At 45.7% G+C, this 72089-nt stretch overlaps 3 protein-coding genes across 3 annotated transcripts in view; 1 reads left to right on the top strand and 2 right to left on the bottom strand.

The window, feature by feature from the left end:
- LOC123760200 (swi5-dependent recombination DNA repair protein 1 homolog) overlaps positions 1–10697 on the bottom strand; it is a 17683-nt gene extending 6986 nt beyond the window's left edge. The window contains exon 1 of the mRNA XM_069325678.1: positions 10660–10697. Within this exon, the coding sequence (XP_069181779.1) occupies positions 10660–10697 (38 nt within the window). The remainder of the gene's footprint in view (positions 1–10659) is intronic.
- Positions 10698–15814: 5117 nt separating this feature from the next.
- On the bottom strand, positions 15815–28066 carry LOC123760198 (involucrin-like). The gene is made up of 2 exons (XM_069325677.1): positions 27930–28066; positions 15815–17402 (listed from the first exon to the last, which is right to left on the bottom strand). The coding sequence occupies exons 1-2, from the start codon at positions 28064–28066 to the stop codon at positions 15815–15817; spliced, it is 1725 nt and encodes a 574-aa protein (XP_069181778.1).
- A 2773-nt stretch (positions 28067–30839) lies between these two features.
- LOC123760123 (FMRFamide peptide receptor frpr-18) lies at positions 30840–38910 on the top strand. The gene is made up of 2 exons (XM_069325743.1): positions 30840–31049; positions 35557–38910. Exons 1-2 carry the CDS (start codon positions 30859–30861, stop codon positions 36503–36505), a joined length of 1140 nt encoding a protein of 379 aa, XP_069181844.1. The 5' UTR covers positions 30840–30858; the 3' UTR covers positions 36506–38910.
- The last annotated feature ends 33179 nt before the right edge of the window (positions 38911–72089 follow it).

Genomic DNA, 72089 nt, shown 5'->3' with positions numbered 1-72089 from the left:
CTAGTAGGCTAGTAGGCTCGTAGGTTGGTAGGCTAGTAGGCTCGTAGGCTAGTAGGCTCGTAGGCTAGTAGGCTCGTAGGCTAGTAGGCTCGTAGGCTAGTAGGCTCGTAGGCTCGTAGGCTAGTAGGCTCGTAGGCTAGTAGGCTCGTAGGCTCGTAGGCTAGTAGGCTCGTAGGCTAGTAGGCTCGTAGGCTAGTAGGCTAGTAGGGTAGTAGGCTAGTAGGCTCGTAGGCTAGTAGGCTAGTAGGCTCGTAGGCTAGTAGGCTCGGAGGATAGTAGGCTAGTAGGCTAGTAGGCTCGTAGGCTAGTAGGCTAGTAGGGTAGTAGGCTAGTAGGCTCGTAGGTTCGTAGGCTAGTAGGCTCGTAGGCTAGTAGGTTCGTAGGCTCGTAGGCTCGTAGGCTAGTAGGCTCGTAGGCTAGTAGGCTCGTAGGCTAGTAGGCTCGTAGGCTCGTAGGCTCGTAGGCTCGTAGGCTCGTAGGCTAGTATGCTCGTAGGCTAGTAGGCTCGTAGGCTAGTAGGCTAGTAGGCTAGTATTCTCGTAGGCTAGTAGGCTCGTAGGCTAGTAGGCTAGTAGGCTAGTAGGCTCGTAGGCTAGTAGGCTAGTAGGCTTTAGTGGCTCCTGACAGCTGGGTGGACAGCGCTTCGGATTCGTAGTCCTGAGGTTCCGGGTTCGATCCCCGGTGGAGGCGGAGACAAATGGGCTAAATGTTTCATTCACCCTGATGCGACCTGCTACCTAGCAGTAAATAGGTACCTGGGAGTTAGACAGCTGCTACGCGCTGCTTCCTGGAAGTGGAGGCCTGGCCGAGGACCGGGCCGCGGGGACACTAAGCCCGGAAATCATCTCAAAATCATCTCAAGATCATCTCTAAACTGATCTAGGTGGCTAGTTGGTCTCTAGCTGACCTAGGTGACACTACAGCTACAAACTAGCTTAGGTAGCTAGCAGACAGCAAGCTCAGGAGAGATCAAGCTAGTACTCACCTAGTTGTGCTTGCAGGGGTTGAGCTCTGGCTCTTTGGTCCCGCCTCTCAAGTGTCAATCAACTAATGTACAGGTTCCTGAGAGAAGGCTTCAGTACAATACAATGTTACGTCGCTTGACTTCAAACACGAGACTGTGTTAGGTTTATGTCTGAACTTGAGGAGCTTGGGAAGTGAGAGAATACTCAGAGAGGAGGGAAGGTGAGAGACAGGGAGGAAGAGACACGTAGAGAGAGATGGGCGGTTATAAACAGAGACGCAGAAAATAGGTGAGAGAAAGAAATAGAGAATATGAAAAGAATGTCGCGAGAGAGAGAGAGAGAGAGAGAGAGAGAGAGAGAGAGAGAGAGAGAGAGAGAGAGAGAGAGAGAGAGAGAGAGAGAGAGAGAGAGAGAGAGAGAGAGCAGACAGACACGTGACCAGAAAGGCAACACCGCATAGCTTAAATATAATGTCAGAATGAGTGATAGTATCCAGGTACGAGCACAACCAGCTGATCCCTTGTAGTAAACAAACGCACGTGGCGGGAGTGTTCATTCACCTCCAGCACAGCTGACGGCCGGCCCATTGTCAACAAGGTATCAATGACTACTGGGATGGAGGGGAAGGGGGGGGGGAGTGGAAGGGAAATAAATAGAGGGAGGGAATTATCAGGGGAAAGCGCTAAATCAATACGACTATATAGCACTGGGAAGGGGTCAGGATAAGGATTTGAGATGGGACGGTGGGAAGGGAATGGTGCCCAACCACTAGGACGGTCGGGGATTGAACGTCGACCTGAGTGAAGTGAGACCGTCCCTCTACCGTCCACACCAAGTGGTTGGACTGGAAAAATAGAATAGTGCCAAAACTGAATGGTTAAGAAACACGTGTTTTCATATGATCTCTAGAGATCTCAAGCGTGAATGGGTTGATGAATAAGTACAGTGAGTGACAGAGGAGTGAATAGTGACAGGAGCATGAATAATGAATAGAAGTTCAAAAATGACTTAAGCATTAATAATAAAAGGACCTTGAACCTTCCCTACCCTTCACCACCTTCCCTACCCTTCACCACCTTCCCTACCCTTCACCACCTCCCCTACCCTTCACCACCTACCCTACCCTTCACCACCTTCCCTACCCTTCACCACCTTCCCTACCCTTCACCACCTCCCCTACCCTTCACCACCTACCCTACCCTTCACCACCTTCCCTACCCTTCACCACCTTCCCTACCCTTCACCACCTTCCCTACCCTTCACCACCTTCCCTACCCTTCACCACCTTCCCTACCCTTCACCACCTACCCTACCCTTCACCACCTACCCTACCCTTCACCACCTACCCTACCCTTCACCACCTTCCCTACCCTTCACCACCTACCCTACCCTTCACCACCTTCCGTACCCTTCACCACCTTCCCTACCCTTCACCACCTACCCTACTCTTCACCACCTACCCTACCCTTCACCACCTACCCTACCCTTCACCACCTTCCCTACCCTTCACCACCTTCCCTACCCTTCACCACCTTCCCTACCCTTCACCACCTACCCTACCCTTCACCACCTTCCGTACCCTTCACCACCTTCCCTACCCTTCACCACCTTCCCTACCCTTCACCACCTACCCTACCCTTCACCACCTTCCGTACCCTTCACCACCTTCCCTACCCTTCACCACCTTCCCTACCCTTCACCACCTTCCCTACCCTTCACCACCTACCCTACCCTTCACCACCTTCCCTACCCTTCACCACCTTCCCTACCCTTCACCACCTTCCCTACCCTTCACCACCTCCCCTACCCTTCACCACCTTCCGTACCCTTCACCACCTTCCCTACCCTTCACCACCTTCCCTACCCTTCACCACCTACCCTACCCTTCACCACCTTCCCTACCCTTCACCACCTTCCCTTCCCTTCACCACCTTCCCTACCCTTCACCACCTTCCCTACCCTTCACCACCTCCCCTACCCTTCACCACCTACCCTACCCTTCACCACCTTCCCTACCCTTCACCACCTTCCCTACCCTTCACCACCTACCCTACCCTTCACCACCTTCCCTACCCTTCACCACCTTCCCTACCCTTCACCACCTTCCCTACCCTTCACCACCTTCCCTACCCTTCACCACCTTCCCTACCCTTCACCACCTTCCCTACCCTTCACCACCTTCCCTACCCTTCACCACCTACCCTACCCTTCACCACCTTCCCTTTACTCATAAAACCATTTTCATTAAAGTGTTTTCATTCATAGATAAAATAATACTCTAGAATCTACATTATTATTTTCTCTAAGAATATTCTATGAATATCCTTTATGTATAATCTAGAGTCTAGAGTATTCTTAATGAAAATAAAAATCTGTTATTTAGCGTGAAGAGAAATTTGAATCATTTGCTATTGCATTCAAAGAGGAGGAGGAGAGGCGGACAATGACTGACCCAGACCCACTATGACCAGCCCAGGAGCAAGACCAGTCATTTTGAAAAGTTTGTTGGGGCTATCCCCAAGCCTCTGGGCCCACAACCTCAACAAAACAGACATAAAGACCTCCCAACTTTCCTGCCCTTCTCCTCTTTCATCTTCCCTACTCCTTCATCCTTTCCTCCACCTAGTCCCATATCCCTCTGTCCCTCTTCATTTTCCATCCCCCTCTTCTATTCCGTCTCATTTTGTACCTGTTTGCCCACTCTGCCCTCTCCCCTAACCCCTATCTCTCTACCCTCCCTGCATCTCCCTTCTTTTCCTCTCTTCCTTCTCTCTCTTCCCTTTTCTAATCTTAAACAATAAACATTTCCATTTATATTCCAATAAATCTAGAGACTCTGCTACTTTTCACAGGTTTCATGCGGGTGTTCACTATACTGGCCGACCTTCTCTTAACAGGAGCAACAGAACCTGTTGGTCCCGTTAAGGTCATACCAAAACATGAACGGTCAATAGTTAAACCATGTCTTGAATTATTTATTAATTTATGCTTTTGAAGATGAAGACAAATGGTATTTGCAATTATCGATTCAAGTAACTTTCCCCACAAAGACGTTAAGCTAATTGGCCGATAGTTTGATAAAAGTGATTTATCTCCTTTCTTGAAAACTGGTACCACATTAGCAACCTTCCACGACTCTGGCACTCTGCCCGACTCTAATTATTTATTAAATATGGTAGACAGTGGGTAGCAAAGCTCCTCGTTGCATTCTTTAAGCACCCTGGCAAACACTTCGTCCTGCCCTGGGGATTTGTTTGGCTTGAGTTTCACTATTTGTTTAATAACATCCTCCCTGGTAACTGTTAGACTAGTCAACCTGTCCTCGTCCCCACCCACATAGACTTGTTCGGCTGAAGGCATAGAGTTAAGTTCTTTAGTAAATACAGAGATAAAATATTTATTAAAAATACTACTCATCTCTTCGTCATTATCAGTTATCTGACCTGTCTCAGACTTTAATGGACCTATCCTTTCTCTAATTAGTTTAGATTTAGGATGAGTTTGGATTTGGGAGGGACCTGGGTAAATACTGGATCGGTAACAGGGTTGTTGAATTGTAGAACCAATTACCGCGTAACTTGGTGTAGGTGGGGTCCCTTGATTGTTTCAAGCGAGGGTTGGACATGTATATGAGTGGGATTGGGTGGTTATAAATAGGAGCTGCCTCGTATCGGCCAATAGGCATTCTGCAGTTACCTTTGTTCTTATGTAACCGACCCCGACTAGCCTACGTCCATGAGATGAGAGATCGTGGCGCCATCTAGTTGTTGAGGATAAATTAAAACTTTACAAGAAATTAATTTAAATAAAGTAACGCAATATATCTCTCATTGTGTTACTGGACGGTAGAGAGACGGCCTCGCTTCATGCAGGTCGGCGTTCAATCCCCGACGGTCCAAGTGGTTGGGCACCATTCCTTCCCACCGTCCCATTCCAAATCCTTATCCTGACCCCTTCCCAATGCTATATGACTTGGCGCTTTCTCCTGATAATTCCCTTCCCGTCAAGGAATAAGTCAAAACATGTTGTTCCACAACCTTAGAAACAATTCTTTTCACCAAAAACGCGTTAAATTTGATACAACCCACGGCTCATTTTAAACGTATTATCACTACATCTAATTAGGCAATATTCCATTATATCTCAATAATTAAACCTGTTCTACAAGCTGAAGTTGTCATTACTACAGTCTACAGGGTGGTCAATATCACGTAGGTGACCCCAACAATGCATTCAATACAATCCCTGACTCATCACTATACTGATCTTGACCAACACATTTAGGCAAGGATTTTCCAGATTGACAGATGTCAACCTTCCCTAAATCTTACAGTGTATCTGACTGACACATCTACCAAGAAACATAAAGGGAATATTTTATAAACATATTGTTTACTGTGGTTAGGTAGGTGTAAAACACTACCACCCATCATAATGACACAGACATTGCAGCCAATTTAGCGTGTAACAAAGATGAAGTTGAATTAGATCTAGGTATCCCCATCTCTGCTAATAAAATTATATTGTTCCAAACACTCAGGTCTGATAGGAGAGAAATTTCTGACTCCCAACGACCTGAAAGTACTAGTATAAAAATCTATGATTTGTTCAGATCTGAAACCTATGTTTATGGGCAGCACAGAACGTGGACTAGACTGTGCGACACAGTGGTTGTCAGGATCAGGTTGGGTTACCGTTACCTGTGGCAGGTGGCTACAGGTGACGGGTCTCCCAATCCTGAGCACTCCAGGAGTAAACTCTGTGAGCAGGAACTGCGGCATGATCTCCCACACTACATCACTGAATGCCCAGTTATTAGACCTTTCAGACCAGTTGGCATGAGGTACCTGGAGCTTTGCAATTACTTTATTAACTCGCGTGTTCTTGAAGATATCCTCATAATGCACCCAGAATTTGCCATTGCAGACTATTGTCACATGCCTCTGTATGACTAACCATCCTGTGTCATAGGGATTTTAGCATCACGTAGCTAGCTTTTTGAGACACTGTACTCCCCTTCATATAGTCTAGGGCAGCTGCACAAATGCAGATGTACCTAAATGTGTTAATAATAATAATATTACAAAAATCTGCCATCTCGAGTTTCCACAACGTCATAAAAATATTAACAAAATTGCCCGAACCTAACCTAACCTAACCTAATTTAACCTAACCTAACCTAACCTAACCTAACCTAACCTAACCTAACCTAATTTAACCTAACCTAACCTAACCTAACCTAACCTAACCTAAGCGATGGACCAACACTTGGAACAAGTAGCAACCCGTCTATTTAGCGAGCCGCTAAGATTCACAGTGCATGATATTATAACGATGAAGATTTTTCCGTCAAAATAGCATGAATTATTTAAGAGGACAGTTTAGGTTATCGGAATAGGAGCAAATCCTATTTAAAGACGGACATACAGATCTAGCCCAACCACCTAATCACAATTCGCCCTGGAAAGTTGAGTTAGGCCTAGCCGTAACTAGTCTAGCCTCCATTTCTAGTCTATTTCTATACATGTTACTAGAAACGTCAGTAGTTAGGGTAGTAATGTTTTAGAGTGGGATGAACAACATCATATGAATCCTAGTCAGTTTTGACTTCAAGAAGAGAGAATCAAACTGACACATTCAAACTGGAAAGTGGATTGAATTCTTGTCAATGTAATGATATTTAGACGAAGGAAGGAATTGAATCAGCCCGAGTCTAAGTTTATCAATTCGTATCTAAAGGGATTATCCTATATAATCCTGTTCTTTATCTCTAGTGATTCTTCTTTATCTCTATTAATCCTTCGCTTTCTTCCTAAAGCAATGCTCTTCATTCTTTTTAATGTTGTTTTTAATTCGAATGTTTTTTGTTTTTCATTTAAGACCTTAATTCCGGCTTATTGCTCGTTCTTACTGATTAATTCCCTAGTTTGTGCTTGGTGACTGTCACGGTACTGTTCAGTCCTGGTGACTGTCATGGTATTGTTCCGTCCTGGTGACTGTCACGGTACTGTTCAGTCCTGGTGACTGTCATGGTATTGTTCAGTCCTGGTGACTGTCACGGTACTGTTCAGTCCTGGTGACTGTCATGGTATTGTTCAGTCCTGGTGACTGTCACGGTACTGTTCAGTCCTGGTGACTGTCACGGTACTGTTCAGTCCTGGTGACTGTCACGGTATTGTTCAGTCTTGGTGACTGTCACGGTACTGTTCAGTCCTGGTGACTGTCATGGTATTGTTCAGTCCTGGTGACTGTCACGGTACTGTTCAGTCCTGGTGACTGTCACGGTACTGTTCAGTCCTGATGACTGTCACGGTATTGTTCAGTCTTGGTGACTGTCACGGTATTGTTCAGTCCTGGTGACTGTCACGGTACTGTTCAGTCCTGGTGACTGTCACGGTACTGTTCAGTCCTGATGACTGTCACGGTATTGTTCAGTCCTGGTGACTGTCACGGTACTGTTCAGTCCTGGTGACTGTCACGGAACTGTTCAGTCCTGATGACTGTCACGGTATTGTTCAGTCTTGGTGACTGTCACGGTATTGTTCAGTCCTGGTGACTGTCACGGTATTGTTCAGTCCTGGTGACTGTCACGGTATTGTTCAGTCCTGGTGACTGTCACGGTATTGTTCAGTCCTGGTGACTGTCACGGTATTGTTCAGTCCTGGTGACTGTCACGGTACTGTTCAGTCCTGATGACTGTCACGGTATTGTTCAGTCTTGGTGACTGTCACGGTATTGTTCAGTCCTGGTGACTGTCACGGTATTGTTCAGTCCTGGTGACTGTCACGGTATTGTTCAGTCCTGGTGACTGTCACGGTATTGTTCAGTCCTGGTGACTGTCACGGTATTGTTCAGTCCTGGTGACTGTCACGGTATTGTTCAGTCCTGGTGACTGTCACGGTATTGTTCAGTCCTGGTGACTGTCACGGTATTGTTCAGTCCTGGTGACTAACACGGGATTGTTCAGTCCTGGTGACTGTCACGGTATTGTTCAGTCCTGGTGACTGTCACGGTATTGTTCAGTCCTGGTGACTAACACGGGATTGTTCAGTCCTGGTGACTGTCACGGTATTGTTCAGTCCTGGTGACTGTCACGGTATTGTTCAGTCCTGGTGACTGTCACGGTATTGTTCAGTCCTGGTGACTGTCACGGTATTGTTCAGTCCTGGTGACTGTCACGGTATTGTTCAGTCCTGGTGACTGTCACGGGATTGTTCAGTCCTGGTGACTGTCACGGTACTGTTCAGTCCTGGTGACTGTCACGGTATTGTTCAGTCCTGGTGACTGTCACGGGATTGTTCAGTCCTGGTGACTGTCACGGTATTGTTCAGTCATGGTGACTGTCACGGTACTGTTCAGTCCTGGTGACTGTCACGGTATTGTTCAGTCATGGTGACTGTCACGGTACTGTTCAGTCCTGGTGACTGTCACGGTACTGTTCAGTCCTGGTGACTGTCATGGTATTGTTCAGTCTTGGTGACTGTCACGTTCTTCCTGTCATCCTGTGTTCTCTCCTCTATTCTCTGTGTTCTCCACATTTGTCATTTTCTCTTCATCTTCCTACAATCTTAACATTTTCTTCAAAATCGCCTTATGGTTAAAAAGTCTCATTCCTCTTCATTTCTCGTCGCACATGAACGGGGACAGGCTGCCTGCTGGTCATCTCCCGTCCACCTGTGTGGTACTGAGAGAGTAGAGGTTGGGCGGAGAGCCTTGACCTGCTCTGATAGTTTATATCTAAGATATATAAAGATACTCTACTTGCTATGTAGAGACGCCGCTGGTTACGACATTTTCAGACAGAAACGAGGTCAAGGATCAGTATGCGGTCTATTAATGACCAAAGCATAACTCAGATGATGGAAAAGCGACGACGTTTCGGTCCGTTTTGGACCGTTATCACACGACATGATAAATGGTCCACAATGGACCGAAACGTTGGGGTTTCTCGGTCTTCTGAGGTGCTGTTTGGTTATCGTGTCTTCAGTCATGTTATTGTGACTCTTCGTCTGTTGTCTGTTATATCTTTTCAATGTGTTCTGCCTCTTTCTCCTAATTGTGTTATCTTTTTCGTTATTGATTGTTATGTATCTTCATTCTTTCATTAACTTACTCATCTATCTACTCGTCAACTCACCATCAACTCGTCAACTCACCCATCTGCTCGTCAACTCACACATCTACTTGTCAACTCACCATCTTCTTGTCAACTCACCATCAACTCGTCAACTCACCCATCAACTCGTCAACTCACCATCAACTCGTCAACTCACCATCAACTCGTCAACTCACCCATCAACTCGTCAACTCACCCATTAACTCGCCTACTCACCATCAACTCGTCAACTCACCATCAACTCGTCAACTCACCATCTTCTTGTCAACTCACCATCAACTCGTCAACTCACCCATCTACTTGTCAACTCACCCATCAACTCGTCAACTCACCCATCTACTTGTCAACTCACCATCAACTCGTCAACTCACCCATCTGCTCGTCAACTCACCCATCTGCTCGTCAACTCACCCATCTACTTGTCAACTCACTATCAACTCGTCAACTCACCCATCTACTTGTCAACTCACCATCAACTCGTCAACCACTCACCCATCTACTTGTCAACTCACCCATCTGCTCGTCAACTCACCATCAACTCGTCAACTCACCCATCTACTTGTCAACTCACCATCAACTCGTCAACCACTCACCCATCTACTTGTCAACTGACCCATCTGCTCGTCAACTCACCATCAACTCGTCAACCACTCACCCATCAACTCGTCAACTCACCATCAACTCGTCAACTCATCCATCAACTCGTTAACTCATCCATCAACTCGTCAACTCACCATCAACTCGTCAACTCACCCATCAACTCGTCAACTCACCCATCAACTCGTCAACTCACCCGGGGCAACATGTTCTCACGCTCATGAGGTGTGAGTGTGAGGTGAGGTATTTTCTTCCAACATGAGGAGGTTCTCACTCATAGAAGGAGTAGTTCTCTAACATATATGAGAAGGTTTTCTGTCACGCATGATGCGTCTTCTCTCATGCAAGAGGTGGTCCTTCCTCCTACATGATGTGGTCCTTCCTCCTACATGATGTGGTCCTTCCTCCTACATGATGTGGTCCTTCCTCCTACATGATGTGGTCCTTCCTCCTACATGATGTGGTCCTTCCTCCTACATGATGTGGTCCTTCCTCCTACATGATGTGGTCCTTCCTCCTACATGATGTGGTCCTTCCTCCTACATGATGTGGTCCTTCCTCCTACATGATGTGGTCCTTCCTCCCACATGATGTGGTCCTTCCTCCTACATGATGTGGTCCTTCCTACTACATGATGTGGTCCTTCCTCCTACATGATGTGGTCCTTCCTTCTACATGATGTGGTCCTTCCTCCTACATGATGTGGTCCTTCCTCCTACATGATGTGGTCCTCTCATTCATGAGGAGGTTCTCTCTCGTGTATGGTGGAAGTCCCTCTCTCATACATGAGGGGATCATCCCTCATAAATAATGGAGTGCTCTGTCATGCCATTAACCATCCAACACTTCACTTTCCTCATTATCTTTCTAATTTTCTTTCTTCTTTGTGTTATTATTCATTTTTTTATATTTCCTTCTCTGTGTGTTTTCAAGTCTCCTCTTAATCCACCATTCCATCATTCTACTTCCTCCACTTCGTACTTTATATTTTCCATATCTGTCATCTCTTTATCTTCCATCGCCTCATTTTCATGTTCATTCCTCGCTTTTAAGTTTACTCATTCTCCTCCTTTCCACCCATTCCCTCTTCCCCTTCATTCCCTCCACAGCCTTGAGCACAGTAGGCTGGATAACTGGGACAACCTGAACTAGGGAGTACCCGAAGGACAGACAGACAACAGTCACAGAACTGAGGTTACAGACTGGAGGAACATAACAAGTGGTGTCCCACAAGGCTCGGTCCTGGGACCACTCCTCTTGTTTATTCTCGTGAACGACCTTCCCGAGGCAGTAAGCTCGGGCATGGCAATGTTTGCAGGTGACAAACAGCTGACGAGGAATGTAAAAACAGAAGAGGAATGTAGGAAGTTGAAGGAGGACCTGGACAAACTCTAAGTTCTCCTTGATAGTACATGCAGTTTGCATGATACAGTTCAACTCACACAACAGAGTACCAACGGCAGCATATGGGACGCTGACAAACTCTAGTTTGTCATTTTCAATCGACTTGAGAATGGTCCAGGACGGACCGAAACGTCGTCGTCCCTTCAACTTCTAGTGTGTGGTCTGGTCAACATACTTCAGCCACGTTATTGTGACTCATCGCCTGCACGCTGACAAATATAAGAGCATCGTTTAGAAGCAGGACTCCTTCAAGGCAATCTACTTAATATATGTGAGACCAACGCTGGAATATGCAGCACCGGCATGGACTCCGCATCTTGTGAAGCATAAAACCAAAATTGAAAAGCACAATGGTTAGGAAAACGATTGGTGCCAGAGCCAGGAGGGCTTAACTACGGGGTTTGGTTTATGGAACTAAATCTCACCACCCTAGAAGGTAGAGAGAACAAAGGGGATATATTCACAACATACAAGATACTAAGATGAATAAGTAAGGTGGACAAGCATAGCTTCATTAAACTGAGAGAAAATAGTACAAGAGGACACTGATGGAAGCCGGAAACACAAATTAGCTGAAGGACTGTTAACGAAATACTCGAACCCTGTACTGGTGGTCAACAAGTAGAAAGCACAGAAAGAACAAGTTCTAAAAGCCACCTCCGTCCACAACCAGAAGATCTTATTGGACAAAGAATTTCAGCGTCAGAATATTTTAACGCAACTGGTACAAGAAACTAGCAGGCGGGGGCATAAAGTGCTACACCTCACTCTCCGGTAGACACGTTTAGGTAAGCAGTGACAGGCAAGTACCTCCTCCTCCTCCTCCTCCTCACGTAGACATCGTTATAAGGCACAAAATGCGTAAGGCAGCCCCGACTGTGGTTCATCACTGTGATAATTGGCCCCCTTGTCCTCATCCTTCTTTGTGGAATCCTCGGGTGTGTGACAAGGCTGTTAGTTGTTACGGCTAGTGTGAACACCGGGGCGTGTTGGAGGGGTCACAGTCACCCTCCCACACCCGCCCCACCGCCTCTCACTCTCTCATGCTTCAACCTTCCTTCTGTCACGTTACTCGTTGTCTTCCGTTCGACTCCTGTGCACTGAGACTTGCGCCCTGTCTCCTAAGTCTTCTTCCTCACCCACTGCTCTTTTACTGTGGAAAATCATCTTAAAACCTGGCCGACGTGTCTCCAGGTCCCGGGCCTGTGCTCTAGCTCCCGGGCCTGTGCTCTAGCTCTCGGGCCTGTGCTCTAGCTCCCGGGCCTGTGCTCTAGCTCCCGGGCCTGTGCTCTCGGTCTCCTTGGTCCTATCCCGCCAAACACACACCGAAACTACGACGTTGGTACAACGTTCGAACAAGTTTTAACACCTCCTAACCAGTTAAAACAACCAATATAGCAAGTTGTAACAACGTTCTAATACGTCATAAACACGTTAAGCCAAGATGTAACAACTTTATTACAAGTTGTAACAAGCGGAAAATAGAGACAGTTACGGTTTGTGTTTCCAGGGTATGTTGCACGGTGAATATTTCATCAACCGTTCTTATTCTTGCACGTTGTCCCTGTTCCTTGTTTGCTGGAGTGTGACTTTGCCTGTTCCCTGCACCTCTTCACAGGTCAGTACCCTCGGCTCTGAACCCTTCCTTGTTACAGCTTTCTGGAGCTTTTCTCCTCGATTTCGTTCATTTTCTTCTTTGTGTTGTAAAGAACACAGATTTCTGGCAACCATTTGTTGGTGGCATCTTCCACTAATACAGATTAATTTCTCTGTGATAATTCTTGGACTTGATAATGGGACTCCATCCTGAGGCTTCACACTCGAGGATAGTCTCACGAACGGTCATTGCTATGAAAGAGTCTCTGTCACTGTCTTTCAAGACTATCGCGGCCTTAGATGTTTAGCATAAGATGCTAAATATACTCCGGCTAATATGTGGCTCTGGAGTCAGGTTTTGGGGTTATGACTACTGCCAGATCTCCCCACCAGGATTCCCACTCCTCTTTCAACTATCACGAGCTTGCATTTGTCAGAGTTAAACTTCAGAACTTCTTTTCTCGAATTGACTCTGCATCGTGTATTATATTGATAATCCAGCACATATTTTTTTTCACTAATTCTTGTCATTAACGTTACTAATATGAATGGAAATGACGTGAGGACTGAAACATGCGGGACTCAACCTCTCCATATAGACCGCTGGGATATTAAGACCAATATGGGCAGGAAAACTGGTCTTTGAAGAAGACCAATGGTCACCTCTCCTCCTCACTCTTAACGTCTCAATGTTATCTTCCCTACCAGGTGTAATTTTATGCAGCTGATTGATCTGTAGGATATACCAGCAAGCCTATACCCCGCTGAGTGCTCTCCAGGGTATAACAGTAAACATATATGCAACAGAGGGTCGCAAAATTAGGAGTTGCGACACAGAAGAAATTCACAAAAATAAGCAAGTGAGAACGACAATCTTATTCGCCTCATCACTTATTAGTGCAATTTATAGGCCCCTGCTGGTACGCTTGTTACCAGGTGATTAGCGCTGCCTGGTGACCAGTACGCGAACTACACATCGTAAACATCTGTGTTGATGTTCTGGACGTCAACACCTGTGGTGATGCTGCTCAAAAATCGTCACATGTTTTTCATGTATTTTTCCCTATAATTAGAGAGGTTTTAGCTATAATTATCCACCAATAGTATTGGGAACAATTTATACGGAAATTGTTAATAAAAAGAGCAAATATTTATAGATAATATAATTGACTTTGTTGTTGCTGTTTTGGAACATTTTGAAGGTCAGGCCATGTTTGTGTGGCCCCCATGGTGGCCACCAGGGCCATGTGTGGCCCCCATGGTGGCCACCAGGGCCATGTGTGGCCCCCATGGTGGCCACCAGGGCCATGTGTGGCCCCCATGGTGGCCACCAGGGCCATGTCTGGCCCCCATGGTGGCCACCAGGGCCATGTGTGGCCCCCATGGTGGCCACCAGGGCCATGTCTGGCCCCCATGGTGGCCACCGGGGCCATGTCTGGCCCCCATGGTGGCAACCGGGGCCATGTCTGGCCACCATGGTGGCCACCGGGGCCATGTCTGGCCACCATGATGGCCACCGGGGCCATGTCTGGCCCCCATGGTGGCCACCAGGGCCATGTCTGGCTACCATGGTGGCCACCGGGGCCATGTCTGGCCACCACGGTAGCCACCAGGGCCATGTCTGGCCCCCATGGTGGCCACCAGGGCCATGTCTGGCCCCCATGGTGGCCACCAGGGCCATGTCTGGCCACCATGGTGTACACCGGGGCCATGTATGGCCACCATGGTGTACACCGGGGCCATGTATGGCCACCATGGAGGCCACCGGGGCCATGTCTGGCCACCATGGAGGCCACCGGGGCCATGTCTGGCCACCATGGTGTACACCGGGGCCATGTCTGGCCACCATGGTGGCCACCAGGGCCATGTCTGGCCACCATGGTGTACACCGGGGCCATGTCTGGCCACCATGGTGGCCACCGGGGCCATGTCTGGCCACCAGGGCCATGTCTGGCCCCCATGGTGGCCACCAGGGGCCATGTCTGGCCACCAGGGCCATGTCTGGCCCCCATGGTGGCCACCAGGGGCCATGTCTGGCCACCTTCGTAAATCAGCAATAACATGATATTTTTTGCTTCAGCGTGTATAGAAAGACGGAGCCAGGGTTTTTACATTTGATCAAAGGCAGCTTGTTATGTGAGGCACTAGACATGTTCTCCCCAGAGATTGGAGCCCAATACGGCCACTTTCTGAACCACTGAGACAGTCGTTAGCGGGGTACTCACAGCAGGTCGTTAGCGGGGTACTCACAGCAGGTCGTTAGCGGGGTACTCACAGCAGGTCGTTAGCGAGGTACTCACAGCAGGTCGTTAGCGGGGTACTCACAGCAGGTCGTTAGCGGGGTACTCGCAGCAGGTCGTTAGCGGGGTACTCACAGCAGGTCGTTAGCGAGGTACTCACAGCAGGTCGTTAGCGGGGTACTCACAGCAGGTCGTTAGCGGGGTACTCACAGCAGGTCGTTAGCGGGGTACTCACAGCAGGTCGTTAGCGGGGTACTCACAGCAGGTCGTTAGCGAGGTACTCACAGCAGGTCGTTAGCGAGGTACTCACAGCAGGTCGTTAGCGAGGTACTCACAGCAGGTCGTTAGCGGGGTACTCACAGCAGGTCGTTAGTAACTCACAGCAGGTCGTTAGCGGGGTACTCACAGCAGGTCGTTAGCGGGGTACTCACAGCAGGTCGTTAACTACGTACTCTCAGCAGGTCGTTAACGAGGTACTCACCTACCTGAGTAACCTATCAACTGTCAGTCACATCTTTTTGGCTCCAAGAAACAATCTCTCGCTACAATTTTTTGACGATGACATTTGGGTTACCAAACTGGCTGACTTAACTGATATATTTAAACATTTTTAACTAGTTTACTCTTAATCCTTCAGGGTAAAATCTGTAATATATTTCAACATATTGAATATACTGAAGGGTTGCAGAGGAGACAATGACAAGTAAGTCTTAGAAGCTATCATGTCTCCTCTAATATTTGCAACATTGCTAAAACACGTTGCTGAAAACAGTGAATATTTTTTTTAATATTATCATTGATAAACTCGAGATATTATCACATCTCATTGCTCAATCCCGAACTTTTAATGACTATTTTCCAGTGCAAAGTTTTGAGACAGCAAAGAATTTGCTGCTTTAACGTGGCCTTTTATCCAGGTGGTCTTTATCCAGGTGGCCTTTATCCAGGTGGCCTTTATACAGGCGGCCTTTATCCAGGTGGTCTTTATCCAGGTGGCCTTCATCCAGGTGGCCTTTATCCAGGTGGCCTTTATCCAGGCGGCCTTTATCCAGGCGGCCTTTATCCAGGTGTTTTTTATCCAGGTGGCCTTTATCCAGGTGGTCTTTATCCAGGTGGCCTTTATCCAGGTGGTCTTTATCCAGGTGGCCTTTATCCAGGTGGCTTTTATCAGGGTGGCCTTTATCCAGGTGGTCTTTATCCAGGTGGCCTTTATCCAGGTGGTCTTTATCCAGGCGGCCTTTATCCAGGTGGTTTTTATCCAGGTGGTCTTTATCCAGGTGGCCTTTATCCAGGTGGCCTTTATACAGGCGGCCTTTATCCAGGTGTTTTTTATCCAGGTGGCCTTTATCCAGGTGGTCTTTATCCAGGTGGCCTTTATCCAGGTGGTCTTTATCCAGGTGGCCTTTATCCAGGTGGCTTTTATCAGGGTGGCCTTTATCCAGGTGGTCTTTATCCAGGTGGCCTTTATCCAGGTGGTCTTTATCCAGGCGGCCTTTATCCAGGTGGTTTTTATCCAGGTGGTCTTTATCCAGGTGGCCTTTATCCAGGTGGCCTTTATACAGGCGGCCTTTATCCAGGTGGTTTTTATCCAGGTGGTCTTTATCCAGGTGGTCTTTATCCAGGTGGCCTTTATCCAGGTGGTCTTTATCCAGGCGGCCTTTATCCAGGTGGTTTTTAACCAGGTGGCCTTTATCCAGGTGGCCTTTATCCAGGTGGCCTTTATCCAGTTGGTCTTTATCCAGGCGGCCTTTATCCAGGTGGTTTTTATCCAGGTGGCCTTTATCCTGGTGGTCTTTATCCAGGTGGCATTTATCCAGGTGGCCTTTATCCAGGTGGCCTTTATACAGGCGGCCTTTATCCAGGTGGCCTTCATCCAGGTGGTCTTTATCCAGGTGGCCTTTATCCAGGTGGCCTTTATACAGGCGGGCTTTATCCAGGTGGTCTTTATCCAGGTGGCCTTTATCCAGGTGGCTTTCATCAGGGTGGCCTTTATCCAGGTGGTCTTTATCCAGGTGGCCTTTATACAGGCGGCCTTTATCCAGGTGGTCTTTATCCAGGTGGCCTTTATCCAGGTGGTCTTTATCCAGGCGGCCTTTATCCAGGTGGTCTTTATCCAGGTGGCCTTTATCCAGGTGGCCTTTATCCAGGTGGCTTTTATCAGGGTGGCCTTTATCAAGGTGGTCTTTATCCAGGTGGCCTTTATCCAGGTGGCCATTATCCAGGTGGCCTTTATCCAGGTGGTCTTTCTCCAGGTGCCCATTATCCAGGTGGCCTTTATCCACATTGCCTATATCCACGTGGTCTTTATGCAGGTGGCCTGTATCCACGTGGCCTTTATCCACGTTGCCTTTATCCACGTGGCCATTATCCACGTGGCCATTATCCACGTGGCCTTTATCCACGTGGTCTTTATCCACGTGGCCATTATCCACGTGGCCTTTATCCACGTGGCCTTTATCCACGTGGCCTTTATCCAAAGGCCAACTGGATAAAATTCCCTTTGATTTTCAACGCCCTGAATAAAATAACTGACTTAAACATTCATCCAGAAGAGGCGGCTGAATTGGTCCATTCTGGCGGTTCATTTACACTGAAGGATGGTTGTTGAGTAGTTAAATGTGTCATTATTTTGGGTTAAGGTGACGGTAGAATTAACACTTAAGTAAAAAGGTCAAACTTGCTGCGCGTCGAACTTAAACCCCAAAAAGTTAGAAAAACGGTGATGTGGATGATAACTACGGCTTAATAGACCCGCTGACACCTCTCTTATACATTACGGCTGAATTGGCCGTTTCCCCGTATGGCCGAAACGGGACGTAATTTGAAAAGAAAAAAAAAGGAAAATAAATTTTGATTTTTTTTTTCCAAAACTGCAAGTTAAGGGTCGGGTGGTAAGTTAGGTGGGCAGGAAATTCTCCTAAAGTTTCAAAACGTGATGAAAAATGTTAATTGAGAGTTTCCTCTCCTAACCTTTCCGAGTAAGCCGGACGACTCAGACAGAAAACGAGACAATACATCACTTTTGTGAGCCCATTTCATTTAACATTACGGCCACTTTTGGTCATAGCGAGAAGCGAGGGTTTTTTTTTAAGAGGACGGGTTGTACCGTTAAGAGGACGGGTTGTACCGTTAAGAGGACGGGTTGTACCGTTAAGAGGACGGGTTGTACCGTTAAGAGGACGGGTTGTACCGTTAAGAGGACGGGTTGTACCGTTAAGAGGACGGGTTGTACCGTTAAGAGGACGGGTTGTACCGTTAAGAGGACGGGTTGTACCGTTAAGAGGACGGGTTGTACCGTTAAGAGGACGGGTTGTACCGTTAAGAGGACGGGTTGTACCGTTAAGAGGACGGGTTGTACCGTTAAGAGGACGGGTTGTACCGTTAAGAGGACGGGTTGTACCGTTAAGAGGACGGGTTGTACCGTTAAGAGGACGGGTTGTACCGTTAAGAGGACGGGTTGTACCGTTAAGAGGACGGGTTGTACCGTTAAGAGGACGGGTTGTACCGTTAAGAGGACGGGTTGTACCGTTAAGAGGACGGGTTGTACCGTTAAGAGGACGGGTTGTACCGTTAAGAGGACGGTTTGTACCGTTAAGAGGACGGGTTGTACCGTTAAGAGGACGGGTTGTACCGTTAAGAGGACGGGTTGTACCGTTAAGAGGACGGGTTGTACCGTTAAGAGGACGGGTTGTACCGTTAAGAGGACGGGTTGTACCGTTAAGAGGACGGGTTGTACCGTTAAGAGGACGGGTTGTACCGTTAAGAGGACGGGTTGTACCGTTAAGAGGACGGGTTGTACCGTTAAGAGGACGGGTTGTACCGTTAAGAGGACGGGTTGTACCGTTAAGAGGACGGGTTGTACCGTTAAGAGGACGGGTTGTACCGTTAAGAGGACGGGTTGTACCGTTAAGAGGACGGGTTGTACCGTTAAGAGGACGGGTTGTACCGTTAAGAGGACGGGTTGTACCGTTAAGAGGACGGGTTGTACCGTTAAGAGGACGGGTTGTACCGTTAAGAGGACGGGTTGTACCGTTAAGAGGACGGGTTGTACCGTTAAGAGGACGGGTTGTACCGTTAAGAGGACGGGTTGTACCGTTAAGAGGACGGGTTGTACCGTTAAGAGGACGGGTTGTACCGTTAAGAGGACGGGTTGTACCGTTAAGAGGACGGGTTGTACCGTTAAGAGGACGGGTTGTACCGTTAAGAGGACGGGTTGTACCGTTAAGAGGACGGGTTGTACCGTTAAGAGGACGGGTTGTACCGTTAAGAGGACGGGTTGTACCGTTAAGAGGACGGGTTGTACCGTTAAGAGGACGGGTTGTACCGTTAAGAGGACGGGTTGTACCGTTAAGAGGACGGGTTGTACCGTTAAGAGGACGGGTTGTACCGTTAAGAGGACGGGTTGTACCGTTAAGAGGACGGGTTGTACCGTTAAGAGGACGGGTTGTACCGTTAAGAGGACGGGTTGTACCGTTAAGAGGACGGGTTGTACCGTTAAGAGGACGGGTTGTACCGTTAAGAGGACGGGTTGTACCGTTAAGAGGACGGGTTGTACCGTTAAGAGGACGGGTTGTACCGTTAAGAGGACGGGTTGTACCGTTAAGAGGACGGGTTGTACCGTTAAGAGGACGGGTTGTACCGTTAAGAGGACGGGTTGTACCGTTAAGAGGACGGGTTGTACCGTTAAGAGGACGGGTTGTACCGTTAAGAGGACGGGTTGTACCGTTAAGAGGACGGGTTGTACCGTTAAGAGGACGGGTTGTACCGTTAAGAGGACGGGTTGTACCGTTAAGAGGACGGGTTGTACCGTTAAGAGGACGGGTTGTACCGTTAAGAGGACGGGTTGTACCGTTAAGAGGACGGGTTGTACCGTTAAGAGGACGGGTTGTACCGTTAAGAGGACGGGTTGTACCGTTAAGAGGACGGGTTGTACCGTTAAGAGGACGGGTTGTACCGTTAAGAGGACGGGTTGTACTGCTGCCTTGCACCGTAACGAATTTTATTCTGTTAAATTAAAGTACATTTCGCGACATCATGATTTGCATACGTCAAAAAATATACAAGATAAAAAATATTAGACAATTTGGTGCAATTTATTTGCTTCAAAATGCCGTTGTTAGACTTCACACACTCGTTACTAGGACTTGCTAACGCTATAAAATAAACAAATTACGACGACCTCCGTTAGTAACTACTTTCTTACTTAATTATAGAACTGTCATAGATTGTAATTAAGTCACCAAGCTGCAAAATATACAAGGACAAGAGAGGCTGCCTTACACGACAAACACCTCCGAAGAATATCTGATCAACCAGGCTGTGATTCACACGTCAGGCTGCGAGCAGCCGCCTCCAACAGCCTGGATGACCAGGGGCCAGATTCACGAAGCAGTTACGCAAGTACTTACGAACCTGTCCATCTTTTTTCAATCCTTGTCGGCTTTGTTTACAATTATTAAACAGTTAATGAGCTCCGAAGCACCAGGAGGCTGTTTATAACAATAACAACAGTTGATTGGCAAGTTTTCATGCTTGTAAACTGTTTAATAAATGTCACCAAAGCCGTCAAAGATTGAGGAAAGATGTACACGTTCGTAAGTACTTACGTAACTGCTTCGTGAATCTGACCGCAGCCGACCCAACTGGGAGGCCTAATCGGAGACCGGGCCGCGGAGCCATTGATCCCCGGAACCTAAACAAGGTAGACACAAGGTAGGCTGGGCCCACGTGACCAATGAAGACTTGGGATATTTTGTCCCAAAAATGGATTAATTTTTAACGTTGCTCTGTAATTGTCGAAAATTATCCCATGAAAACAGAAGGAAATAGGAACATCCCCTTAAGAGATAGATGTGTGAGCCACGACGAGCGATATGCTCTCTCACTGTAGTGAGAGGACAATATTGACGTGCATTAGTCCCATTCCTTCATACATACAATCACATATGTTACAATTCCCACATAATTTGTCAGATTTGAATTCATTTATTAAATTATGGATTACGTCTAAGTAATGCAGATTACGTCTAAGTAACGCAGATTATGTCTAAGTAACGCGGATTACGTCTAAGTAACGCGGATTACGTCTAAGTAAAGCAGATTACGTCTAAGTAAAGCAGATTACGTCTAAGTAAAGCAGATTACGTCTAAGTAATGCAGATTGTCTAAGTAATGCAGATTACGTCTAAGTAAAGCAGATTACGTCTAAGTAAAGCAGATTACGTCTAAGTAATGCAGATTACGTCTAAGTAACGCAGATTACAGTTACACGCGATGCTCAAGATGGGCTTACCTGTGGTGAGAGGTCGTGAGAGATGGTGAGAGATGGTGAGAGGTCGTGAGAGATGGTGAGAGATGGTGAGAAGTGGTGAGAGATGGTGAGAGATGGTGAGAGGTGAGGTCACTGTCGTCCTCCGACTTGCAAGGCGAGACTCAGGCATGTGAACGTACTCATGAACGTCGTCAACCCAACATCAACAGCGACTAGTTCAAACTCCCTGTGATCAGACACAAGTGTTTCTGGTCCTTATCCGGCACTAAATGAACACTTCACTCACACTGTAGACGCTCCGTCACAACACAACCACAGGTAACACCGTCACAACACAACCACAGGTAACACCGTCACAACACAACCACAGGTAACACCGTCACAACACAACCACAGGTAACACCGTCACAACACAACCACAGGTAACACCGTCACAACATAACCACAGGTAACACCGTCACAACACAACCACAGGTAACACCGTCACAACACAACCACAGGTAACACCGTCACAACACAACCACAGGTAACACCGTCACAACACAACCACAGGTAACACCGTCACAACACAACCACAGGTAACACCGTCACAACACAACCACAGGTAACACCGTCACAACACAACCACAGGTAACACCGTCACAACATAACCACAGGTAACACCGTCACAACACAACCACAGGTAACACCGTCACAACACAACCACAGGTAACACCGTCACAACACAACCACAGGTAACACCGTCACAACACAACCACAGGTAACACCGTCACAACACAACCACAGGTAACACCGTCACAACACAACCACAGGTAACACCTGAATGACCTCACCCACCGCGTAAAATGACTGAACAACCCGTCCTCAGGTCAGGCTCGTTACGGGACCAGCTAAAACCTAGCAAGATGCACTCATCATTGTTAACATACTGTGTATCAAAAACTAGTTTCGTCTTATATCTTAGTTAATATTATTATATATTAAATTTCTATGTGTAGTTAGGTGTTCAGGTGTTCAGATGTAACTCAGGTGTTTAGGTAACTTAGGTTAGGTGTTTAGGTTCTATTGGCGAGTATTTCAACTCGTCCTCAGACCAAGTCCATTCATTCAAAACAGGAATTGCCTCAAATATATATTGATATTATTTTATATTACCATAATGTACATATTTAGGCACTGTTTAAGTTCTGTTGGTGATTATTTGTATTTGAAGTACGTGGGTGAAGCATTTCAACCCGTCTTCGACTCAAGTCCATTACATCCAGCGGTCGACCCCACAGACTCATTCATAAATTTTAACATGCTGTTCATTTAAAACGGGAAGTTTCTCATATATAAATTAATATTATAATATATAAGAATATTGTGCATATATAGGTATAGCTTAGGTTAGGTGTTTAAGTTCTGTTGGCGATTGTTTACATTTGTAGTACGTGGGTGAAGCATTTACAGCGTTGTGGTTCGAACACAAGTCGTCAGTGAAGCACTTGTTCCGGACGTGTTCGGACGTCATCAGTAGTGAGTCCAGCCCGTCCTCCAAACAAGGACCCAAAAGTGATTCCATCCACTCGCCAACCCTCAGCTGTTTATGAATGAAAAACTGTTTCATTAACATTCATAAATAAACATTCATAAATAAACATTCATAAATAAACATTCATAGATAAACATTCATAGATAAACATTCATAGATAAACATTCATAGATAAACATTCATAGATAAACATTCATAGATAAACATTCATAAATTAACATTCATAAACCCTTCAAAATCTAGCTGGAAAAATTATCAGGAAACAAAGGGGGACCTTCGACAAGCTGCCGGCTTCTTGTCCCCGTGGAGGGGGCTAGAGCAGGGTTTTCAAGGTGAGGGTCAGGAACCATTACCGGGTCACAAGACGCTTATCACTGGGTCTTGAGGTCACTAAGGTCCCATTACCGGGTCACAAGACGCTTATCACTGGGTCTTGAGGTCACTAAGGTTCCATTACCGGGTCACAAGACGCTTATCACTGGGTCGTGAGGTCACTAAGGTCCCATTACCGGGTCACAAGACGCTTATCACTGGGTCGTGAGGTCACTAAGGTCCCATTACCGGGTCACAAGACGCTTATCACTGGGTCGTGAGGTCACTAAGGTCCCATTACCGGGTCACAAGACGCTTATCACTGGGTCGTGAGGTCACTAAGGTCCCATTACCGGGTCACAAGACGCTTATCACTGGGTCGTGAGGTCACTAAGGTCTCATTACCGGGTCACAAGACGCTTATCACTGGGTCGTGAGGTCACTAAGGTCCCATTACCGGGTCACAAGACGCTTATCACTGGGTCGTGAGGTCACTAAGGTCCCATTACCGGGTCACAAGACGCTTATCACTGGGTCGTGAGGTCACTAAGGTCCCATTACCGGGTCACAAGACGCTTATCACTGGGTCGTGAGGTCACTAAGGTCCCATTACCGGGTCACAAGACGCTTATCACTGGGTCGTGAGGTCACTAAGGTCCCATTACCGGGTCACAAGACGCTTATCACTGGGTCGTGAGGTCACTAAGGTCCCATTACCGGGTCACAAGACGCTTATCACTGGGTCGTGAGGTCACTAAGGTCCCATTACCGGGTCACAAGACGCTTATCACTGGGTCGTGAGGTCACTAAGGTCCCATTACCGGGTCACAAGACGCTTATCACTGGGTCGTGAGGTCACTAAGGTCCCATTACCGGGTCACAAGACGCTTATCACTGGGTCGTGAGGTCACTAAGGTCCCATTACCGGGTCACAAGACGCTTATCACTGGGTCGTGAGGTCACTAAGGTCCCATTACCGGGTCACAAGACGCTTATCACTGGGTCGTGAGGTCACTAAGGTCCCATTACCGGGTCACAAGACGCTTATCACTGGGTCGTGAGGTCACTAAGGTCCCATTACCGGGTCACAAGACGCTTATCACTGGGTCGTGAGGTCACTAAGGTCCCATTACCGGGTCACAAGACGCTTATCACTGGGTCGTGAGGTCACTAAGGTCCCATTACCGGGTCACAAGACGCTTATCACTGGGTCGTGAGGTCACTAAGGTCCCATTACCGGGTCACAAGACGCTTATCACTGGGTCGTGAGGTCACTAAGGTCACAAATATCGGTGACCTTTCTGGTGTGTTTTGTCACTATAACTTTGCCATCTATATAAATATCACTGCATTGATGTACTAATTGTCGAAAGGCGGGACTTAGGAGCAGATGCTCAACCCTACAACCTCAACTAGATGAGCACAACTGTAGGTGAGTACAACAGGGTGAATACAGCTATGAGAGTATACCTAGGTGAGTACAACTTGGTACTCACCTAGTTGTGCTTGCGGGGGTTGAACTCTGGCTCTTTAGTCCCGCCTCTCAACCGTCAATCAGCTGGTGTACAGGTTCCTGAGCCTATTGGGCTCTATCATATCTACATTTAAAACTGTGTATGGAGTCAGCCTCCACCACATCACTGCTTAATGCATTCCATCTGTTAACTACTCTGACACTGAAAAAGTTCCTTTTAACGTCTCTGTGGCTCATGTGGGTACTCAGTTTCCACCTGTATCCCCTTGTTCGTGTACCACCCGTGTAAGTGCATACAACTAGGTAAGTACAACTAGGTGAGTAAAACTAGGTGAGTACAGCTAGTTAACTACACTGGCGCTCCTTGTAGTCATTCATGTTCTAAGTTTTCGACCTCTTATTCATTTTGGATGAAGATCAGATGCAGTAGACTCGGTTAAGACGTTCATCTCCTGAACTTCCACTAACTTTGCTCACCATGTTTCTTCTCCGCCATGGGGGGGGGGGGAGGTTCTCTTTCTAATCTCTCTCTCACATTGATTTAGATCGACAATAATTAGTTTAGTTCTCCTTCCTTGTGCTGCTGTTGCTGCCTTTTGCTGCTTATCTTCGCATTCTTTGTGACCTCAAATTCCTGTCTGAGTCTTTTGATACTTGCTTCGCAGTTGAATAGGACCACGACCACTGTCTAATTTTTATTCGGTGTCACAGCAGTCTGTCCTCCTGCGCGTTCCCAACCTCACCAAACTCTTATAATAAAGTGCCCGAACCTAACCAACCCGAGGACCCATCAGCAGAAAACGGGACATCACATCAATTTCTCGAACTGCTATCATTGTTGAGTACATTTAGGGACAGGGGCGGCCTGTGGGGCTGTGATGACCAGGGGGAGGGGGGGCATGGGAGTCAGGAGGGACCAGTTGTGCAGGGGGATGATAACCACAGTGGGATGGTTATCATCCCACTGTGGTTATCATGTGAGGCTGGAGACAGAGGGAGGACAGCATGGCGGCTCACTGGTAGGTCCAGGTCAATACTTTCCTCTATATCTGTCCTGGAGTTTTATTTTATTTTCCTGTTGTTCACCTCGGCTGTTCCAGTGGTGGAGAACGGGACCAAAACAGGTTGGGGCCAGATTCACGAAGCAGTTACGCAAGCACGAACGAACGTGTACATCTTTCCTCAGTCTTTGACGGCTCTGGTTACATTTATTAAACAGTTTACAAGCATGAAAACTTGCCAATCAGCTGTTGTTATTGTTATAAACAGCCTCCTGGTGCTTCGGAGCTCATTAACTGTTTAATAATTGTAAACAAAGCCGCCAAAGATTGAGAAAAGATGTACAGGTTCGTAAGTGCTGGTGTAACTGCTTCGTGAATCTGGCTCCTGGGCTCTGTTTTTCCAGTTACACGGCCCAATTTCGTGTCTTGCCACGATATCAACTATTTGCCAATTAAACATCTAAGCATTCAAACTTTCTTCTGATTTCATCTTAAAAAAATCAAAAGAAAGTATTTTCTGCATCGATATCATTTCTACTTCAAATAATTATCGCAATATCACTCTTCTATGGTTATTTCGTTTGGCATCCTGATACCTGTCCTCCATCCTGATACCTGTCCCCCATCCTGATACCTCTCCCCCATCCTAATACCTCTCCCCCCATCCTAATACCTCTCCCCATCCTAATACCTCTCCCCCCATCCTAATACCTCTCCCCCCATCCTAATACCTCTCCCCCATCCTAATACCTCTCCTCCCATCCTAATACCTCTCCCCATCCTAATACCTCTCCCCCCATCCTAATACCTCTCCCCCCATCAAAATACCTCTCCCCATCCTAATACCTCTCCCCCCATCCTAATACCTCTCCCCCATCCTAATACCTCTCCTCCCATCCTAATACCTCTCCCCATCCTAATACCTCTCCCCCCATCCTAATACCTCTCCTCCATCCTAATACCTCTCCCCCCATCCTAATACCTCTCCCCATCCTAATACCTCTCCCCCCATCCTAATACCTCTCCCCCCATTCTAATACCTCTCCCCCCATCAAAATACCTCTCCCCCATCCTAATACCTCTCCCCCCATCCTAATACCTCTCCCCATCCTAATACCTCTCCCCCCATCCTAATACCTCTCCCCCCATTCTAATACCTCTCCCCCCATCAAAATACCTCTCCCCATCCTAATATCTCTCCTCCATCCTAATACCTCTCCCCCATCCTAATACCTCTCCCCATCCTAATACCTCTCCCCCCATCCTAATACCTCTCCCCCCATTCTAATACCTCTCCCCCCATCAAAATACCTCTCCCCCATCCTAATACCTCTCCTCCATCCTAATACCTCTCCCCCATCCTAATACCTCTCCCCCATCCTAATACCTCTCCCCCCATCCTAATACCTCTCCCCATCCTAATACCTCTCCCCCCATCCTAATACCTCTCCCCCCATTCTAATACCTCTCCCCCCATCAAAATACCTCTCCCCATCCTAATACCTCTCCTCCATCCTAATACCTCTCCCCCCATCCTAATACCTCTCCCCGTCCTAATACCTCTCCCCCCATCCTAATACCTCTCCCCCATCCTGATACCTCTCCCCCCATCCTAATTCCTCTCCCCATCCTAATACCTCTCCCCATCCTAATACCTCTCCCCCCATCCTAATAACTCTCCCCCCATCTTAATACCTCTCCCCCCATCCTAATACCTCTCCCCCCATCCTGATACCTCTCCCCCCATCCTAATACCTCTCCCCATCCTAATACCTCTCCCCATCCTAATACCTCTCCCTATCCTAATACCTCTCCCCCCATCCTAATACCTCTCCCCCCATCCTAATTCCTCTCCCCATCCTAATACCTCTCCCCCCATCCTAATACCTCTCCCCATCCTAATACCTCTCCCCCCATCCTAATACCTCTCCCCATCCTAATACCTCTCCCCCATCCTGATACCTCTCCCCCCATCCTAATACCTCTCCCCATCCTAATACCTCTCCCCCCATCCTAATACCTCTCCCCCCATCCTAATACCTCTCCCCATCCTAATACCTCCCCCCCATCCTAATACCTCTCCCCCCATCCTAATACCTCTCCCCCCATCCTAATACCTCTCCCCCCATCCTAATACCTCTCCCCCCATCCTAATACCTCTCCCCCCATCCTAATACCTCTCCCCATCCTTATACCATAACTCAAGATGTTACCTTCACTTTCCAATCTCTCAACTTCTATTTCCGGCTCTGTTTTCATCTCTCTCTTATTTCATCTCTTTAAAAGCCTCCAGAGAACTGTTTCTGTCTCCCATCTTGTCGTCCGGTTTCTTATGATTTCCTTTTGTTAAAGAAACATTTCTCCTTCCATTTATTCCTCATTTCCACACATTCCTTTGTTATCCTCTCTACCTTCTTACCCCTCTCGTTGTGTGGTCCAGGGCCATATGATCCGTGGTCCAGGGCCATATGATCCGTGGTCCAGGGCCATATGATCCGTGGTCCAGGGCCATATGATCCGTGGTTCAGGGCCATATGATCCGTGGTTCAGGGCCATATGATCCGTGGTTCAGGGCCATATGATCCGTGGTTCAGGGACATATGATCCGTGGTCCAGGGCCATATGATCCGTGGTTCAGGGACATATGATCCGTGGTTCAGGGCCATATGATCCGTGGTTCAGGGACATATGATCCGTGGTTCAGGGCCATATGATCCGTGGTTCAGGGCCATATGATCCGTGGTTCAGGGCCATATGATCCGTGGTTCAGGGCCATATGATCCGTGGTTCAGGGCCATATGATCCGTGGTCCAGGGACATATGATCCGTGGTCCAGGGCCATATGATCCGTGGTCCAGGGCCATATGATCCGTGGTCCAGGGCCATATGATCCGTGGTCCAGGGACATATGATCCGTGGTCCAGGGCCATATGATCCGTGGTTCAGGGCCATATGATCCGTGGTTCAGGGCCATATGATCCGTGGTTCAGGGCCATATGATCCGTGGTTCAGGGCCATATGATCCGTGGTTCAGGGCCATATGATCCGTGGTCCAGGGACATATGATCCGTGGTCCAGGGGCCATAAGATCCGTGGTTCAGGGCCATATGATCCGTGGTTCAGGGCCATATGATCCGTGGTCCAGGGGCCATAAGATCCGTGGTTCAGGGCCGTATGATCCGTGGTTCAGGGCCATATGATCCGTGGTTCAGGGCCATATGATCCGTGGTCCAGGGACATATGATCCGTGGTCCAGGGGCCATAAGATCCGTGGTTCAGGGCCATATGATCCGTGGTTCAGGGCCATATGATCCGTGGTTCAGGGCCATATGATCCGTGGTTCAGGGCTATATGATCCGTGGTCCAGGGCCATATGATCCGTGGTTCAGGGATATATGATCCGTGGTTCAGGGCCATATGATCCGTGGTTCAGGGCCATATGATCCGTGGTCCAGGGCCATATGATCCGTGGTCCAAGGCCATAAGATCCATGGTCCAAGGCCATAAGATCCATGGACCAAGGCCGTAAGATCCATGGACCAAGACCATAAGATCCATGGACCAAGACCATAAGATCCATGGACCAAGGCCATAAGATCCATGGACCAAGACCATAAGATCCATGGACCAAGACCATAAGATCCATGGACCAAGACCATAAGATCCATGGACCAAGGACATAAGATCCAAGGACCAAGACCATAAGATCCATGGACCAAGACCATAAGATCCATGGACCAAGGCCATAAGTTCCATGGACCAAGGCCATAAGATCCATGGACCAAGGCCATAAGATCCATGGACCAAGGCCATAAGATCCATGGACCAAGACCATAAGATCCATGGACCAAGACCATAAGATCCATGGACCAAGGCCATAAGATCCATGGACCAAGACCATATTGGTCTTTGACATTGTCACACTGCCAATGTTGTCATTGCAAAATGTACTCCTTAGGCCATTAGATGTTCCTAATTACCTTAACTCCTGCCGGAAACCTCATTAGTGGAGTGAATCTCGTGTCGCCATCCTCCGAATATGTTGTCCCTCATGGCCTCATGACCACATACAGGCTATCCTCATGAGCATGTGGTGTGTGGCACTGTTTACAGTTCTACTTGGCCTCATGTTGCACGATATTATCTTTCACTGACCTGTGATTCTTGGTTCTAATTTAATTATGGTTTCTTATTTACAGTTTAAAAACACAAGTACATAGGAACCAAGTAACTGACCAGGCGTTAGAAAGGCGGGGCTAGGGAGCTAATGCTCGACCTTACAGGCGCATGAGATTAAACACACAGACACACCCACACACAGAAGAGCATGTAGCTGAGTGGATAGCGCTTGGGACTCGTAATCCTAAGAACCGGGGATCGACCCCCGGTGGAGGCGGAAACAAATGGGCAGAGTTTCTTTCATCCTGATGCCCCTGTTACCTAGAGGTAAATAAGTACCTGGGACATAGACAGCTGTTACGGGCTGCTTTCTGTGTATGTGTGGGGGTGGGACATGATCACCACATTCAAGATTCTCAAGGGAATCGATAGGGTAGATAAAGACAGGCTATTTAACACAAGGGGCACACGCACTAGGGGACACAGGTGGAAACTGAGTGCCCAAATGAGCCACAGGAAGGTTAGGAAGATTTTTTAGTGTCAGAGTGGTTGACAAATGGAATGCATTAGGCAGTGATGTGGTGGAGGCTGACTCCATACACAGTTTCAAGTGTAGATATGATAGAGCCCAATAGGCTCAGGAATCTGTACACCAGTTGATTGACGGTTGAGAGGCGGGACCAAAGAGCCAAAGCTCAACCCCCGCAAACACAATTAGGTGAATACACACACACACACACACACACACACACACACACACACACACACACACACACACACACACACACACACACACACACACACACACACACACACACACACACACACACACACACACACACACACACACACACACACACATATTCATTAACGCACTCAAACGTAAAATTAAAACACAAAAATATTAATTACTGTAAGTTCTAAGTACCATAAATTTGACTCTTCGTTATCACCCAGGAGTAACAAGGTCCTAGCAAAGTACGGTCCGCGTTTCATTAGTTTCTAGTATCATAGGATTTATAACCAATATATATATAACAACAACAACATTGCAAGTCCCAGCATTTACAACGTTGAGTAAACTGTTTACATCCCGTCCTGTTTACACTAGAGCCCTGGATACACTCAACTTACAGAGCATATACTTTACATTTTATTTTACAACTTACTCCTACATTTACAGAGAGAGAACTAGGAGGACGAGGAAGAGGAGGACGAGGAAGACAAGAATGGCGAGGAATGTGAGCTACAATAACTGCAGCAGATGGCCAGGGGACGAGGAGGAAGCGAGAGGTCTTCACGAGGTGTACAAGGCAGTGTTCCATGTGGTGTTCCCGGTGCTCATCACCGTCGGCGTCATCACCAACGTCCTCAACCTTGTGGTCCTCACTCGTCCCATGATGAGGAACAGGGCCTACAGGTCTGTATATCTGCTTCGTGTCTCTGTCTGCCTGTCTGTGGCTGCCTGTCTATCTGTCTGTGGCTGCCTGTCTACCTGTCTGTGGCTGCCTGTATACCTGTCTGTGGCTGCCTGTATACCTGTCTGTGGCTGCCTGTCTACCTGTCTGTGGCTGCCTGTCTACCTGTCTGTGGCTGCCTGTCTACCTGTCTGTGGCTGCCTGTCTACCTGTCTGTGGCTGCCTGTCTACCTGTCTGTGGCTGCCTGTCTGTGGCTGCTTGTCTACCTGTCTGTGGCTGCCTGTCTACCTGTATGTGGCTGCCTGTCTATCTGTCTGTGGCTGCCTGTCTACCTGTCTGTGGCTGCCTGTCTACCTGTCTGTGGCTGCCTGTATACCTGTCTGTGGCTGCCTGTCTACCTGTCTGTGGCTGCCTGTATACCTGTCTGTGGCTGCCTGTCTACCTGGCTGTGGCTGCCTGTCTATCAACATGTCTATGGTTGTCTTCCTGTTTATGGCTGTGTACAAGCAGCCTTCTACACAGCCATGAAGAAGCAACTTTCTTCTGTGCCGTCGTCACGAGTCGCTCCACCTGTCGCCTAATAGAACGTCGCATTTTGACGTACAATCTACTTAAGGACAAATTTTGTCGTTCAAGAAAATGTTAGGAGCTCGCAAAATTGACATGCTGTCCCGTTTTCTGTTTTAGGTCCTCTGGTAGGTTGGGGTAAGGTGTTGTGAACCCCAGTATAGCCTCATGATTTAGGCTCTGTCCCAGTGTGAGAGTTATTCCTCACTTGGTCCTACAGAGGAACAGGAGAGGAGTTGAAATATGATTGTTATCGTTGGATGATACAGAAGCGGCATTGAGGTGTTACTGAGCCACTTAAGAGGGAGCCGGTCGACCGAGCGGACAGCACGCTGGACTTGTGATCCTGTGGTCCCGCGTTCGATCCCGGGTGCCGGCGAGAAACAATGGGCAGAGTTTCTTTCACCCTATGCCCCTGTTACCTAGCAGTAAATAGGTACCTGGGGGTGACAGCCCGTGACAGTCAGCTGTCACGGGCTGCTTCCTGGGGGTGGAGGCCTGGTCGAGGACCGGGCCGCGGGGACACTAAAAAGCCCCGAAATCATCTCAAGATAACAAGATAAGATAGCCATTCTACAAGGGGAAAGGAGCAGGATGACGTCATCGCTAGCCAATGAGGGGGGGGGAGGAGCTGGATGACGTCATCCCTAGCCAATGAGGGACAAGGAAGGACTGGCGTGTCGTGTGCAGTGTTTATGACGTCAGTTGTTAGTGTGAGGTCAAGGAGAGAGCACGCAGTCCGACGCAGCTGAGAAGACAGTGCAGTCCTTGCGATTTAGGGAGGAAGACAGCAGTGAACTGCGACGAGGAGAAGAGAGCGATTGGGGACTTCATCTGGACGTGTGGGAGCAGAAGGCTGGTCTGACGCCATGAGTGGGTGGCCGCTGGCCGCTCACTGTGGTAGACCTGAGACGTCTGGTTCACCTCGATGAGGTCTTGTTGACTGAGGAGCCGGGTTAATACCTGTGTATTAACCCATCACATAATTCAGAAAAGACGAAATCAATGGTGACAAGTGAATGAGGAATTTGTGGGCGACCTGGGAGAGATAAACTCCAGGCGCCATCTTGACTTTGTGGAAGCAGGCGTCGTCGCTCCAGTTAATTTACGGTACGAGCCTTTGATTGATACAGTTTGACTTGTACACTGCGATCCTGTGCCCAGTGATCGTATATCGATGCCTAGACACGTGAATTAGGCATGCATATAGCGATAATGAAGAGATATTAGAGAATTACGATGAAATTGCTTGAAGGAGGTCAGAGCAACGCATACTCGCACGACGGTGGTTGATCGTCAACTGACATTAATAAGTGACAGCAGGCGGGGGTTTCCAGTGTGGACTCGCCCGGCGGGGGAGTACCTTTCGCAGTACGCGATGAGAACCAGTTGATAGAGTGGAGTAATAAACAATTTATTTCAATTATTGTCTAGTCGTTCATGCAAGTAGATTATTTTGTTATGATAAGCTTGCAGGTTCGTTAGTGGTAGGTACAGGTTCAGACACGGTACCTGTAATGAGTTGACATCCATTTTGAGTACCAGTTGACTGACGGATCTACCCTTGAAGAGGTAGATACATCGACAGGATTTGTATTCTAGTCGAATATAAGAAACATTAATCCACAAGAATCGTTGGACGTCTGTTTGTATGAGATCATTGTATCAGTACACTAGACGCAGTGAATGGAGGCGAGAGTGTTCAGTCTTCTGTTTTGATTTATATGCCAAAGGCGATGTTTGTTGATGACTAGGCAACCGGTGCCCACCATGACTGACGCAGGAGGAAACGGTAGCCTAGTGAGGTACATGTTGATGACTAGGCAACCGGTGCCCACCATGACTGACGCAGGAGGAAACGGTAGCCTAGTGAGGTACAATTTGAGGCACAGAAACTATGGAAGAAGAAGAACAACAATTATTGAAGCAGTTATCTATTAACTAAACACTCTATTCTTAAGTAGTTGCTTGTTCGTTGATTGTTGGAGTTATGGGTGTTCTTGATGAATAGCGATTATAGCAAGTTTATTATTATTGTCGAGTTAATTGATAACGAATTCTGCATTGATATCATATTTATATGCCATAATATCCTAAGCTATTGATTGACTAAGTTTAGAAGAGACAGTGGCCATATATATGTTGAATGTGGTTAACATATATCTGCAATCATTCAATATATATTATTGTTAATTTTACAGGTTATATCCTATGCTGTTAGTTTCATCCAAAAAATAATTGTTATAAAGTATACTTTATTTAGGTTCATAATATTATTAAATAAACCCTGAACTGAGTCCTTAACTTTAATAATTGTTCCCTTAGCTGGAAAGTGGAAATTATTAAGAAATTTTATATTTATTAAAAGGAAATCTCAGCTTTCTAATTTTATGTATCTCAAAATTTTTGTACACGTCAGCTATTTTAAGCGTTTTTATTAAATTTAGGCCACTCTGAAAAAAGTTTCAGAATAAGCTACAAATTACTAGGTAAGGTAGATTACCATGACCTGTCTTTTGACTTTTATAATATATCTAAAAATGTCTATATAATTAAAACAATTGCTGTTGTTTGCATTGTCTGTTATCATTAGTTCTGTATCATGACATATAAACCTTAGAATATTTTATATAATGCATAATTATAATTAACAATATTATTTTACAATATTTTTCCAAGTATAATTAGGAATTTACTTAATTTTGTGAAGTCAATTATTAAGATACAAACATTTATGAATAGTTATAGAATAGCTAACTAATTCAAGTTTATTTATCAATTAGAATAAAATATATAATTCTATATTTCTAATACATAAGTTGTTTATGATCGTTATATTTCATAGTTTATAATTTTCTAGGCTGACCTAAACGATGATCATTTAGTTGGATCAAAATGTTATCAAAGTTTTAAAGAAATTGGTTAACAAAAAAACATTACTTATATATATATATATATATATATATATATATATATATATATATATATATATATATATATATATATATAGATATATATATATATATATGTATATATATATATATATATATATATACATATATATATATATATATATATATATATATATATATATATATATATATATATATATATATATATATATATTTACTCTGGTCTTCTCTTTTCATATTAAAGCCTTTAAGTAATACTTTCTTACATCTCCAACTATTCCATCTGGGTATATATGTGATCATGTTTAAGAACTAACTACCACTGCACAATGGTTGTTAAGGCCGTGACAGCTGCTCAGTGACCCTCTAGCGAGTATGTTGACCAGACCACACACTAGAAGGTGAAGGGACGACGACGTTTCGGTCCGTCCTGGACCATTCTCAAGTCGATTGTGTTGGAGAAGGTACGGGACAGTCGACTTGAGAATGGTCCAGGACGGACCGAAACGTCGTCGTCCCTTCACATTCTAGTGTGTGGTCTGGTCAATATACTTTAGCCACGTTATTGTGACTCATTACCTCTAACGAGTATACTGGATTCCTTCTCCTCCCCAGCAATATTTAAAGAACGGGAGGGAGGTACATATACAAGGTTTCAATAGGAGTTTACTGGCCGGCAAGTATTATTTATTCCTAAATGTGGACTACACGGTGAATAACTCTCGCATCTGCCGCAGGGTACTTTACATAGGACTGTGAAACCATAACACAGCCTGTTTGTGACTGCTTATAATCTAAATGTTTTTGACTGTCTGTCTGTCTGTCTACCTGTTTGTTGCTTCCTGACCGTGTACATGTTTGTGGCTACCTATCTGTCTACCTTTTTGTGGATATCTGTCTGTCTTACCAGTTTTTGGCTGCTCGTTTACCTATCATATTTACCTACTGTGAGAAGGATATGAAGGGGTGGTAAGGTAGGGAGGATGAGAGGCAAGGTTGTCACAGCCTAACTTATCGGTGGTGTTGCAGGTGGCTGCGGTGCCTGGCTACGGTGGACATCATGCTCTACCTGCTCACCATCCCCGTGTGTCTGGCCATGGGCGGCCACGGACCCACCACCCACACCCTCGCCTTCTACTACGCCCACTTCGGGTGGGCGCTCAGCATATCCTCGCAGATCCTCAGCTTCTACCTGATGAGTTGGTTCGCCTACGACAGGTTCCTGGCCGTGTGCCGCCACGACAAGTACCCCGACAGCCAGAGGGCGCTGGTGTTCGAGTGGCGGGTGGCGGGAAGCCTGGTGTGGGTGATGGCACTGTACGCCCCCACGGCGGCAGTGGGGCAGGTGTGCCAGGTGGCCGAGGGCTGGGTGCCACTTGACGGTTACACGCTGGGTATGGGTAAGGTGTGGTATCGAGGGTACTCCTGGGTACGGGAGATATTCTCACGGGTGGCGCCCGCCGCCGTCCTCACTTTCTGCAACGTGAAGATCGCTTACCGCCTGAAGCACCTGCGCAGCATCCGTGACAGCTTCGGCAGCGGCGTCCCCCCCGCCAGGCGGGAACGGGAGAGACGCCTGGTGCTGCTACTCTTCTGGGTGACGGCGTTCTTCTACCTCTACAACACGCCCGTCACCATCTACTACTTGGGGTTCCTGAACTACAGCCAGAAGCACACCTACTCCCTCCTCACCTTCGGCGCCATCAGCAACATGCTACAGATGATGGGCAACATCTCCAATTCCATTCTTTATTTCCTCATCAACCCAGACTTCCAGCGCACTCTACGGGCCCTCCTGCACCTGAGGGTCCCTCCGGGCGCCAGGGACCAGGGCCGAGACAGCATCAGGTCCCAAGGTTCCTTCAAACTCAAACTCGGAGTTAGTCTTGGCCTCAACGGCAACAACCAAATTGATTCTGGACTTCAGCCCGACCTGCCGCCTCCTGCCACTCCGGTCTACAGGAGTTATAACTCTTAACATTACCAACACCAGAGGGTCAAGTGTGTGCAATGAGAGACGTCTGCCCAACCGTCTCCTGCCCCCAGGCACTCTCACGGTGAGGGTCGGAGTCTGAGGACACACACACACGGCTCCTGGGAACTAGGGTCCTTCATGGTGTCGCATGACAAGACCATCACAGTGCTGAAGTTGTTAATGCCGGCCAGAAACTGGTGTCCAGTATTCCCTGGGTGATCTCTGCGCCTCATCAATCGGTGATGCTAACTACTGCACCACGGTGCTGTGTGTGGGGGAGTCAGTCACTCTCTCACTGGTCAGGAACACAGCAGATCAAACCCCGAGATCAGTGGAACACTCAACATCGACAGATATAATTATTTACTCGAATCAAAGATCAATTGAGTTCTTAGGCTATGACGCAGGTTAACAGTATCAATGGCGCACAGAATCAAATTGAGTCCAACATCAAGTGACGTTCAGAATTAAATAAAAACAAAGGCATTGAGTTCTGTTAATATAGCCCTTTAAGCTTTCTAAGTTCTGACACATTTCTGGCTAATATCAACTAAAAAGAAGATAAACAGTTTTATATTATAAAAAAATATTAGTAATTGTGATATCATTATCAAAAACATTTAATGAAAATAATGAATACGAGGCTGTAATTGATAATTTTCTTCACAAACTCTCTCTGTATACATTGCATTGCCTTTTATTTTCATGAGAATTTAAATGTTGATCCAATTTTCAAGACCTGACATCAATATTAAAAATTAATTTATGTGAAATTATTTTTATCCAAGGTAGTATATTGAATATTTGTTTAAGTTTTTCAAGTTTACATATTTTTATCTCATTCGCAATGAAGACATTTATTTGGTCTTTTTTGAAATATATTAGAAATCCCGAGTACCAAGTCGATCAGAAATGAAGACCTGAGCCTGAGAACGCTGGCTTGTGGTCTAGCACGTGTTTACATGCAGGTGTTTAAAGGAAAAACACCTGCGGGGTGACGTGCACTACCAAGGAGACACCCTGGCGAGCCAACACGCGTAATAACAGCCTGGTGGAACACAACTTATCTGAGGCTAAATAATGATGTCATTTTACAATTAATCTTTTAATAATGAATGAAACTGTCTAATTTTAGCCTAATAAAACTGCCCAGTGATGTTCATTAATTAAGATATATAAACTTTATAACAAAGTCTTGAAATAGATTTTTAGTCTGTAGCTAAGTATTTAAAATTCTATGCTAATCATACATGTAAAAACTCGCATATTTGTAAAACATAGAATATCAGTGTTCGAAATCATTAATATCCGGCGCCAATGAACATTTGTACTTCATTAGTGAAACTTCGGGTAACAGGAGAACAAATTGTATCACTGCGGTCCTGTCCAGCTATTGGTCAAAACTAAACAAAAGCAGAGCATTAATGCGCACCTGGGCGCACTGATAATTGGGGCATGTTTCAGTGTGTTGATATTACCGTCAATCTAGTATTCTAATATTGTATTAATTCAAATAATTCACTGGAATATAAATAATATAATACACTTTTGTAAATAATAATCAATTAATTTTTATCATTTGTTGTTGTTGTTATTTTAGATTCAGCTACTGGGAACAAAAAGTTGTAAGTAGCACTGGCTATGGTGAGCCCGTAGTGGACTTACCTGGTACAGGAGCGGGGTAAGTTAGAAATATGTGTAGAATAATGAACTCCACATTGTTAGAGTTAGGGAAACACTATTTCTCAAATATTGATACTGTTCTTATAACATTCCCCATTTTGCACCCGCAAGATAATGTAAGATTTTAAGGGTTGTCAGATGTTAATCTTCTTGTTTGAGGAGCTGTTCACTTGAGACAGTTAAGCAAGTCCCAGCTGTGTCTGGGTACAAGTGACAGGATGAACAACCCAGCGGGTTTTCTTCCTATTGGGGAGTGTTGTACATGCTGCTATGGCGGTGTGTCCACTCACAGGATGAGTGGCGCTGCCCAATACTGTCACTATGGCGGTGTGTCCACTCACAGGATGAGCGGCGCTGCCCAATACTGTCACTATGGCGTTGTGTCCACTCACAGGATGAGCGGCGCTGCCCAATACTGTCACTATGGTGTTGTGTTTACTCACAGGATGAGTGGCGCTGCCCAATACTGTCACTATGGCGGTGTGTCCACTCACAAGATGAGTGGTGTTGCCCAATAAACTCGCCCCTCGGGGCAAAATTTAAAAGTAGCACGGGCTATGGTGAGCCCACAGTGGACTTACCTGGTACATGAGCGGGGCTGTAACTTGTGTATTTTGTCGATTATTTCAGTGTGTTGAGTTTTCACTGCATTCTACAATGTTCTATATTGTGTTGTATTGTTATTGTAAAAATATATTGTTTTTTATATAAAGTATTTTATCCTATGTATTGATTTTCTTGCATTTCAAACACCATTGTTACAGATAATACAGTTGAATTGGCAGCTGGTAAACAAATACAATATTTGGGTTAGGTATATAATTTCGACTCAACTTCCCAACAGGAAAAGTCAAAGCAAATGAAAATAATGCTCCAGGTCCACCACGCCCCAAGGGCTGAACACCAGAGGACAGGAAAGCCTCACTGAGCCACAGGGGTTTCACATGCCACCCACAACAGCCCTCTAGGTCATCACAGCACGTTCATCCCTCCACCAACTGAAGCTCCCAGTTTCCAGGAAGAACTTGAGGCAGAAAGCAACTTAGAGTTATATCTCGTCACTAAAGGTGTGACCGTCATCAACTTGTTCACAAAAATAACTTGATACTATAATTGGCATTGTTACTTACGACACTAATAACAGTAATTAATATAATTCTTATTTGCTTACAATATTATTATTACTTTTAATTTCATAATAATTTTTATTAGGATTCTTATTATTAATATTATTATTGTTATATTGTTACAAGCTCTTATCTTTATTTGTTTCTCATTTGTTATTATCATTCTTATGAGAAAATTTGTTGGAGCAATGCGGGGATTCGAACCCTCGATCAGGGAACTCCCGAGTCCCTCTCCTTACCTCTAAATCTCCTAAATTGCTCCAAATGATTTTCTCATTAACATATCACATTAGTGTAATTTCCTTGTGTTTTCGTAAACATATATATATATATATATATATATATATATATATATATATATATATATATATATATATATATATATATATATATATATATATATATATATATATATATATATATATATATGTCGTACCTAGTAGCCAGAACCCACTTCTATGCCTACTATGCAAGGCCCGATTTGCCTAATAAGCCAAGTTTTCATGAATTAATTGGTTTTTGACTACCTAACCTACCTAACCTAACCTAACCTAACTTTTTCGGCTACCTAACCTAACCTAACCAATAAAGATAGGTTAGGTTAGGTTAGGTAGGGTTGGTTAGGTTCGGTCATATATCTACGTTAATTTTAACTCCAATAAAAAAAAATTGACCACATACATAATGAAATTATTAGCTTTATCATTTCATAAGAAAAAAATTATAGAAAATATATTAATTCAGGAAAACTTGGCTTATTAGGCAAATCGGGCCTTGCATAGTAGGCCAAAAAGTGCGTTCTGGCTACTAGGTACGACATATATATATATATATATATATATATATATATACATATATATATATATATATATATATATATATATATATATGTTCTTGTCTTGTCCTTACTCTCATGGTGGATAGAGTAAATAGTTCCGTGATTTGGGTGTTCATGGTAGGTCGCTCTATTCTTATGTGAATTGCCTCAAGAATTTGTAATCTTCTTGAATCTTGGGTTTTGTCTATTATGCAAGTATTCTTGTTCAACATTTCTCTTGTTAGAAGAGAAAGACAAGACATTTCTAACAAGAGAAATGTTGAACAAGAATACTTGCATAATAGACAAAACCCAAGATTCAAGAAGATTACAAATTCTTGAGGCAATTCACATAAGAATAGAGCGACCTACCATGAACACCCAAATCACGGAACTATTTACTCTACCCACCATGAGAGTAAGGACAAGACAAGAACATATCGATGCCAACACAGAAGACAATGTCCAACATAACAGGCCAATATATATATATATATATATATATATATATATATATATATATATATATATATATATATATATTAGTATATTTTGGTAGCAGTCTTTCCTGTAGACATATATTATTAAATATGACCGAAAAAGTAAGATTAATAATTCTAACACGAATTTTCTCTATCTTTCGTACATTTCTTTTCACTGTTGGTGGTAATTCAAAAATCCATTCTCCAAAATTCATTTTTATTTCTAGTCTGACGCGACACTTGAGCGCGTTTCGTAAAACTTATTACATTTTCAAAGACTTTAGATACACAACTGAATAGAACTTACACATCTCCGATTTGTTTATATCTATATTTGAGTGAGGTGGATGGGGTGAGGTGGCTTTAATAGGGTATTAATTTCATCAACACAAGACAGAACACGAAACAATGGGTATTGAATTGAAGTGATTTGTAGAAAGCCTATTGGTCCATATTTCTTGATGCTTCTATATTGGAGCGGAGTCTTGAGGTGGGTAGAATATAGTTGTGCATTAATTGGCTGTTGATTGCTGGTGTTGACTTTTTAATGTGTAGTGCCTCGCAAACGTCAAGCCGCCTGCTATCGCTGTATCTATCGATGATTTCTGTGTTGTTTACTAGGATTTCTCTGGCGATGGTTTGGTTGTGGGAAGAGATTATATGTTCCTTAATGGAGCCCTGTTGCTTATGCATCGTCATCAAATGCCCCAAGAGGGCATTTGAAGGCATAGACGACGTTGGTCTCTTTTAAAGCGTTCTGCTTTGTGTCTGGAAAGACACAAAGCAGAATGCTTTAAAAGAGACCAACGTCGTCTATGCCTTCAAATGCCCACTTGGGGACTGTAAGCTCCAAAAAACCCAGTATATAGGCAAGACAACAACATCTCTTTCTAGGCGTTTAACGATGCATAAGCAATAGGGCTCCATTAAGGAACATATAAGCTCTTGGGAGGTGGTGATCTTTGGGGTATATAAATACTCCGAAATTACCATCTCTTTTAGGGGTCTGAGCAGGTGGTGGAGCGGGTTAAGGCGTACCTGTTATGCCAGTTGCTGGAAGGCTTCTGTGCTGGCTAGGGTTCGAGTCTCCTGGTGGGAAAGTGTTCTAAAGTTGTATACTTCACTCTCGTGTTTAGGAGAGTTGTGCCTTAAGCATAGACACAGTGTTCTCCCATATTAACAGGGACTTGATGAAATAAACGTATAAATGACCCCTCACTTGCTCTAGTGCTCTTGGGAGGTGGTGATCTTTGGGGTATATAAATACTCCAAAATTACCATCTCTTTTAGGGGTCTGAGCAGGTGGTGGAGCGGGTTAAGGCGTACCTGTTATGCCAGTTGCTGGAAGGCTTCTGTGCTGGCTAGGGTTCGAGTCTCCTGGTGGGAAAGTGTTCTAAAGTTGTATACTTCACTCTCGTGTTTAGGAGAGTTGTGCCTTAAGCATAGACACAGTGTTCTCCCATATTAACAGGGACTTGATGAAATAAACGTATAAATGACCCCTCACTTGCTCTAGTGCTCTTGGGAGGTGGTGATCTTTGGGGTATATAAATACTCCGAAATTACCATCTCTTTTAGGGGTCTGAGCAGGTGGTGGAGCGGGTTCAGGCGTACCTGTTATGCCAGTTGCTGGAAGGCTTCTGTGCTGGCTAGGGTTCGAGTCTCCTGGTGGGAAAGTGTTCTAAAGTTGTATACTTCACTCTCGTGTTTAGGAGAGTTGTGCCTTAAGCATAGACACAGTGTTCTCCCATATTAACAGGGACTTGATGAAATAAACGTATAAATGACCCCTCACTTGCTCTAGTGCTCTTGGGAGGTGGTGATCTTTGGGGTATATAAATACTCCAAAATTACCATCTCTTTTAGGGGTCTGAGCAGGTGGTGGAGCGGGTTAAGGCGTACCTGTTATGCCAGTTGCTGGAAGGCTTCTGTGCTGGCTAGGGTTCGAGTCTCCTGGTGGGAAAGTGTTCTAAAGTTGTATACTTCACTCTCGTGTTTAGGAGAGTTGTGCCTTAAGCATAGACACAGTGTTCTCCCATATTAACAGGGACTTGATGAAATAAACGTATAAATGACCCCTCACTTGCTCTAGTGCTCTTGGGAGGTGGTGATCTTTGGGGTATATAAATACTCCGAAATTACCATCTCTTTTAGGGGTCTGAGCAGGTGGTGGAGCGGGTTAAGGCGTACCTGTTATGCCAGTTGCTGGAAGGCTTCTGTGCTGGCTAGGGTTCGAGTCTCCTGGTGGGAAAGTGTTCTAAAGTTGTATACTTCACTCTCGTGTTTAGGAGAGTTGTGCCTTAAGCATAGACACAGTGTTCTCCCATATTAACAGGGACTTGATGAAATAAACGTATAAATGACCCCTCACTTGCTCTAGTGCTCTTGGGAGGTGGTGATCTTTGGGGTATAAAAATACTCCGAAATTACCATCTCTTTTAGGGGTCTGAGCAGGTGGTGGAGCGGGTTAAGGCGTACCTGTTATGCCAGTTGCTGGAAGGCTTCTGTGCTGGCTAGGGTTCGAGTCTCCTGGTGGGAAAGTGTTCTAAAGTTGTATATATATATATATATATATATATATATATATATATATATATATATATATATATATATATATATATATATATATATATATATCAAGTGGATTATATATATATATATATCAAGATGGTCAAGTGGATTAAGGCGCCCTGTAGTTACCAGTTGCGTTGCTCCTGGGAGTATGGGTTCGAGTCACTTCTGGGGTGTGAGTTTTCATTCGCATATAGTCCTGGGGACCATTCAGGCTTGTTCGCATATATATATATATATATATATATATATATATATATATATATATATATATATATATATATATATATATATATATATATATATACATGTGGTATTATTATATCAAGATATAACAATGGGTGTATATATTGGATAAGAATAAATTCAGAAAAGACCTGGGTAAATACTGGCTGGCAAACAAGGTAGTATAGTTTGTATGGAATAAATAACCGGGAAGATAATAGGCGTTTGAACGGTGGCTTGTTTCATGCGCAGGCTATACATATATAAAAAAAATTTAATGGGAGAAAGTCTCATATAGATCAATAGGCATTCTGTTGTTCCTGCATTGCTATATTTATATATGTCAGAACAACCAATATGGAGTGTTTTCTATGCATATTTCGGTTATATAAAAAATACATTACTTACAAAATTAATCCAGCAAAAAAATGTATGAAAATGAAAATATATTAATGCACGAATAGACTTCAGCTTACCAATTATTTCCTGATCAACTCTCATTCATTAAATGCTATAAGCAACAGCACAAACAAAATTATTAATTCAGCAGATATTAATAGTGCACGTGCACCATGCAACACTGGTGCCGCCGTGTGCACCCAGACATGGCAAAGTTATATACTTCAACTAATGACGTCAATCAAATAAGGTCAAATTGTAACTATTAATACTACCATAACAGCTCAGCCTCGCTGGGCGTCAAAATGCGTAATTAATTGGGCAAAGAGGCAACAAAGACTAATTATATTAACAGAATATCTCCTCAACGTTAGAAATATCACATAAATAATATTCACAAAAGAGGACAATATTTTTTACCACAACCTAGTGATAAATGTGTGAATTATATTGTATTATCAACTGTATTATATTGTATTATATACTTGAGACAACAATTATTGCATTCCTTGTTCTCACACATCAAGTTAGCACTAGGAATTAAGATATGGCTCGACCACACCCCACCAGGGCACACCCAGGGACCACACACCTCACCAGGGACCACACCCAGGGACCACACACCCCACCAGGACACACCCAGGGACCACACACCCCACCAGGACACACCCAGGGACCACACACCCCACCAGAACACACCCAGGGACCACACACCCCACCAGGACACACCCAGGGACCACACACCCCACCAGGGCACACCCAGGGACCACACACCCCACCAGGACACACCCAGGGACCACACACCCCACCAGGACACACCCAGGGACCACACACCCACCAGGACACACCCAGGGACCACACACCCCACCAGGGCACACCCAGGGACCACACACCCCACCAGGGACCACACCCAGGGACCACACACCCACCAGGACACACCCAGGGACCACACACCCCACCAGGACACACCCAGGGACCACACACCCACCAGGACACACTGTTGTGAACCACAGGTACCTCCAGTTACCGGAGTCCACCAGGTGAGAGTTATTCTACACACCTGACTAAAGATCAGAAGTCAGTTGAAGGCAAATAATTAAACGTCAGTGAATTGTGACTAAATATAGACAAGCAGAAGACGAGCATCTTATTGAAGCTTGGAAATGAGATGTCGACATTTGTATTTATGTCGTGACGCAGACGGAGGTGTTGACGTGTCACTTGAGTGGCTACAGCCGTCAGGGAGTGACGTACGTCGCCACATCCTGCCGGAGAAGAATATAGTTCTGGGTAAAGTGTTTGAGTGAAGGTTACAGTGTACAACTGGTGAGGAAGCTGCAGCACACGACAGACGTCAGTTCTCGGTGATCTGAATGGTATTATGGACCACCTGAAGCCTGCACGGTGGTCGTGTTCCTGTGTGGACCCTAATGTGTTGTATCCTTTGAGTGGAGGAAAGTAAGCAAGTGGTCTGTGTGTGTGAAACCTGCCGGTCGACATTGTAAACTCAAGTCGGGACTGTGAGAAGCTTTGAGCGACAGTCTAAAAGGATTTTGGTGGACGATCAGAAGTAGCGCCATTTTGGGGAGCCAGAGGGCAAGTGTCGGCCATCCTAAATTTCTGGAGAAAGCGCACTTAATAATTAGTTTATAGATTGTTTATTATTGTTTGATCATGTTCCCAGTGATCACTGAACATGTTTATGAATATAAGTTAGATGTTTTATAGAGATAGTGAGAGTATATATAAGGAGTTAGAGAATATGGGACATGCTGGAGGCAGGAGTGGCACATGCTCACGCGCCTGAGGTCAGTGCACAACTGAGTAGGCAGAGCCCCCACAGGCAGCCGTCGGAGGTACATTTCAGTGTGGACTCGTCCAAAAATGGGGGAGTAGCCACCGCGGCAGGGCCGGCATGCAGAAGGGGATACCGGAATTCTTAATTGTCTGCACTAAAACGCACTGCCAGAAGAACTGTACTAGCTTATAGAAGGACCCGCACTGCTGAAATGCTTTGGCTCTTTCAAACGGCTCTGGCTGAGGCCAGGGAACGTATGGTGGAGCTGAGGCAGACAGACTGGGAAACTTTTGTCAGTGGTCTCAATTCTCACACGCCACTAAGTCGGGCATGGAAGGATATCAACAAGATCCCAGGGGAACAATGCTGCAGAGATCTCGTACCCTAATCCTCTGCACAGAGCAAATGAGCTTGTTGATGCTTGGGCCAAGACTTCCAGCCTTGACAGTCTTCCTCTACCCACACAGAATGAATTAAATAAAATATATACTAATGAACAAGGCTCCTTGACTTCATGCTTCTTCAAGAGGATGACTGTGACATGCTTTTTACTGAATACGAACTAGACTCTGCTCTACATAAAGGCAAAGTTACATCACCCGGGGAGGATGGAGTTACTTACGGCATACTGCGTATGCTTCTGCTAGTTCCAGGGAATCCCTTGCTTGAATTATATAATATGAGCTATGTAACTGGGGAGCTTCCTAAGTCATGGACCAACAGTCTTATTATTCCCATTCCTAAACCTCACCAGCCAAGTGCTTTTCGCCCAATCTCCCTCACTAGTTGTCTCTGTGTCTTGAGAGGATGGTTCTCAACCGTCTCCTTTACAGAATTAGTAACATGTTGTCTTCCCAGATATATGGCTTTATGCATGGAAAGAGTGTACATCACTGTATTAGCACATTCCTCACCCTGCATACTGATAGGTCGTACACCACTTTCCTAGATCTTAAGTCAGCCTTTGACATTGCTAATCTACACGTCATTCTGAACGAACTTGCTAAAATGAATGTTGGAGGATGGCTTCTACAGTAGATAAGAGACTATTTATCCAACAGGAAGTCATCTGTACTGTTCCAAGGGCATAGAAGTGTAACGAGAGATTTTGAACTTGGCACTCCACAGGGAGGTGTCCTCAGTCGTACTGTATTCAATGTGTTAATCAATGCACTTTTAAACTTAGTAACTAGAAGGTCCAGCGAACACATCATTAGCTATGTGGATGATATACTGATCCACACCAATGGGTATACCAACACCCAAAATATTCTGAACTCTGTATTGTACACATGTCAGGAACTAAGCTTAGTCATCTCAGTAGAGAAAACAAAGATCCTGAACCGACGTCCACCCAGACGGGTTGGGGCTGTTCGCAAGATGCAGTTGGATGATGGCTCTCTGTTCGACTATGTAACCAGAAATACCTTGGTCTTGAGGTTCCACTGTACCACAATGTTGTAGCCAGACTGGGTCGCCAATGTAGAGAGAGGCTCTGTGCTCTCAAGGCTGTGGCAGGCTACCATCCAAGCTATGGCGCAAATGTGAGAATTGTCAAAATGATGTGTCTCTCATATATTAGGTCTCTGATTGATTATGCTGCACCCATGCTTGCTCTAGTGCCTGAGAGAATGCTTGGAGGGCTGGAAAAGATGCAAAACGAAGCCATGAGGATAATCCTCGGATGTCTCCGTACAACTAAATTACTAGACATGAGGAAAGAACTGAATACTTCATGTGTAAGTGATCGTATCACTGAAATTAATGCTTTAATTGGTATCAAGATGCTTAGGCTAACCCACCATAACCCCTGCACTGAAGCCCTCCAAGCCTTCTTCCTTGAAGGTCAGTGTTACGACTTGTAAGCACCGCCCGTTGAACTTACAGGGACAAAAAGTTCGTGGTCAAGGGTATGAATTTAACACCTGTATCTAAATGCGTTCAACCAGGGCGCCTCATCAGTACGTACCATACATAATAATTAAAATATTACACCAGGTACCAAAATAAACACATGTATATAAAATCTTGTATAATATAAAATGTATATCTAAAATAAAAAATAATATTATCCTTCAGGTATAATAGTAATCAGATGGCCTACTAAGTAGTATAATATACTTACGTTTTGTTCGCCAGATAATTGTAACTACTAAGACAAATAAAGATTATAAAAGAAAGAGACAACTTATCAGACCAGTTGACTGTACGGGCCGGTCTCAGCTACTGACACAACTGGTGTCGGGACGCCCCCGCTCCCCCGCTCCCTCACAACATGAGTGGCAAGTTTATCTAAAATTATCTTACTTAAATGAGCAACATAACTGGGCTAAGGCAAACATTAAAATAATTAAGAATGATCAGGTTGACATGCATTAACAGAGGTAATGTATTTTATATAAAACTAAATTATTCATACATAATAATAAAGAGGAAACTGCTGGCAACTACACAATACAACCATTCCTATATTCTATCAGGAAGTTGACTCGAATCTCACACGTCCAGTACCTGTGACTAGCACGTCCCGCTCCTGTCCAACTGTGTTGCCAACTATATGATACATTATAAATATATATATATATATATATATATATATATATATATATATATATATATATATATATATATATATATATATATATATATATATATATATATATATATATATATATTCGTGGGAGATGACTCCTTTCCAAATTACTGTCTCCCCTTTCCCACCCAAGAAGCTGATTAAAGAACAAACCTTGCTTCGACAAGAAGCAAAGTACAATGCCTTAAGCCAAATTGATGCTTTTGTCAGAGAGCGTCTCCCTTCCCCAGATTATTTACACTGATGGATCCTTGCATCAGTCCCACGGTGCAGCTGTAAGAGCAGTTGTCCTACCCAGTGCCTAAATATGCACAGTATGCTAATATATAACAACATTAATTTATATTTGACAAAATTCCTATTTTGAATGAACAGTAAGTTAAAATTTATGAATGCATCTTTGGGGTTGACTGCTGGATGGAATGGACTTTGTCTGGGGTCTGGTTATATCCTTAGTTTTCCTCGGAATTTAGTTAGTGCTTTGAACCGTAAGTCTCCAAAGGAATTCATCGACTTATTGTAGTGGTGACAGGCATCGTGTGTGAGAGCGTCTCTCCATCTTGTGACGAGACTAGTGATGAGCCTTGGGATGACTAGTGATGAGCCTTGGGATGATGAGGGACGGTGTTCATCCGGTCCCAACTTGTACTCCCTTAGTCGACTCGAGTGACTCGGGAGTGCTAAACAAGAGAATCTTAATCTCTAGAAGCAGACTGGCGCATCAGGGAGAGTGCATGCTGGCTGAGGAGATATCAGAGTGAAGAGTGGTATATAGTGGTGAACGGGAAGGAGTAGATTCTAGGGACTATCATCCTGTTAGTATACACTGGATAATATCCTGTTATCCTTCATGTAAATATTTGCAGATGATTCAAAACTGTCAAGTTTTGATAGTTTTGAACAAAATGGGTCTCTGACACTCTATGATAATTTCATTCGCTCCAAACGTATGCAAGTGCCCGATATGCCTAACAATCAGATTGATTTTAGTTATTTAAAAAAAATTATTTTCAAATTGATTTATTCCAATTAATATTATTATATTATAATAAGAACATGTATTATTGACTAAGTTGTGTTCGGTAGGTTAGGTTTGATCAGATTTCTATGATGATTTAACTCAAATTAATAAAAATTAAAATCATATATAATGGAATGGACAGTTTATCATTCCATAAGAAAACATTATGAAAATATAATGGGGACTTTTGCTGTTTCAATAAGTTTAGAACCCAGATCGTTCAAGAAACTAGTGGAACGTTTATCCCAGGCATCAAGTCTCTTCGAGTCAGTGGGAACAAAATTGTAGTGGTGATCCAGATTTCTGTATTTACGGGAATTGCCTGATTCCCTGTGAGTGGCAGCGCCGCCCAGATGTGAAACACGGAAGTCAACGTAGGTAGCCAGGGTTGAAAAGCACGTGTAGTCCCACACTGTTAACAATTCTTTCAGGGGTTCACTGTGATCCTGCGTGGGCGACCAACAAGCTCATCAGAGTTGCGTGGCATCACATAACGGGGGGCTCTCTCTCTGCTGAACAACCAGCTGCAGTAAGGCTCCTCTTAATGATGCCATCGACTTCACTATGCTTAAATGCCACCTCCCTGTGCTTTGCCAGAGTAGGCAATGCTGGGTGTACCTCTTAAGCACTAACTTGCCACAAATACACTGTGGATTGGGTAGGCAAGACGGAGAGTATCTGCAGTGTATAGGGCCTGCGGTGTGAGATGAATGCCTGTTGCTGACATTGGGGTTGCTAATAGGAAGTCACGTGCATGGGGAGTCGCGACGGCTCTAAGGAGAGCAGTGTCGTGTGGTGTTGTTACAACATATTGGCACGCTGCAGCTGCTTGGTCTACAATGACGCCATCACAGCTTGATTGCCTGTACTCACCTAGTTGTGCTTGCGGGGGTTGAGCTTTGGCTCTTTGGTTCCGCCTCTCAACTGTCAATCAACTGGTGTACAGATTCCTGAGCCTACTGGGCTCTATCATATCTACATTTGAAACTGTGTATTGAGTCAACCTCCACCACATCACTGCCTGTGATGTGCTTTATATGGCCTGATGGGCTTTATAATGTCTGTGGGCTTTATATGGTGTGGTTGGAGTACTGGGGCTTGTGAGAAACCCATTTGGTGGTACAGTGCATGGAAAGGAGATGGTGTACTCCAGCCTGTTGGCCTAGGTAATCTGGTGAGATTTCCATCACCATGTTGTCAGGTGCCGCTGAGGTGGTCAGGGATGCTGGTACAGCAATTTGTGTTGCTGTGTGTACGAGTCCCTCGCGACAGACGGGAAGGGAGGCTTCTCTTACCACTGGGTTATTGAAAGAAATGCTTAGGGGCATTTCTAGCAGTGATTTGAGAAAGCTGCCAATAGCCTCTAGCTTAAGGCTATTGAATGATGGGAAACATCTAAGAAAGTAGGTCAGTCTGGGGAGGGACAAGCATCTGGTGATGAGGTAAAGTGCATCATGAGAGTCAATGTCTTCAGTCCTCTCATCCTTCCTCCTCAGGTCAGCGAGCGTCTTAACAAGGACCTTGTTGATGGCTTCCAGTATAAGAGGGACTTATAGGCGTGCGTTCAGGGTGTCGGAAAATCCGACACCATTTAATAATCATACAGATAATAGCTGTATTACCAACAAGTTACCCATAGAAAACGTAACTTGTAGTGGAATTACCATCTAAAGAAAACGGGATATCATCACCACATACTATTATAATTCACCAGCTATTCTGCTGGGAATTATTCTTAAATACATTAGTCTTTGGACTTTACCATCATAAAAACATCTTATATAAATTAACTTAATTATCAATATTAAAGTAGAGTAAATGTGACCCTTCTATCACTTTCTGAAATCTGGACAAAGTAGGCCAGGCGTGAGTGGGGAAGGAGGGGGCCATTGTTGTGTCACCTCCGAGACGTGTGGAGCAAATTCGGCTCCTATCATTCTGGACAATGTCGGCCAGTAACGTCAATAGTATGGAGTGTTAAACAGTCATTGTTTATATTGAGACCAGAGGCTCACACGGGAGCAAATTCGGCTCCTGTTAATTTTACTTGGACGTAGTGTTATGGAAACCAAAGGTACCATCTCCAACACGATGTCTACAATACAAGTTAAGTGTCTATCCGAAACCCGTTTATCATTCATTTATGGCCATTAATGTCAGGATATAGGGTGACCCGGTTAGATCGCGAAATCGCCTCAAACTAAAGGTAATTAAGCCAGGTCTTCATGTTCCATGTACTGTATAGTGTTTTCTCTGATATAGCTTGTCATATATAGGATTCTGGCTTTACAGCTAGCGCACTTTTGACAGGTCAAGACGAGGATGCAAGATTTGTGCACCAGTTACTGGGTGATATGGAAGCTACCTCAAAGAGGATAATTTGGTGTCTACACCCTAGTTATACCTGGTGGACTAACCTGCTGTACTATAAGATAAGGAACCTCATCAATGTATGTAGCTATTACTGTAGTTTGATTGGCTGCATATATATTAATATAATAAACCACCCTAATGTGTAGAGGATCGATTTGTGAGATTGAGATTATTGCAGAAATACAGTCCACTTAACATTATACAAATTGCTATCGAAGTATATAAATTAACGTAAATATAAATTCATATAAATTAAATAAATATAAATCTCACAGGTCGGTTCCCACATTATTTGGTCCTTCGAACCGGATTATTTGGTCCTATGAACCCACATTTGGTCATCTTAGTACCGGATGAACCAGTTAACCAGTGGATTCATTAAATATACTAGTGCAGTGTGATTTAAACAAAGCCAGCCAGTCATAGACAGCGGCGTTGCCTCGTGGGAGCTCAGGAGCCTCCCTCAGCCCAGTTCAGCTTCGTCAGCGGTTTCATGCACACCCACAGATATTTGGTGGCGTGTTATTTCGTGAAATGACAGCGCTAATATAGAAGCCAGCCTAATTAGTGACTATGTCGCGAGATTGTTCACGGATTTCGTGGTGTTACATTTCGCGAGAGATTATCTACGAATTTTGTGGAGTTTATTTCGCGAGGTCACTAATAATATTTAATACTTCTAGATAATATTAGAAGTTTCATAGAGGCTAATTAAGAGGCTATTAACAATAATTGTGTATATTATTTCTCCAAATAGAGAATTATTTAATATATATTGCACTAGTGATCACAGTATAATATTTACTAATTGCCAACCCACAACAGGGTAGGATAAAACCATTGACTAGTTGAACTATTATCGTTCATCCTAGTCCCATTATTACAATAGTCAGTTGTACTATATTCAACAACCTAACACCATTAATGAATGGTGCAGACCCTATTTTGGGTGTAATTTTTATCAACTCGAGTTGAGTTGTATATATAATAATTTACTTATGATCATTACACCTTTGAGTGATTAATTAGTGTCAATTCCATCCTAGGGTGATATAGAAGAGCTAACCTAAAGGTACTTCCAGTGACACTGGTTTATCACTCAAATCATTAGTGTGGATGATTGTGTATATATATAATGTGTATTAATTTTAAGTGCTAACCTCTAGTAGAGGTAGGATTATTGCCTAGTGAGTGCAGAATTTACCCTAGGCTACCATCAGTGCTTGTTCAGTATTATGAGCAGCCCAAGTACAAGCCCCACAAGGCTTCACCAACGAGCCAGTATGGATAATGCAGGGAGAATGAAAAGAACCCTTGCAGGTCTTAAAGGCCACTTAACAAGACAGATCAAGAAATGTGAAGATTTGTCACAACAATCTCAAGTTGATTATGCTGACCTGGAAAGCTATTATCAAGCAGCTGCAGGTAAATTTGAGCAAATCAAATGCCAAATGGCTGTCCTTGTGGGGACAGACTACTACCATCGATTCATCGGTAGCCCTACTAAATATCAGGGCATAACCATGTTAAAGTCTGCAGGAGGTAAATTACTCTCAGGTCCAGTATCAAGCCTGAGGAGTCCTATGCCTGCAGATAAACAATACTAGTAGAAACCTAAATTTGTCAGCTGATTATATTTCTCCAGTAGCATTATACTAAGGAGATTACAGCTGACTATAGTAACAGAGGTTGATGTTAGTATCATCATTTAAAGCTGGAGATGAGTTCATGAGGCCTCAGTGGCAAATCAGTGAACAGTAGCCTAAAACAGCTACAAGTCACTGCGACCAATGTCTCTGAACCCACTGCAGTCTCAGAACCATACTTTACTTTAATGATGAGCTATTCAATCTTCTGAATCAATTAACTAAATTAAACCCCAATAAATCTGATGACTGATTTGATACATTTATTATTTAATCAAGATGTATTCCATGGGCCTCAGTGTTTATATATCAGTGACCAGTTACCTGAAGAAACTTCAAGTTATATCTAATGTCACTGATCTCACTGCAGTCCCTGAATCATACTTGACTGTAGTACTTGATCACATCCAGTCTTCTGGGTTAAATAATATGTAATAAGGCTTGAATATTAGCCTTTCAAGAGTTGACAGGGAAATGAAATCGCATTAGACTTCTAACCCCTGCAACTCTAGTACGGGACATCCGTCCTGTACGAACAGACACACAAACGTGTGATTACTAACTACTAACATCAAATTAATCTAATAATCCGAAGGAGGAGTATCGGTGTTCGTCTGTTCTAAATAGGACTTCGACCCGTGAGCAGCCCCCTGGGGAATTATGTCGGAAAATCCGACACCATTTAATAATCATACAGATAATAGCTGTATTACCAACAAGTTACCCATAGAAAACGTAACTTGTAGTGGAATTACCATCTAAAGAAAACGGGATATCATCACCACATACTATTATAATTCACCAGCTATTCTGCTGGGAATTATTCTTAAATACATTAGTCTTTGGACTTTACCATCATAAAAACATCTTATATAAATTAACTTAATTATCAATATTAAAGTAGAGTAAATGTGACCCTTCTATCACTTTCTGAAATCTGGACAAAGTAGGCCAGGCGTGAGTGGGGAAGGAGGGGGCCATTGTTGTGTCACCTCCGAGACGTGTGGAGCAAATTCGGCTCCTATCATTCTGGACAATGTCGGCCAGTAACGTCAATAGTATGGAGTGTTAAACAGTCATTGTTTATATTGAGACCAGAGGCTCACACGGGAGCAAATTCGGCTCCTGTTAATTTTACTTGGACGTAGTGTTATGGAAACCAAAGGTACCATCTCCAACACGATGTCTACAATACAAGTTAAGTGTCTATCCGAAACCCGTTTATCATTCATTTATGGCCATTAATGTCAGGATATAGGGTGACCCGGTTAGATCGCGAAATCGCCTCAAACTAAAGGTAATTAAGCCAGGTCTTCATGTTCCATGTACTGTATAGTGTTTTCTCTGATATAGCTTGTCATATATAGGATTCTGGCTTTACAGCTAGCGCACTTTTGACAGGTCAAGACGAGGATGCAAGATTTGTGCACCAGTTACTGGGTGATATGGAAGCTACCTCAAAGAGGATAATTTGGTGTCTACACCCTAGTTATACCTGGTGGACTAACCTGCTGTACTATAAGATAAGGAACCTCATCAATGTATGTAGCTATTACTGTAGTTTGATTGGCTGCATATATATTAATATAATAAACCACCCTAATGTGTAGAGGATCGATTTGTGAGATTGAGATTATTGCAGAAATACAGTCCACTTAACATTATACAAATTGCTATCGAAGTATATAAATTAACGTAAATATAAATTCATATAAATTAAATAAATATAAATCTCACAGGTCGGTTCCCACACAGGGTTGGTTACTTGAGCTCTTCCCAGTATATGATACTTTTGAGAATGTGAAGATTTACACGAAAGCTCTAAATTAATTCATCTCGTTCATGTTCCCTTCAGGGATATTGGCTTTAACATTTTTCATCACATGTTAATCTCTCCGTTATATATACACACATATTATATATATATTGTTATCAGCACATGGTCTGATGATTTTAATTTTGTTTCATGTAACAGCGTAGTCCATAAAACTAAACAAATTACAGTAAATTCATGTTGAAAACTCACATAAATATTAAATGCCTGAACATTTATGGCAAAAAAAAAAAATAAAAAAAAAACTTTTGTCATTACTGTCAGTATTGTTATTATTATTAGCGTCTAACTTAGTGTTTAACTTCTGTTTTATTATGTCCATTATCACTGGTAACTGTACAGTGTACACCTGGTCTAGACCAAGCTGGCAGAACAAATTCACAAGGGCCGTGACGAGGATTCGAACCTACGTCCTGGAGCATCCCAGACGCTGCCTTAATCGACTGAGCTACGACATGGTCAAAAGAGCTGAAACCGAAGTTCTACTGAACTTACTGGAACCTGTAGCCTCTCCGAGACACAAACCAGGGTTTTACACAACTCCCCCCATGCACCCGAGCTATGTCAATAGGCCGTTCTACCTCTTGCTGGCAGAGTTACTGTAACTTTTAGTGAAATGTTTGATAGTGTTTTGAACTCGGATTTTATCCACAGTTACTTTATCTGTGGTCGTAATTATGGAAGGATGAACAGGTGTGAGTCTCATTAAGACTTAATTGCTAATTATTGCAGGTTAAACCTGTACGTATAGTCATTGCACACTAAACTTGCATGTTTAGTTGTTGCAAGCAAAACTTGTACTTTTGGTTACTGCAAGCTGTTATTACGACCGGAAAGGGAGCCGGTCGGCCGAGTGGACAGCACGCTGGACTTGTGATCCTGTGGTCCCGGGTTCGATCCCGGGCGTCGGCGAGAAACAATGGGCAGAGTTTCTTTCACCCTATGCCCCTGTTACCTAGCAGTAAAATAGGTACCTGGGTGTTAGTCAGCTGTCACGGGCTGCTTCCTGGGGGTGGAGGCCTGGTCGAGGACCGGGCCGCGGGTACACTAAAGCCCCGAAATCATCTCAAGATAACCTCAAGAAGCTGGAAGTGCATTTTTGGTTGATACAAGCTGGAGCAATAGTAATTACAAAGAAATTACATTAACGATTTATATCAACGAGAACATTGGAGCAATGAGGTGATTCGAACGAGGGATCAAGGTACCTCCCGGCCGCGCACCTAAACACCGAACCATGACGTGTTATAAGTTATACTACCTGAGATTACATTGAGTCAGTCTCGCTCTATGTCAGGTAAGTCCACTACGGGCTCCCCCTAGCCCGTGCTACTTGCCCCGATTCTTTGCCAGGTAAGTCCACTACGGGCTCCCCCTAGCCCGTGCTACTTGCCCCGATTCTTTGCCAGGTAAGTCCACTACGGGCTCACCCTAGCCCGTGCTGCTTGCCCCGCTCCTGTGCCAGGTAAGTCCACTACGGGCTCACCATAGCCCGTGCTACTTGCCCCGCTCCTGTGCCAGGTAAGTCCACTACGGGCTCACCATAGATCGTGCTACTTGCCCCGATCCTGTGCCACCCCGCTCCTTACCTGGCACAGGAGCGGCAAGTAGCACGGGCTATGGTTAGTGATGCCGACAGTGACGCCAAGGTACCGATAGTGGTCAACCCATTCAAGTGTTTCACCATTAAGTTGTTGTTCATCATTTTCTCTCCTCTTGTGATGAGAGTTTGCTTTTGTCTTGTTTGTGGAGAGAGTGAAACCCAGTTCAACACATTTCCTTCCAAGGAGTTCCATGGACTGTTTCCCAGGGTGGGAGCTTGTATTAGCACATCATCTGCATGGTGGGAGCTTGTATTAGCACATCATCTGCATGGTGGGAGCTTGTATTAGCACATCATCTGCATGGTGGGAGCTTGTATTAGCACATCATCTGCATGGTGGGAGCTTGTATTAGCACATCATCTGCATGGTGGGAGCTTGTATTAGCACATCATCTGCATGGTGGGAGCTTGTATTAGCACATCATCTGCATGGTGGGAGCTTGTATTAGCACATCATCTGCATGGTGGGAGCTTGTATTAGCACATCATCTGCATATCCCACTTGTTGTGCTCCTTCCGGAAATTCCATATTTACATTGGTGTTCATAAGAATTTTAAATTGTGTGGGGCCTAAGACCCCTCCTTGGGGGGGCCCGAGTTCCATACTCATTGTTCTGGAGACTGCTCCGTTGAAGCAGACCTTGGCTTTCCTCCCTGTAAGGTAGTCTTCAGTCCATTTCACGAGTCTTCCCTTGACACCCATGCATGCAAGCTCGTCCAGGATCGCAATCCCCTGTGCTTTGTCAAAGGCTCCTTTGATGTTAACAAGTACAGAGTACCTAGCCGTGTCATTAGCCAAGTAATTAACTATACAGTTGGCTGTGCTCCGTCCTTTAACAAATCCATTGACCCCCTCCCCTAACCTGCCTATTTTGTGCAACAGTCGGTTTAGGATGATCCTTTCAAGCATCTTGCAAGTGCATGACACGAGACTGATAGGTCTGTAATTACAAGGGTCATTGGGCTTCAGTATGGGAATAATTATTGCGTGTTTCCATTGTGTGGGCAACACTTCACTTAAGAATGACTTGTTAAAGAGGTGGAGTAGTGGATTCCCAGACACTTCACACAGAGCATTCAGTATGTCGTAGGTGACGCCATCTTCACCAGGAGTTGTACTTTTACCCCTTTTCATAGCGCCCCTTACTTCCTGGGCTGTGATTGGTTGCCCATACTCGTCATCACTAGACAATGCTCTTGTTATCCTAATCCTTCTGTCATCATGTCGCAGGAGCTGTTCCCTGCTGATTTCTGCAGGGAGGGAGGAGGAGGATGCTGCATCACTCCACTTGTGAATTTAGTTCCTCAGCCTTACCCTGGGGGTCCTTGTGAGCCGCAGGCCGGGCTCTGCCCCCCTTAGCTATCTGAATTTTTGCCCACACTTGTCTTGCAGATGTTTCTTTTCCAATAAAGCTAGTGAACTCAAGCCATTGTCTTTCCTGCTCTTTAATCTTCTTTTTCCTGGCTACTTGACACACAGTTTTAAACAGCTCTTGGTTGCTGTCAGTGGGATGTCTCCGGTACTCTCTACTCATGTCTCGCACATTTGCATTGAGCATCTTTATGTAATCGTTCTCATACCATTTTATTTTCTTCTTCTGAGGGTTACTGCGCCCAGGCGTACGGCGCGGAACTCTTAGACAGCTCTCAATTTGGTGATTAAGGTAATCAACAAATGTATCAATGTCTTCTGGGATTTGTTATTCCGTGAACCAGTCACTCATCCTGTTTATGAAGTGCGGCCTCATATCTGGTCCGAGTGATAACCTTTTTCTTTTATTTGTGTCTTTCCTTCTCTTGCTCATGCCGACGGTGGTAATCAGTGCCCAGTGGTCACTACATAAACTGTGCACAATGTGTGTACTGGCATCCGTGTCCTGTGCATTCAGCAGGAGAGCATAGTCTAGTCTTCCTCCTCTGAGGTGAGTTGGCTGTTCATCACCCAGGACTCTAAGGTTTTCACTTCCCCTGACGTAGAGTGACAGTTTCCGTCCATTGACATTGGGCTGATGACAGTTGGCACCAAAGTGTGGGTGTCTGGCATTAAGGTCACCGACCAGCAGGGTAGGTTCTTTGTTAGTAAATTCAGGCAGTGTGTCAAGGTCAAGTTTACTCTGTGGCACATATAGGTTGATTATATGTAGAGCATTATTGTTTAAGTAAAGGGTTACCCCCAGTGATTCATACTCATCACCCATGTGCAGGTCATCAATTATCTGTGCTGGTATGGGGTTACTGACATAATTAATAACACCCCGTTTTCTTTCCCCAGAGGGCGGGGAGAACCTGTGATAACCGCTGACACTTGGGTTGAAGTCATCACCCACCAGTGTCTCCTGTAGCACTATGACGTCAGTTTGGTGTTCACCAGCGTATTGTATGATGGCATTAAGTCTACCGCGAACTCCATTGTAGAATAGTTAGGTTTTCTTCACTGTGGTTATCCACCGTGGAGGTGTTGGTCATCAGATGTGCTGTGTGCGGTGTTGCTGATGGTGAGAGTGTGTGTACTGGTGGTGTTGCTGGTGTTACTGTGTGTACTGGTGCCAGTGGTCAATGGTGTTGTGTTCACTGGTGTTGATGTGTTCATTAGGGTTGATATGTTCACTAGGACAATGGTATCACAGTGTGTGCTGTTATGGGCCTTGTCGCCACGTGTTGCATCACCATGCACCAAGTTGCAACTTGTTAGACTCTCCCGAGACGGTCTCTGCTGCTGCAGAATTTGGAGTATGACCTCCTGGTTCTGAAGAATTGTACACAGGGCATTTTCAAGTTAATTTTTCTTGTTCATTAATTCTTGAATGACTGGGTGATTTTTAATCATGCGGGTAATCATTGCTTCCATATCTGGCGGGATTGTGTTGTCTGGACCCAGTAAAGTGTTGGTTGGTGGGAGAGGAGGGGGTTAGATCTTGAGGTTATCTTGAGGTTATTTTGAGAAGTGTGTCTCACCATGTTGATGGTTATCTTGATGGGGGAGTGGTTGGTTGGGTAGGAGGGAGGGTCAGCTGGAAGGCATGTGAGCTGGTTGACATGAAGGGATTAGGGAGTTTGGGTGGTGAGGTATGGTTGGGGTTAGTGAGGGAGGTAGAGGTGGGTAGGTTTGTGAGAGGGGAAGGGGAACTGGTTTGGTCTGAGTGGGGGGTGGTGGGTCCCCCCACTCCTACCCCAGACTGTTGTCGGTCTACTGTAAGTTGGACCCTTGGTTGGACCCTTGGCTGGACCCTGGCTTGCTGGACCCTGGCTTGCTGGACCCTGGCTTGCTGGACCCTGGCTTGCTGTGGTGCTGTTCACGGCGCCATTCCCGCCCCTGCTCACTGGTCCACCTGCGGCTTGAGTCAGTGTTCTTCTCCAGCCCTGCCAATCAGGCCTCATCCCGCAATATCTGTTCCAGGCATGATGGGGCTGCTTGCAATTGACAAATCTAGGTATTACAGTGCCACCCCCCCCCCCCATCCTGCTGAAGCTTACGCAGACACTGTTTGGTGTCGTGAGAGCCACCGCAACACCCACACCTAATTGGACGATCACATTGCCACGTTCTGTGGTCCCACCGTCCACAGTTCCCACATAAAGACGGGCTGCCAAAATACCTTTCCACTTTACACGCCATCATGCCTGGAGCTTTAGTGACTGAGGACAGACCTCTCTTATCTTGAGTTATCTTGAGATGATTTCGGGGATTAGCGTCCTCGCGGCCCGGTCCTCGACCAGGCCTCTTTTATGTTACACACCTCCCAGAAAGCAGCCCGTAGCAGCTGTCTTACTCCCAAGTACCTATTTACTGCTAGGTGAACAGAAGCATCAGGGAGAAAGAAGCAATTTGCTCATTTGTCTTCGCCTCCACCGGGGATCGAACCCAGAACCTCAGGACTACGAAACCATAGCGCTGTCCACTCAGCTGTCAGGCGCCGCAGACAGGCTCAAACAGGCGCCGCAGACAGGCTCAAACAGCCGTCGTCATCCCTTCCACAGAGCGTTTGTTGATCTTTGGGCAGTTTCTCAGGTGTTGCTCCTCACCCAAATAAACTCTTCAAGGTCATTGAGAAATTCCACCTCCGCCTGAACACTGTATTTCTTGAGTATAATTTTAGTGTGTCTGGTCTGTGGGGTTTGCTGCCACCAATTTAATATTCTTACCTTGACACTTATGGGTGGCCTGTGTGAGGACCCCCGGCCACTGTCCCCCAGCACCCGTGGCGTCATGTTGTTGCCGCCTACACATCTGCTCTCTGTGTAACACTCCGCTCTGTGGGCGCGGCCGGCCTCAATAATCCATCTGTACTTCTCTGCTGATGTCAATCCCGCTGCAGGAATGATTACGGTGTGCCACTCATCATCTTCTACATGTTGTTGTTGTTGTTGTTGATGATGTTGCTGCCGCTGCTGATGTTGTTCATCCTGTTGCTTCCCGTTGTCCCGTCTCATAGTTCCTCCTCTGTTTTTGACTAGGTTGTAGCCGTCGTCATCCTCTGTTGTGGAGTGACCTATACCATTACTGCTGGAGGGCCCCGGGTCGGGAACCGAACCCGTGCTGTAGGGGTTGTTACGGTGCTCGAGCACACTAGCCACGCTCACTTGTTGTGTCGTCTTCTGACTACTGGTCACCACCATCTCTTTCCTGCGGCTCATTTCATGTGTGTTGTTGGGTGGTAGTTGGGTCTTCTACACTGCACTCCACCTCACACACACACATTTTTTTTTTTAGATATATACAAGAGTTGTTACATTCTTGTAGAGCCACTAGTACGCGTAGCGTTTCGGGCAGGTCCCTGGAATACGATCCCCGCCGGAAAGAATCGTTGTTACAGCCAAGTACACATTTTACTGTTGCGTTAAACAGAGGCTACAGTTAAGGATTTGCGCCCAGTAAATCCTCCCCGGCCAGGATACGAACCCATGACAAAGCGCTCGCGGAACGCCAGGCGAGTGTCTTACCACTACACCACGGAGACTGGTAAATAGACACCTGCGAGGCACTATTGTAATACAGTGTTCACACGAAGTGTCTGGCACTAGCACGAGGGTGTCGCTCAAATGGTAGAGCGCTCGCTTAGCATGTGAGAGGTACGGGGATCGATACCCCGCATCTCCAGTAATATACTTTTTGTCCAACCACTTATGGTGGACGGTAGAGCGACGGTCTCGCTTCATGCAGGTCGGCGTTCAATTCCCGACCATCCAAGTGGTTGGGCACCATTCCTTCCTTCCCCGTCCCATCCCAAATCCTTATCCTGACTCATTCCCAGTGCTATATAGTCGTAATGGCTTGGCGCTTACTCCTGATAGTTCATTCAATCATTATCTTCCTCAGTTGTGATCTCAAGTAATCGCCCTGTTGCCCCACATAGACTTCATCACAACCTCTACAAGGTAATATATCAACTTCTCCTGGATTACTGTCCTCTTCTATTCTATTTTCACCTTCGCAAACAGAGTGGTAGACGGTTGGAACAAGTTAAGTGAGAAGGTGGTGGAGGCCAAGACCGTCAGTAGTTTCAAAGCGTTATATGACAAAGAGTGCTGGGAAGACGGGACACCACGAGCGTAGCTCTCATCCTGTAACTACACTTAGGTAATTACTACACAGTGGAGGTGGTCCTGTACGGTCACTAGTGTAACAGTCGCACACACAAACCGCGACCTTGGGTAGTGAGAGCACAAGGACTACTCCACGCATGAATAGTACCTGGGGGCCAGGTACCCGTGGCCGACTCACCGTCCTCACACTGATCCACTCTGTGAGCAGGAATTTCGCCATATAAGTAATGTCTGCCTTAATTTCTGGCCAGTCCCGCCGTCCTCGGCCTACTACAGATGGTAGGAGGGGCAGTGCACACTTAGAGCCGCTGCAACTGACCTCTTTGGCACACCATTAGTCCTAAGACCAGATCTTAATACTAGGCTCTTAGGACTTAGACAACTGGCTTATCTCTTAGTCTTGACCAAGTCTGGTGGCAACAGTCTGAACATCAGAGACTGCAACACCGTCGTGACGTTGTTGGTCTTACTGTTATGTACAAGGCCAACATCCTCAAAGTTCCGCACCTGGCCTAACTCCGTGGACAACCAGTAGTTCCCACCCATAGCAGTAGACTCTCAACCTTCAACAGTCTCATGCTGGAAGTGTCATTCTCAAGAACATCACTCCACCAGCAATCATTCATTCATAGACTGACTCGCATCTGGAACTTGTTCGTTCAAGCCGTTGACACACGAGAGATCAGGTCAACTGATCACATGAAGGCTCTGGCACACAGCTGGCTACAGGCTCATCCTCTTCCTTATCTGATTGTTACCTAATGTTGTTAATGAATAAAGGCTATTCCTACTGATGCATATAATAGGCTCATGAAATTAATGGGCCTCTAGGACGTTTTAACTTAGCTGAGGAAAGATCACAGCTCTTGCTTGCAGTTTCACAAGGCACGTCATTTGGCAGTCGTTGTGAACCCTTGTCTTAGTGAGAGAGAGAGAGAGAGAGAGAGACAGGGAGAGAGAGAGAGAGAGAGAGAGAGAGAGAGAGAGAGAGAGAGAGAGAGAGAGAGAGAGAGAGAGAGAGAGAGAGAGAGAGAGAGAGAGAGAGAGAGAGAGAGAGAGAGGGAGAGAGAGAGAGAGAGAGAGAGAGAGAGAGAGAGAGAGAGAGAGAGAGAGAGAGAGAGAGAGAGAGAGAGAGAGAGAGAGGGGGAGAGAGAGAGAGAGAGAGAGAGAGAGAGAGAGAGAGAGAGAGAGAGAGAGAGAGAGAGAGAGAGAGAGAGAGAGAGAGAGAGAGAGAGAGAGAGAGGTGGGAGGTAAAAGAACACAACATCGAGCAGGGGAGAGAGAATCCATGTTCCCATCTGTCTTAATGTTTTGTTTGCTTTTTCATTCTGGCTTAAGTCAGACCCTTGGTGTGTGGAGGTGTTTGTCTGTGGAGGTGTTTGTCTGTGGTGGTGTTTGTCTGTGGTGGTGTTTGTCTGTGGTGGTGTTTGTCTGTGGTGGTGTTTGTCTGTGGTGGTGTTTGTGGTGGTGTCTGTGGTGGTGTTTGACTGTGGTGGTGTTTGTCTGTGGTGGTGTTTGTCTGTGGAGGTGTTTGTCTGTGGAGGTGTTTGACTGTGGAGGTGTTTGTCTGTGGAGGTGTTTGTCTGTGGAGGTGTTTGTCTGTGGTGGTGTTTGTCTGTGGAGGTGTTTGTCTGTGGTGGTGTTTGTCTGTGGAGGTGTTTGTCTGTAGTGGTGTTTGTCTGTGGAGGTGTTTGTCTGTGGAGGTGTTTGACTGTGGAGGTGTTTGTCTGTGGTGGTGTTTGTCTGTGGTGGTGTTTGTCTGTGGTGGTGTTTGTGGTGGTGTTTGTGGTGGTGTTTGTCTGTGGTGGTGTTTGTCTGTGGTGGTGTTTGACTGTGGTGGTGTTTGTCTGTGGTGGTGTTTGTCTGTGGTGGTGTTTGTCTGTGGTGGTGTTTGTCTGTAGTGGTGTTTGTCTGTGGTGGTGTTTGTCTGTGATGGTGTTTGTCTGTGGTGGTGTTTGTCTGTGGAGGTGTTTGTCTGTGGTGGTGTTTGTCTGTGGTGGTGTTTGTCTGTGGTGGTGTTTGTCTGTGGTGGTGTTTGTCTGTGGTGGTGTTTGTCTGTGGTGGTGTTTGTCTGTTTTGGTGTTTGTCTGTGGTGGTGTTTGTCTGTGGAGGTGTTTGTCTGTGGTGGTGTTTGTCTGTGGTGGTGTTTGTCTGTGGTGGTGTTTGTCTGTGGTGGTGTTTGTCTGTAGTGGTGTTTGTCTGTGGTGGTGTTTGTGGTGGTGTTTGTGGTGGTGTTTGTCTGTGGTGGTGTTTGACGGTGGTGGTGTTTGTCTGTGGTGGTGTTTGACTGTGGTGGTGTTTGTCTGTGGTGGTGTTTGTGGTGGTGTTTGACTGTGGTGGTGTTTGTCTGTGGTGGTGTTTGTCTGTGGAGGTGTTTGACTGTGGTGGTGTTTGTCTGTGGTGGTGTTTGTCTGTGGTGGTGTTTGTGGTGGTGTTTGTCTGTGGTGGTGTTTGACTGTGGTGGTGTTTGTCTGTGGTGGTGTTTGACTGTGGTGGTGTTTGTCTGTGGTGGTGTTTGTGGTGGTGTTTGTCTGTGGTGTTTGACTGTGGTGGTGTTTGTCTGTGGAGGTGTTTGTGGTGGTGTTTGTCTGTGGTGGTGTTTGACTGTGGTGGTGTTTGTCTGTGGTGGTGTTTGTCTGTGGTGGTGTTTGTCTGTGGTGGTGTTTGACTGTGGTGGTGTTTGACTGTGGTGGTGTTTGTCTGTGGTGGTGTTTGACTGTGGTGGTGTTTGTCTGTGGTGGTGTTTGACTGTGGTGGTGTTTGTCTGTGGTGGTGTTTGTCTGTGGTGGTGTTTGTCTGTGGTGGTGTTTGACTGTGGTGGTGTTTGTCTGTGGTGGTGTTTGACTGTGGTGGTGTTTGACTGTGGTGGTGTTTGTCTGTGGTGGTGTTTGTCTGTGGTGGTGTTTGACTGTGGTGGTGTTTGTCTGTGGTGGTGTTTGACTGTGGTGGTGTTTGACTGTGGTGGTGTTTTTCTGTGGTGGTGTTTGTCTGTGGAGGTGTTTGACTGTGGTGGTGTTTGTCTGTGGAGGTGTTTGTCTGTGGTGGTGTTTGTCTGTGGTGGTGTTTGACTGTGGTGGTGTTTGTCTGTGGTGGTGTTTGACTGTGGTGGTGTTTGACTGTGGTGGTGTTTGTCTGTGGAGGTGTTTGTCTGTGGTGGTGTTTGTCTGTGGTGGTGTTTGTCTGTGGAGGTGTTTGACTGTGGTGGTGTTTGTCTGTGGAGGTGTTTGTCTGTGGAGGTGTTTGACTGTGGAGGTGTTTGTCTGTGGTGGTGTTTGTCTGTGGTGGTGTTTGTCTGTGGTGGTGTTTGTGGTGGTGTTTGTGGTGGTGTTTGTCTGTGGTGGTGTTTGTCTGTGGTGGTGTTTGACTGTGGTGGTGTTTGACTGTGGTGGTGTTTGTCTGTGGAGGTGTTTGTCTGTGGTGGTGTTTGTCTGTGGTGGTGTTTGTCTGTGGTGGTGTTTGTCTGTGGTGGTGTTTGTCTGTGGTGGTGTTTGTCTGTGGAGGTGTTTGTCTGTGGTGGTGTTTGTCTGTGGTGGTGTTTGTCTGTGGTGGTGTTTGTCTGTGGTGGTGTTTGACTGTGGTGGTGTTTGTCTGTGGTGGTGTTTGTTTGTGGTGGTGTTTGACTGTGGTGGTGTTTGTCTGTGGAGGTGTTTGTCTGTGGTGGTGTTTGACTGTGGTGGTGTTTGACTGTGGTGGTGTTTGTCTGTGGAGGTGTTTGTCTGTGGTGGTGTTTGTCTGTGGTGGTGTTTGTCTGTGGAGGTGTTTGTCTGTGGTGGTGTTTGTCTGTGGTGGTGTTTGTGGTGGTGTTTGTGGAGGTGTTTGTCTGTGGTGGTGTTTGTCTGTGGTGGTGTTTGTGGTGGTGTTTGTGGTGGTGTTTGTCTGTGGTGGTGTTTGTGGTGGTGTTTGTCTGTGGTGGTGTTTGACTGTGGTGGTGTTTGTCTGTGGTGGTGTTTGACTGTGGTGGTGTTTGACTGTGGTGGTGTTTGTCTGTGGTGGTGTTTGTCTGTGGTGGTGTTTGTCTGTAGTGGTGTTTGTCTGTGGTGGTGTTTGTCTGTGGTGGTGTTTGACTGTGGTGGTGTTTGTCTATGGTGGTGTCTGTCTGTGGTGGTGTTTGTCTGTGGTGGTGTTTGACTGTGGTGGTGTTTGTCTGTGGTGGTGTTTGTCTGTGGTGGTGTTTGTCTGTAGTGGTGTTTGTCTGTGGTGGTGTTTGTCTGTGGTGGTGTTTGACTGTGGTGGTGTTTGTCTATGGTGGTGTCTGTCTGTGGTGGTGTTTGTCTGTGGTGGTGTTTGACTGTGGTGGTGTTTGTCTATGGTGGTGTCTGTCTGTGGTGGTGTCTGTCTGTGGTATTGCGTACCTATAAAATATTTAAATAAAAAATACTAAATATTTATAGTTCAGTAATGTACTTTACTGTCAGCGCGGGTTGGAGCAACTAACAAAATATTTGCATCTAACAAATAAAACCTATCATGAGAAAATAAGATTTTCTTACAGCGATATAGACAATATATCTCTTGACATGTATAACCTTGTGAAGCACTTTGCAATGTCTTGTAGGTAATCTGATTATCCTTAGACGTTCGTAGCTAAATGAAGATAAAAGGCTAATGGCACCTCTTCTGATTGACGATATTCTGAACGCTCCGTCAACAACAGCTCAAGTGTAAACATAAGTCTTTGATGATTTTTCCTCAATGGAGTTCAAACTGTCACTAAACATCTTTCTCGCCATGTTAAAAACATGAATTGACAAATTTAAAGGTAGGTAGTGACTCTTGATTTTAAGTGATAGTAGGAGAGTTAACTATCGCTTGAAACCAAGTTTTTTTTTTTTTTTTTTTTTTATTTTTATTTTTACATGCAAGCATGCGTATAATGTACAATAAAAACAGAACAAATATAACATAGAACAAAAGTACAAAGCACACACATGAACAATGACAAAGGAACAAATCAAGAAGAAGACCAGCCAGAAGGGCTGACCACAAAACAAAAATGCATATACAAACATAACACAAATATAAACACAGCGTAATACAAACATAAGGGAAACAGAGAGGCGAGAAACATACAAAACAAGTCTGCTAACACCTCAAACACATAATGCACACATAACAAAGAGCACACAAGATGACAAACAAGCGCACACGACATCCACAACCAAACACACAAACGTACAGGAACCGCACCCCCCCCCCCACTAGCCATACAAGAAAACCCACAATACAAACCGGAGCACGCAGGAACCGGGAAACAATACCCACCCCACCCACTCACATACACACCCCACAACCAGGCAACACAAAATACATAGAAATCACTTGCGAGGAACCTCGTGAGAAATGTACTTCTCCGGGAAAAGATCATAAGGATATTTCGCCTTGTAAGCTTCCCAGACTAGATCTTCAAGGTCGGTAGGGTTTTCGACCCCCCGCGCTCGAGCGGGTAACATAAACTCAGGAACATCTATATCTGGCGGCATCGGCCAATGCCTAAGGTCACTGACGCAAGTCGCATAACGAGGCCGGGGAGCGCCAACCACGCCCTTCGAGGAAGCAGATGACACCGGAGAAGCGGACGAGGGACGCCGAGCCTGCCACGCCTTCGCCATAGGAGCAGGTGTCGGACGCTGAGACGATAGCACTTCCACGGATACCGCAGGTGACACGGAAGGGACTGCAGGAAACGGAAGAGGCGGCAAGACCGCTGCCGAGGAAACGGGTAACGAGGAAGGGGCCACAGAACATCCAGAGCGAGCATCCTTTCTCAACATCACCACCAGGCCACCCCGCTCACCACTAACTACAGCAGGGGGAACCACCGCCCACGAAGAACCGGAGCCATCCGACGCAGGCAACGCACCTGAAGCAGGACCCTCGGACACCGGACCAGAAGTGGAGGCCGAAACGCCGGCACCGGCATCCTCAGGCAAGTGTACCTCCGCCACCACCGTAGTGTGCACCACATCCGGAGCCACGCCACCGTCAACGGAAGGACGACACTCGTCGAATTCGCCAACATCAGCCCACACAGAAGAACGCCGGGAACGCTTAGGCTCGGGCCGCACATCATCAGACCCGGAGGCAGACTCAGCGACCCGCGCAGCACCAGCCGAGGGAACCGACGCACGCCGCAGCACGGCAGCCTCCTCAACCACACGGGGCACCAGGCCAGGCACAGGAGGGAATACCGGATCCACCTCATCTCCCAGCACAGCCGGGACAGACGGCGAGGGTGCAGGGACCGGGACAGATACAGCAGAGGAAGAACTGGAAGACGAGGGGTCTGAGCAAACGGCAGGCGGAAGAGGCGCAGGGACATCAGCCGGAGCACTAGGCGAGGACCCAACCTCTGGAAGAGATGCGGCAACAACAGGGGGCGCAACAGGCGGAGCAACAGCTGCTACAGAGGGCGGCACCTCAGCCGAAGAGACGTCCATACCCACCGAATCATCCCCCACAGGAAGGGGCGGAAAATCCTCCTCACTGAAGAGGTTCACTGGTGCAACAGGAGGCGCAGAACAGTCAGCAGCCTGATGGCCCAAAAGACCACAACGATAACACGTCCGCGGCTGACGGGCGTAAAACACCCGAACGTTGTACCCCATAAGGCGCACAGAGGACGGAATATCCGCCCGGAGTCTCATGCCCAGGGTGCGAATGTTAGACCTCACACCCTTAAGAGGACTAGAAGACACCACGTTCACTCTCACACTAATAACTGCGCCAAACCGCCCGAAATACCGCCGTAGCAGAGCCTCTGGAAACTCCAAGGGAGCCCCATGCACACTGATGTAAGTAAGTGCACCACTTCTATCCGAGAGGGTGACAGTGCCCGCACCATCCGGCAGAGGCAGTGTCCGCCCCTCGTATCGCCGGAGAAAATCGCGATACGCCGCCTCCTCGGCAAACTTCACAATGGCCCTACGGGCCGTTACCAACTCGACCCCATAAATCGCAAACACAGGGACAGAGAGCATTTCACAAGCCAGGGCAATCTCCGGGTAACCAGCCCGCACAGAGAACTCTAGTCCCACAGACTGAGTCCGGACGACTGGGGGTAGAGGGACCCCCATCGTAACGCCACGTCAGCACAGGCGAGCAGACACACACCCGCCCCCAACCGGCCGAAACGGGCAAACAACACCAAACTGCTGGAGCGCCGATGCAACACGTCTGCCCCGCACCGAAGCTAGGGCCAGACTCAGGTGTTTGACTGTGGTGGTGTTTGTCTGTGGAGGTGTTTGTGGTGGTGTTTGTCTGTGGTGGTGTTTGACTGTGGTGGTGTTTGTCTGTGGTGGTGTTTGTCTGTGGTGGTGTTTGTCTGTGGTGGTGTTTGACTGTGGTGGTGTTTGTCTGTGGTGGTGTTTGACTGTGGTGGTGTTTGTCTGTGGTGGTGTTTGACTGTGGTGGTGTTTGTCTGTGGAGGTGTTTGTCTGTGGTGGTGTTTGACGGTGGTGGTGTTTGTCTGTGATGGTGTTTGACTGTGGTGGTGTTTGTCTGTGGAGGTGTTTGTCTGTGGTGGTGTTTGTCTGTGGTGGTGTTTGTGGTGGTGTTTGTGGAGGTGTTTGTCTGTGGTGGTGTTTGTCTGTGGTGGTGTTTGTTTGTGGTGGTGTTTGTCTGTGGTGGTGTTTGTTTGTGGTGGTGTTTGACTGTGGTGGTGTTTGTCTGTGGAGGTGTTTGTCTGTGGTGGTGTTTGTCTGTGGTGGTGTTTGTGGTGGTGTTTGTGGAGGTGTTTGTCTGTGGTGGTGTTTGTCTGTGGTGGTGTTTGTTTGTGGTGGTGTTTGTCTGTGGTGGTGTTTGTTTGTGGTGGTGTTTGTCTGTGGTGGTGTTTGTGGTGGTGTTTGTCTGTGGTGGTGTTTGACTGTGGTGGTGTTTGTCTGTGGTGGTGTTTGTCTGTGGTGGTGTTTGTCTGTGGTGGTGTTTGTCTGTGGTGGTGTTTGACTGTGGTGGTGTTTGACTGTGGTGGTGTTTGTCTGTGGTGGTGTTTGTCTGTAGTGGTGTTTGTCTGTGGTGGTGTTTGTCTGTGGTGGTGTTTGACTGTGGTGGTGTTTGTCTGTGGTGGTGTTTGTCTGTGGTGGTGTCTGTCTGTGGTGGTGTCTGTCTGTGGTATTGCGTACCTATAAAATATTTAAATAAAAAATACTAAATATTTATAGTTCAGTAATGTACTTTACTGTCAGCGCGGGGTGGAGCAACTAACAAAATATTTGCATCTAACAAATAAAAGCTATCATGAGAAAATAAGATTTTCTTACAGCGATATAGACAATATATCTCTTGACATGTATAACCTTGTGAAGCACTTTGCAATGTCTTGTAGGTAATCTGATTATCCTTAGACGTTCGTAGCTAAATGAAGATAAAAGGCTAATGGCACCTCTTCTGATTGACGATATTCTGAACGCTCCGTCAACAACAGCTCAAGTGTAAACATAAGTCTTTGATGATTTTTCCTCAATGGAGTTCAAAGTGTCACTAAACATCTTTCTCGCCATGTTAAAAACATGAATTGACAAATTTAAAGGTAGGTAGTGACTCTTGATTTTAAGTGATAGTAGGAGAGTTAACTATCGCTTGAAACCAAGTGATAGTGTTTGGTCATTACTGAAGTGGGGTGTAGTAAGTAGTTTAGAGGGCGGGGCCTGCCACAGGTGGGGGACACCTGTGGACACCTGTGGACACCTGTGGTGAGCACGTGGGAGACAGGTACTCCTGCTCAGGGCGAGGTGTGAGGTGGACGCCAGCTCCTGCGCCTCACAGAAAAAGTATTTGCCTCTCAAGTGTTAAGTGTATGATAGTGATCAGTGACTGTCGAGGATGATTACATTACTCGTCATGTGGACCTTCCTAGCAACGTGATTTGATATTAATCATTGACTTGCGAGAGACTAAGTTTTATGTTCACAGTGTGCGTGTGTGCGTGCGCGTAGAGCTGACCTGTGGATCTCTCAAGTGTGCCGCCAAGACCTCACCAACAGGCTGAGAGCAATTTCCTGCAGGCGGGTAAGTGTTAATATTCTCTGTGTACCATTGTGTGGATAGCACGATGTTGGACCTGTTCCATGTGCTCCCGTGTGGATATAAGCGACATGTAGACACTTGTGTGGAGCGTCGAGTAAGATAACAATCATCTCCTCTTCGTTGTGTAGTTTTAAACAACATAAACTGAACACGTGGTATCGTAGCGACCAGTTACTGTAGTCGAGGCTCGTGTCACTCTGGTGTTCTGACGTGAACTCTTGAGGCCTAACACAGGTGTTTCCTACCCGGCGCTGGCGGTCAATTGAAGTTAAAATAAGTTTATTGGGGGATAAATACACACACAAAGGGATGAGGGAGCTGGAGCAGTTCTCACTCCGGTCAATACGACGTGTTGATCGGTCGCCTGTGTCGAGTGTGAGGATGGGGTCGTTACCTACCGTCATACGTCCATACAGTACGATTGGCATGAAGTTTGCAACAAGCCGGAGCATGCAATGGTACCGGAAGCCGTGTGTGTGTGTGTGTGAGTGCACCGGGTGAAGAACGTGTCGGGTACAGCTATTGGCCAATGGGGGTCGTGTTGGTGCAGTTCACGAGTTGTTTACGTGAATTTGAGGGTCGTTTGGTCACCTTGTCTGAGGGTGGGGGAACAGTCCAGTTGATTATAGCCAACATGTGACTTTTGTTTCCGTCCGCGACGCACCGTTCGAGATGACCCACGAAACAATCGTCGTGGTGATCGGGCAGTTTGAGAGTGTTGGGGCTGAGCCTGAACTACTTCCGGTGGACCCCCAACAACACCTTAGAAGGCATTCGTAGACACTGGGGCTCTCAAGGGTGTCCCGAGGGGAACAAGAGCAGTAAAAGGAGTTCTGTCAAAGGAAGTACC

This window comes from Procambarus clarkii, chromosome 16 (assembly GCF_040958095.1).
Source record: "Procambarus clarkii isolate CNS0578487 chromosome 16, FALCON_Pclarkii_2.0, whole genome shotgun sequence".
In the NCBI taxonomy this organism is placed as follows: domain Eukaryota; kingdom Metazoa; phylum Arthropoda; class Malacostraca; order Decapoda; family Cambaridae; genus Procambarus; species Procambarus clarkii.
This window is presented reverse-complemented; position numbering and strand designations above follow the sequence as displayed.

Excerpts from the sequence above, each read along its gene's own strand:
- LOC123760198 (XM_069325677.1), bottom strand. The coding sequence starts at position 28,066 with ATGGCCCTGAACCACGGATCATATGGCCCTGAACCACGGATCATATGG. Across the intron at positions 17,403-27,929 it reads TGGACCACACAACGAGAGGG|TTGGCCTTTGGATAAAGGCC; the intron begins GTAAGAAGGTAG and ends AATTTTATCCAG.
- LOC123760123 (XM_069325743.1), top strand. The coding sequence starts at position 30,859 with ATGGCGAGGAATGTGAGCTACAATAACTGCAGCAGATGGCCAGGGGAC. Across the intron at positions 31,050-35,556 it reads ATGAGGAACAGGGCCTACAG|GTGGCTGCGGTGCCTGGCTA; the intron begins GTCTGTATATCT and ends GTGGTGTTGCAG.